The following is a 51,434-nucleotide window of genomic DNA, read 5'->3' as shown; positions in this document are numbered from 1 at the left end:
CCGCCCGGGCTGCGCGTCCCGCACCCGCGCACAGCACTTCCCGCTCTCGCGCGCAGCGCTCGGCGCTGGCACATAGTGTTGGCGCTCTCGCGTGGCGCTTGGCTTTGGCGTGCGGCGCTTGTCGCGCGCACGCACACGCCGATCAGCCCGTGCGCCCAACACGCGCGGACCGTACCTGATCCGTCCCACCTTGGGCATGAACGGGCACATGTGCAGTCTGCCATGAATCACCACTAACAGTGGTAATGGCCTAATAGATCAAGTATTTGGGCATTGCTACCCATTATTACTCAGTCCTTAAAAATGTCGTGAGCCGAATACAACAGCATCTTTATCCCTGTCCCATTCTTCATCTCCATCTTCATATTTCTCTCTCCCTCAGTCTCTATCACTCTCTATCTCTATCTCCATCTCTATATCTATCTCTATCTCTATGTATATCTCTATCTCTATCTCCGTCTCTATCTCCATCTCTATCTCCATCTCTATCTCCATCTCTATCTCCATCTCTATCTCCATCTCTATCTCTATCTTTATGTCTATCTCTATCTCTATATCCATCTCTATCTCTATCTCTACCTCTATTTCTCTATCTGTATCTCTCTCTACCTCGTTCTACATCTCTCTTTCTATCTCTATTGGCATCTCCATCTACACCTCCATCTCCCCTTCCATCTCCATCTCCATTTCTTTCTTTATCTCTATCTCTGTCTCTATTGTTCTCAATCTCATTCTATATCTCTATTTGTATCTTTATATCTATCTATATCTTTATCTCCATCTCCATCTTCACTTCCATCTCTACCTCCATCTTCATCTCCATCTCCATCTCCATCTCTATCTCTATCTTTATCTTTATTGCTTCCTCTCTCTCTATCTATATCGCTGCCTATATCCATAATTATACCTCTATCTCTATCCCTATCGCTATCACTTTCTTGATATCTATCTTTATCCCTATCGTTATCCCAATTCCTATCATTATCCATGTTTCTATCCCTGTATCTGTTTACCTCTATCACTATGTTTATTGCTTCCTCTGTCTCTATCTCTATCCCTATCTCTACCTCTTTCTTTATATCTATCTTTAACCCTATCGTTATCCCATTCCCTATCATTACCCCTGTCTCTATCCCTAACTCTATCTATAAATCTACTTCTATCTCTATCTCTATCTTTATTGCTACCTCTGTCTCTACCTCTATCTCTTTCCTTATCTTTGTCCTTATTGTTATCCCAATCCCTGTCATTATCCCTATCTCTATCACTATTGTTATCTCCGTCTCTATCATCACAATCACCATCACTACAATTTCACATTTGTCCCTTCACGTCTCTATCAATCTTTTCATATATATTTACCTCCATCTCAATATGTATATACAGTAGAGTTCTCTATTTTTCTCACCTTCTTACTCCCATTATCATTGTCTCCATCTTCACTTCTAGGTCTATTCGAAATGTTGGCTTTTATGGGCTAAATCAATAGAATGTAGCAAAAGAATTTAAACCAAAATTGAATCTGGTCAAATTGACACCAAATCATGGGATGATTACGCCACCTCGGGCAGAAGAGATCCTTATATCACTACTTACATGGATTAGTCTCTTTGAGCCTTTCAACTGTATGGCCCCTTGATAAATCCACTTGATCATGACAAGATCGATTCTCCTCATTTTTATGGAACAGTATGGATTTGAATTTGAGAGGATCTCTTCACCATCCATTCTTAGCTTGCATAGGCGTCCAAAATTAGGATCCCACCACTAATTATACTTTAAAATGCTTTTCATAAATGTCCCTACAATTAGATTCGCTTACATGTAGAAATCTTATGGGTGTCCCTCTAATACCCCAATAATCTTCATAGTTTATCATTATTAAGTAACTATATACATAAATAGGTTAATTAATCAAATGGTGATTTAACCCAATTTATAGGTTATTGTTAACCCATGGGATACCAAGCTATGCCTCGTGCTCAAGAAGATACTGAGTATATCAACTCTCTCATTGAATCTTACTTTCTCTAATACTTATGCATGTACAACCGTTCATTTGTATGGGACTCTTGAATGACTTATGGTATAGATAACCATCAAACAATAATCAATAATGCTAGTTGATGGAAATATATGTGTCCGGCAAGCCAATCACACATTCCACATCTCGTTCCATGTTCATTAATAGAACATATTCATTGTAGTGCACATGTGATGCTTATAATGAAGTCCATGAATACATGATCCGACTTAGTGAATTATGATGAGATCGTAATACGGAGATCACTAGTCTTCAAGCAAGTGTTCTAAATATTCCTATTCAAAGGATACACAAGAAGGACATTGCAGTATCCAGATAGAATAGCACTATCTACCCTCACTCATATGATGAGTATGGCCGGTCCCTTAGCCATTAGTGTGGAGACACTAAGAATAGATGGTGGGTGCTCTTTAGCGGAAAGAGTTCACTGAATTTATCGAGGCCGGTCCCTTAACGAGGCTTGTCAATGAGAAGGAGGAGATTTGACGTGCCGAGGATCGCGTGGATATGTCTAGAGGTTGCACACGTGAGCAGCTCAACTCATCTCACTCCGGGATCCAAGAAATCATGGATGCAATCTGATGGCGCGGCACCGTCCGACACCGCAGGACCGTCGCTCGAGGAACCCGCATCGTCATCGAGCCCGCCATCGACATGCGCCCAGCCGACACAACGAGCCACCGCGACGACGCGCAACCCCGGGCTCAAATATTCGGCGTGACGACGCGCCATCTTCAACCCGTGCCTGCTCGCATTTCCCGCTTTTAATTCCCACTTTCATAGTTTTCTTCGTACCTGCGTGTAGCGAGGGGAAGTTCCCGTATGAGGATATCTTCCCCTCCTGTTAATGGGCCCTAGACCTTTTCCCTTTTATTTTGTTTTATTTTTGCTTCAAGGGGCCCATCCACCTATCCTCTATAAAATGGGAGGGGTGGGCGCCCTCCTTAGTACTCTTGATTTTCTTTGAAAAGTTATACGTTTTGAGAAATCAAAGAGTCACCTTCGTGAGGAGAGGAAGAAGAAGAAGAAAGAAGGAGAAGAAGAAAGAAGAAGAAGGAAGAAGAGAAGGAGGAAGAAGAAAGGAGAGGAGAGAAGCTGCCCACCGCCGCCATACCCCTCCCCCACCAGACGCCGCCGCCGCTTCCGCCTGAAAGTTCGAGAACCCGCCAACACCGCCGAATAAACCGAGAAATCGCCGTTGTCGCCGCCACGTCTGCGTCAGAGGCCGTCGCCGCATTGCCGACGTTCGTGGGTGGCCGTCTGCTCATCCCGTTCCTCCCCAGCACCGCCCGCCACTCAAACCTGCCGCCGCACCGCCGTTTGCGTGCGGAGATAGCTCGCCCGCGCACGTCAACATTTGCCGACGTCGTCCGCCACCAGCCGTTACCTCTGCCGCCCGCGCGGCCTTGTTGCACGTCCGTGTGTGGCCGCCAACGTTGTGAGTGGCCGTTCGTCCGTCTCGCCCCTCCCAAGTGCCGCCAGCCGCCCCAGCCCACCGCCACACTGCCATCCGCGCGCGCAGGAAACTCGCCCGCGCGCGACGATGTCCACCGGCATCACCCACCGCCGTTAAGCTACCCCTGCCACCCGTGCGGCCCTATTGCACACCCGCGCGTGCGTCGGTGTGCCGTCTCCCGCGTGCCAGTGCGCGGTTGCCCCGCCCTTGCGGCGCCTTTGACCGCCCGCCAGCTATGGCTGCCACTTGGCGAGTCCCAGCGTGGGTTCTCTCCTCCTGTGGCCGCGCGCCCCGCCGCTTGCCGACGCGCGCGAACGTGCCGCGACTGCGAACACTCGTGCATTGAGCATCGGTGCTGGCCTGGCGTATCGCGCCCACCCCTCGCCGTAGGCCTGCCTGCATCGCGTTCACCCGCGACCCGCACCCCTTCGACGCCCACGTCCGTGCTGTTGCTGCTCCTCCGATCCCAAGGTGCTGCGTGATATCCGTCGCAGGACGCTACGAAGGTACCCCCCCCCCTCCAACTTCTCTTTACATCTCTTATCTACTTCAGTATACCTTCAAATTGCCTCCTCCGCGCTCGGGTTAGACGTAGGTGTGAGAGTGAGACAGGTTGAGAAAACGACGACGAATTCTGTGAGAGTCTTACCTGGCTGGTACGAGTCGGGCGAGCGCAACGAGTGTGAGCATCTAAGCGGGATATTCCAGTTCGGCGACATAGTCGTCCTCGGCCCTCTCGGGCGAAGTTCGGGTGGTCTGGTTGACCATACCCTAGGCGACCCCGTCGGATCTCTGGAATGGCACAACTGCATCTCGGCACTCGCATGTACTACATGTAGGATTTTCATTAGCCCGTCATTTATTTTACCTGCTCGTCATTATTATCGGACGCCACTTCACGTCGTTGTCCGATAGAGATCCTTATTTGATACCGAGCCACTGCCCTCGGTGACGACCGGACGACGTCTTGATGACGTCCGGAATCACAATCCCTGTAAGGGTACATTGTTTTAATGTTCTTGTTGATGCCGTTCGAATCATTCAAGTCTTCCGCAGCGAATCATTTTGATATGGTCATCCAGATCTAGGCCTCTAGAACCCAACACTAGTTAGTACTGATGTGTGAAAAAATTAGACAACACCTTAAATATTTCTACTACCCTTTCTAAATGATTGCATCTAAACACCACCATTACTTTCATGAAATTTTGCTGCATTTGAGAAACGACTAATTAGATAATCATAAGTGATAGTCAAAATACAGACGTTCATCTACGAGGTGTCTTTGATATCTTGTGCATAAGGATCACTTAAAAAAAATATCATGAATCAAGTTGATTTATAGTTAGGTATAGTACCATCCAGGGATTCAAATAGATAAATTAAGCAAACTCTTTCCCTAAAGATTACCAAATATATCCTTATTTTCTCCACACTACTCGATGTAGGATTGGCCATACTCATCATATGAGTGAGATTAAACAAGCTTGTCTATCAATGGATATATTGATGTCCATTAAGAGTATCATTCAAATAGGAATATTTACAGCACATATTAAAGACTAATGATCAATCTATTAACATGCTATTATGACTCACATAGTCATTGTATGTATTAAAGAACTTAAATATAAACATCACACTATGATAATAATGAATAAATATTTGTTTTAATTAACTTAAACAAGCATGAAAGAGTGATGCTTGTAGGCCACATAATATCTCTAAATATGTACTAAAAAATAATTAATTGTATATCAGTAATTCATGTTGCTTGTCACAAGCTCTATGTTACAGTAAACAACAAAGAGAAATAAGTGGGTGTTACAATATGATAAGCATGAACACAAAATGAGGGGTTAATTAGAAAGTGCAATTACATATGCTGAATAGAAGTGGAGCTATATATTCTCCCTCTCTGGTCGGGCTTCAGTTTGGAGTTAGAGATATCCTCCGATTTATGTGACTACTATTTCAAATTCATTTAGGACGTAGAGGGATATCCGACAATGTCTCAAGACAGGGTTTCCATGTAAGGATACCTTCCATGTACTCATCAAGAATCTCCTCTGTAATTGTTCCCAGTTAACTACCATTCTTCCATTCGCACAGCTACAACATGTCAAGTATGGTGTTAGTGCTGTCCAAAAATAGTGTGATGGCGCGGCACCGCCCGAGACCGTCGAGCTGTCACACGAGGAGCCACACCGTCATCGAGCCCACCACCGACACGTGTCCAGCCGACACGACAAGCCCCTGCATCAACGCGCGATCCCGGGTTTCGATACTCGGCATGACAACGCGCCACCTCTATCACCGAAGCATTCGGCCTATCTGCGTTTGATTTCCTATCTTCGTTTTCTTTCATTTCATTTTGCCTTTGTAAGGAGGGGAGGAACCCATATGAGGATTCCTTCCCCTCCCAACACTTTAGTGGGCCTTAACAGGCCTAGCTTATTTCTCTTTTTTTCCTTTTGTTGTTATGGGGGCTCATATTCATCCATCCTATATAAGGAGGGGTGGGCGCCCAAGACACTTTACTCTTGATTTTCATTTTGAAAGTTATATACCGTGGGAGTCCAAGAGTCACGACCGTGAGTGGAGAGGAAAAAGAAGAAAGAAGAAGAAGAAGAAGAAGAAGAAGAAGAAGAGGGAGAGGAGAAGAGAGAAGAGGAAGAGAAGAGGAAGGGAGAGCTCCACCAGTCGCCTCCCCCCACCGACCTGCCGGTCGTCCCACCGCTCCCGCCGCTGTCTTGGACTCCAGAATGCCTCGCTGGTGCTCCCGCTCGCCGGAGCGCCGCCGCCACCGCCGCTTGGTGTCGGGACGCCATCCCCGCTGTCCCTGCACGTCGGGACGCCGCCGCTGCCACCTCTGACGCCGTATCCCCGCTTCCCGCGCAGTTGGACGACGCCCACGCGACCTCAGCTCACCTGAGCATTCTGGAAACCACCCTGCCGCCGCTCCTGATAGCCTGAGCGCCGCCGACCCGTTTCTGGACGTCAGGACGCCTCCACCGCCGCTCCTGCCTGCCTGAGCGCCGCCGTCTTTGCCTCTGGTCGCCAGGACGTCTCCGCCTGTCTATTTGCCGCCGAATCTGTTCGCCGCTGCAGATCGTCCTGCCCAAACAGCTCCCCCACTGCCCGCCGGTTTTCCCGCCCGCCGATTTTCCCGCCCGTCGCAGCTCGGCTACGCACGCCGCCGAGGTCGTCGCCTTTGACCGCTGGCAGCAGTTGCAGGTTCTCCGCTCTAGACGGGCACCGAGCTCGCCGCGCGTGGCGCTCACGCACGTCGCGACACCCGCGCCTAGCGCGCGCCTGGGCGACTGCGAGCGCGCCTCACTGCGCTTCGTGCCCGCGTGCACGCAGCGCTCTGCTCGGCCGCGAGTGTGCCCGTTATGCACCGGGCTCGCCCGCACATCGCCCTTGTACGCCCACCTCGGATCAACTACTCAGCGCTGTGCACGCAGCCGACCCTGCCCACCAGTGATATCCGCACTCGCCAACTCTGCTCCCACACCCGTCCGACATCGGCGTCACCACTCTCCGTATGTTTCTGAATATTCTCTCCGACTCGAGATATCTATCGCCAGCGCGACGAAGGTACTCCTCTGCCCTACCTGTATTTCGTCTCTTACGTCCTTCAGTATACTTTCGATTTGCCTCCTCCGCGCTCGGGTTAGATAGGTGAGAAAACGACGAACTATTATTGAGAGTCTTACTTGGCTGGTAAGAGTCGGGGTCTCCCGACGCGTGTGAGCATTACAGCGGGGTTTCCCCGTTCGGCGACGTACTCGCCCTCGACCCTCTCGGGCGAGGCTCAGGAGGTCCCTCTGACCCCACTCAAAGCGAACCCGTCAATTCTCTGGAACGGCATCCACCGTTCATCGGCGCACGCACGTACAACACGTAGGATCTCACAACTTCACGTCATCATTCATACCGGTCCATTTGCATCAGTCGGACGACGTTGATCGACGTAGTCCGACGAGACCTCAAAACGATATCGAGCCCCTACTCTCGGTGACGACCGGACGACGTCTTGACAACGTCCGGCATCATAGTGTGTCTTCAAAAGTATGATATCTGGTAGTTTGAACGCTTATCTCCTGAAAGCACCCTCGGCCCTAGATGAAACCCCACTAACCATCACAACATATAGTATCGTGGTAAAGAGAGGAAGGTGTATTTGTCAACTAACTATTTATTGATGAAGTTTTTCATGGTACTTCGAGTCACTAATCAGGCATGTAAATCAACATTCATTAAGAGTTTAAGAAGTCATAAAATGAAAGAATTATGCATTTTTATGTTAAATCCCACCTTTATGCAATTTTTCAGTCATTATGTAAAACGTCACATTTTTAATAGGTTTTTGCGTTTATAAGCATAGTTATGAAATTTGATGGTTAAATAAAAAGAATATTAAGTAATAAAAAATTATAAAAGAAAAAGAATAGTAGTAATATCAATATAATCAATAAAAAGGGGCCCTAAAGACTGCCGAGGCCAGCCATGGCCGGACGCACCGCACGCGCCACCCACAGCCACAGCAAAGACAACAGTCACAGGCGGCAAGCGCAGCACAAGCCCGGCCTAATCCGCGTCTCAAGGCGGTCAAGTATTTTCGCACACTACGCCCAAGGTAAGTGGTTAGTTTCATTTCAAAAAATCTAACTGTGACATTTATATACTTGTTCTGTTTTTAGAAACGGGCAATATGGGATTCACAAATCCCATATCTTAACTGCGAACGGGCTGGGCCAGAGATGGAAAGAGAGTGATCGCGGCCCATCAGCCTGAATCTAAGCGGAATTCATTAAAATTCCAAACGGGCTTCAAACAAACCCGGCCCGAAGCCAGTATCAAAATGGGCCTACTTAAATAAAACAATATGGTCTTGACCGTCGATCTTCTTTCAGAATATCGAACGGTCAAGATTGTCTTTCCATATTATTTCTTTTCTTTTCTTTTATTTCAATTCGACAGCTCAGCGTGGGGCGCCATCGTGGACGAATCGGAGGAGAACACGAGGCAGCTGAAGCTGACTTGGAGCCGCTGATGGAGCAGGGTCTACGGAAGTAAAGAGGTCCACGGCTACGGCTTAATCGTAGCCGATGGACCTTCTAAATGCGAAATCCGATGGTCAGAATGAGCGCCGATCATCTTCCTCGTCCACCCGCTGTCTCCGTCGCCGGCGACGTCACTCCGGCAACGAGAAGGCACATTTCCACCGATTGACCGCCGGAGACGTCGCCGGAATAATCCCATACCGGTCAGGAAGGGCATACCGGTCGCCGGAATAATCCCATACCTATAAAATAACCATAAGTCCTGAAAATCTATCTTTCGCCGCTGAACTCAAACACCTCTTTGGAAATAAAATTACGGGGGAAGATCCTCCTTCTTTTCCATTTTCTTCCGATTCTCTCGGTCGACAGCAGTGACAGTGCTGCGACCTGTAGGGAGAACCCGAATAGAGTGATAGAAGAAGAGAGAATCAAGAGAAGCTTACCTGAAGGATGATACAGCAGGAGCAAGGTCAGGAGCCGATGGCGACCTCCATCCACAGATATGTCCGGTAAGTAATTTGATTTTACCTTAGTTTTAATTCATAGTTCATTTAGTTTAACGAAAGGATTGAGGAATCATCATCAATCCATTTCTCGAAATCGAAGTAGTTCGATCTCGAGAAAAAGAACAAAAAAATCTCTCTTAGACAGTTCTTCAAATACCTGATATGCAGTCTTTAAATTCGACCTTTTAAAATCATTTTTAATATTTTCAACACGATTAAAAATCTCTAAAAAATACCATAAAATCAAAGGATATATAATTCCTAAAATACATCATATTCTGATAAAATACCTAAAAATCCTCTTTCGTTCCTTACAAAATATGCTAACAATCTCAAATACTCACTGAATCTTCCGCATTTGACTCTCATTTTTCTTCTAGATATTGACCTCTAAAAAATCCATAAAAATATTCAAAAATCACTAATCTACTTCCGCTTTTCATATTTAAAATCTGAGGTCAATATAAAATCTGTGGGGAGGACTTTCTTTATAAAAATCATTAATAAATTCCTCTGTATCCTCTCTTAAAAGTTGCAACAAACACCTAGTGGTGTTTTTTGACTCTTCTACTCATTAGTTGAATTCTAGCTCTAAGTTCCAATCCCTGTGGAGACGACCTTGCTCATCTCTATACAATTTTGAGTAAGTTTACATATTACAATTTTTATTTGATTGAAGTGAAAATAACAACGACACAACATTTTACACCCCATTTTCGCCGTCATCAGGTACCACTTGTAATTAACGCAGTCATGACATTAAATGCCACCAGCTACAAAGCTTAATGTTTTCAGATTCTGCTAAATATTCAACTTAATTATATGATTCAATTAAATGAGGTAGTTTTTGGGAATTTTTTAGATGATCTCTTCAAACAGGTTTTCTTGCAGAGAATAAGGAGGACTAGGCTAAATGACGTTCATTATGGCATGGAGGTTATCAGACCAAATGACAGCCAAAGCGTTACATTTTATCCCTTTTTATTCAGTACATTTGTATCCTCCATGTAAACACTACAAGAAGGAAGATATGTCATGGTAGGAATGCAAAAAAAAGAAGATGGTGACTGCAAATGGATCTCAAGTATCTCATAGGTGAAGATGCAACTGTAAATGTTGTAGGCAACACTTCATATTTGAATAAATGAATTTGAACTCATGCGAGCATAATGATAGTTTTTATAATCTCCATGACTTCCCCCACTGCTCTACTTTTTTCATTATACATTCTTTAACATGTCCTGCCAATCTTATAATCCAACACCAGGTGATGTATTTTCTCCATTTTTTATCTCAACATGAAATTGAAATTTCACTTCATGTTTTTTAATTTTCAAGAAATAAGGAGAATTTTCAATAAAGAGCTTCAATATCTGAAACAGGATGAGGTATCACATTTGAAACATAGTTAGATATTAGGATGGAAAGATGAAAGATGTTTCCAATATTTTGGTGCTTGTCGAATATAGTCCCTGTGAAGATTTCTGCTCACTCATCTAGTGGTGATTGTAGGCAATCAAAAAACCTATAGATGGTAGATTCACTACCTTAAATTGAATCACGTTTATACTAGAACGTGGGGCAGTTTTCAGGATGATCTCTTAGGAAATATAAGTCTATGTTTCCAAGTATAAAATGAAGCTCATTCATTTTAAACTTGGTGCCATGTTAGATGTATATAAGTCAAAAAATGGTGTTCACAAAAAAGTTCCCTTCATTGATATTGGCATAAGATTTCTGGGGGCCTTCACCATGTTCTTGGAACTTTGGAAAGGATGCTTTAGCTGGGTGAAGTGGCCATAATTTCTGAGATGTCATAAAATTACCATGGCAGAATTAAGGCTGAATGACTGGGAAGAACCTCCACCAAGTCCATCAATATGTCTTCCCATATCTTCTTAGGAATCAGTGTGGGCACGAATCATGTAGGCATTGTATGGAGGACTTGATTGGTGAGAATTTTGGGAAAGAGTTGGTATATGGATATTGAACCCTCGCCTAGTTTGACGTCGAAGAGTCATCGATTGAGCGATCTCCTTCCATTCATCAAACACCACTCAAGAAAATGATTAGTTGCTGTTAGATTAATATAAGGATGTAAATATTTTAATGCTCATGATAAACTGTTTTGAAATTTCAATCTCAGTGAAACTGCCTTCCTAGGCAACGACGCTAATTGATAAGTCAAAATTTAGGCAGTTAACCTAGTCGATGTGTAACTTTGAGACTTATGCAAAAATATTTATAATTCAAGCCTAATTCACTTATTACTGATGTAAATTGGTGAGTAACGGGTTGAACCACAGAGAAGGCTTTGCGATTAAGATTGATATTAAGAACAAAGTAATGATTAAGAAAGTGGTTAAGATGAGAGAGCGTGGAAAGAAGAGATACTAGATATATATTGTGATTTTAATTAAATTAATTTATATGTATAAATTCTTAATTCTTACTCATAAAAATTATGAACTTATAACACAGATTAGGATCGTATTAAAATCGAGGAGTGAGGATGGGATGAGAGGATTGAATGGATATGATGAAGAAACCCTTATTAGGGGTTTCATATGAAAACCCTAATTAGTAATGGGTGGTATAAGCCATTAATCCCTACTCATAGGGTTTAATAACTTATAACAGAGAGTGAAGTGATATGAGAATTTAGAATGTATAGAAATATGGGGGAAATGGAATAAAAATCATAATTAAATATTTAGTACTTACCTCTTCCTTTGATGATGCTCCCAAGCATTAATCTCCCTTCATGGACCTGTATATTGCGCCCGGCGCATTGACGTGTTGTAATAGACACGAAGATAGATCAAGAGAGGGAAGAAACTCACTTTTGGAAGAGGAAAAACCCTAAACTGGCTCTCATACACCTTTGTTTCATAAGGTCTCCCACATGGAGAAAGGCAAAACGAAGTACAATAAGAGCCTAATCTTGGGATCTATTTATAGGCTCAACCATAGGTCATGAAAGAGAAATAAGAGGTGACCATTTGATCCAAAACTACCCATGGGATCAGCAGTTATGGCTATTTGAATTTTGAGCATTTCTAGCCATTCATTTGTTTGAGTAGTTCCACCAAAATAGGGAGCCACCCGAGCATGCCACATCATCCATCCTTGTAGGGCACAAATTTGACTTTTTCCACAAGAAGAGAGAGCCGCCAGTTTTTTCACATCATCCCTCTTTGTAGGGCACGAAGTTGACTTGTTCCACAAGAAAACAGAGCCACTAGTTGTTCCACATCATCCCTCCCTAGTGGGCTTTGATTTTGTCATTTTTTAAGCTTCAAAAAAATACTTGAAGAATATCAAGTATAATCCAGAAATTCTCTAAAATTCAAAATTAAATATCTCTCTATCTACAACTCCCTTTTGGATGAGATTTTAACCAACTTAATTATTTTTAAATATACTATCCATTTCAATCATTATAAACATCAAATATACTGATTTTAATCCAAGAATAATTATTTAGTGGACATATGTATTTTAGGTAAAAAATACATAAAATTCATAATAACATGCATAAAATTAGCTTAAATTATGCTCTAAACTGCATGAAATAAACATGAATTATTGTGCTTATTTTCACGTTATCAATATTCAACAAGTGGTAGGCGAGATTGTGTCCCAAATAATGTGCGATAGTTTAGCTTGATATATTGGATGCTGAACTAGTAACCCATTAGTTTAGAGACAATATAATGGTTTTCACCATCAAACTTACCCAAAAGTATTCTTGGGGTTATATCGATAAAATTTGATCAAAATTCTAGCGCGTTGAATTGTGGTGACATTTTTCAAATAAAAATGGTACCTTATAATGGTTAATTCCACCATAATTCCAAGTCAATCATTGGATTCATAGTGATTGTGGAATATGGTCTTCTCCATATCCCTCTCACGCATGTAGTTAGATGATACCAAAATTTATGTCCAGCTTTACTAAAATAGTCCTACTACAAGCATTTCAACAAGTGATGACCACAAAAAACAAGAAATAATGATTTCTCAGTAAAAAAAATATTGTAATCATATATATTTGAACAGTGAATTTTTATCATTCATATTTAATAAATTCACATAAATCTTATCCAGCACCCTCTTTTTAACGTGTGTTCATATTATAATCTCAACCATAGTTTAACCTCATTGATGTGTGCACCAAAATAATAATTTTAATAGTAGGACAGTATGTTTCAATATATTTCTATACATTTAAAGATTATGAGTATATTTCCTTACAATGTAATTTTTTATCATATACAGTCACAACTCAAAGTTTTAGTACTTTGACATGAAACAACATTAATTACTTCAGATACCACATTTCTCCTATGATTGTGTAATTTTCATCACTCATATTTAATGAGAAATCATAAAGCTTATCCTTCACCCTCTTGTTAATGAGGGATCGAAATTAAATTTTTATCCTCATTGAGGCTTCCACTCTTAGCCTTATTTTTTTGGTAATACCCTTTTTTCAACATATTTCTTTAAGCTTAAAGATTGTATGATTATTTCCTTACTGGCACAACTCAAAGTGTAAGTACTTTTGAGATATAAAATCATCAATAACTTAAAATACCATATAAAATATATTTAATTTTTTAAGTTTTTAAAATTATTCATATATAGTTAAAGTCAATATGTATGTAATGAATGCCATTTGGTATGATCTGCTAAATAGTTTATTATGGTCATTTTACAAGCATTTACTAAAAGTCAGCATCATCACATTATATGACATGGCACCATGTACCAGTCTTTGATAAAAATATAAAAAACATTATACATTTTATGTACTACCAGGTGCACCACCATACATTCCATATTGTTAACAAAATATTTTTCATCATGTTCTCAGCTCAATCCTTCCCAAGACACAGAAGGGCTGAGTAAAAAACAGAGGCATTTAATATGTGAGAACCACAGTATGTCATTAAAGTTGAGTGTTCATCTAAAATTTCCGTTAAATTTTTTTTCATGTTGATGATCATCTCCAATTAAATCGGACATTTTCTCTTGTACCCTTCAAGAACTGAGTTTGTATGGCATAGCCCATGAGATGTTTTAAGAAAAAAAATTCTTGACTTTAGCTCTAACCTCCAAATAGATTTTTTTATTATGTATGAGTTTAATTTGGCTTAGTGTCAAATAAATTTAGCTTAAATTAGAACAACTTTTAGCTTAGGAGAAAATCCAGATGCCCAACTTCTTCAACCTTCCAGTTGTGCTGACTGGATGAAGCCATCTTCCAAGCTAGATTATTCAAATTCTCTTTAATATATATATGCATATTATCATATAACTAATTTAAATCCATAAATACAAAGGATACAATATTTAGTTTTGAATTTTTCAATGCCTTTTGAGAAGTACTGCGGAAAATAAGTAGAATTTTGCTTTATTATTTTTTGAAAATAGAGCCCTTTGGTATATATTGAGAGTAGGCTATGAATAGGATAATTATGGGATTTCAAAAATATTAACTTTCTGTTAGCCACCGTCAACCTTTTTTATATTCCTATTTGCTTTTAAATTTTATTTAACATTACACATCCAAAATAAAACTTTCCTTTCTAGTCCAAACCAATACCTTAGATGTTGAATGCAACATAAGGCATTCCCATGAATAAAAGATATATCCATGATTTTTTAAAATATAAAAAAATGTGAAGTACCATATAATTGTTGGATTTGGCTCTGATCCACAAACTAGGAGAAAACTGGCCGAGTGAAGGAAATAAATAGAGGCACATCTTTAAAACAAAAACCCATATCACTCGCTGATCTAGTCATCTTGGATGGGGTTGTATCTATTATCTTTTGTTTCCCTGAATGTGTTATCTCCCGTCATACATATGTGTGACCTTTAGAAATATCATTAAAACCCTCGGCATCTTGGATCTTCTTATAGCCCACTACACATCGGATCTCCTCATCTTCTCATTGGTAAGTACCATTGTAGATTCAGGAGGATCTTCTCAACATTTTAATCACATTAGGAGGGGATGGTGCCCAAGAATAAAGGGAAAAGAAACGGGCACCTACAGAGAAATTTTACGTATTTTTTCATTAATATCTTTTTATACAAAAAAATATATCATCTAATGTCTAATAAGCCTTATGTGTGGGCCCCCTCTGCCCATGTATCATTCTGATTAATGACTCGAAAAGGCTAATATGTATATATAGGCTAACTTAACTGATATATGATTATTAATCATAGCTTTATTTAGCTTAACTAATAGACTAAGTTATCAATGTGAAAGGTGCTAAAGTACATAGCATGTTATGGAAGGTGGATAGAAATTCATCAACTCTTTCATGTATTATGCCTATCACCAATTTTTTTTACATATATAATCCTTCATCTTCTTGAAACTCATAGAATTAGTAAGGGCATGGTAAATTTGAATTTTTGAAACCCTAATGGACATTCTAGGTAGAACTATTTTGCCATTCAAAACTATTTTGCCAATAGTTCCACAACCTTTGCCAAATAATTGATTGCATCCTCTTCATTAATATGTATCCTATATAATTATAGTGGACGATCCTATCGTGACAAAAAAATCAGTTGATGCATCCAAACAAAGACTATTCAGAATTCCATTATTGGGAATATGTAGGCACAGACATAATACAACCCTCCAACTAAAACCTTCATGTTTAAGGACCACTTACAGAACCTTCATATTAATCAACCTGGTAGTATATTTCAGGGATGCGGATGGGACAATTTTTTCATCATGGGGCGAAAACATCGTCCCATCCAAGGGTATGGGCAATTTTCATCTGATGGGATGAAAATTTGTCCCGAAGACCACCGGACGGGACGATTTTCATCCCATGGGACAAAAAAAATGTCCTTCTAGAGGTCTCGGACAATGGACGGACGAATGTGGGCAAAAAAACTGCAGGATTCACATCCAAGGGTTGAGATGTGGCCATGTGGCCTTGCTATGACAATTTGCATCAAAGTCCCTGTATTTTTTCACGCGTGCAAACTGACGCCGCTGAGAAATAATTGTACATATGTCCATTTGGATTCTCTCTCCTCCATATTTCCCTAAAAACTTAGAAAAATCTATATTAATATATTAAAAATGTCAAATGATTTTTTTTCATCCGGGACTGTTTTTTCCCCGGACGGGACAAAAATTTGTCCCGGGAGGACTGGACGGGATGGTTTTTTTACCGTCGGATGAAAATTCGTCCCCTCCTGTCCCTCACTGAATCACGACATTGGATGGGACGAAATTCATCCCGTCCATCGTCCATCGTCCATGACCAGGACGATCTGGAACTATACCTGGTAGATAAGTAATTTTTAAACCATCTAGCGATTTAGAAAAATCCATTCAGTTATTTTTTCCCTAAAAATAAACAAATATCTATTTCAAGTTTGTCTAATCGCATAGTTACATGATCAAGCCTCCTCAAAATTTGATTAGGAGTAAATCGCCTTATTCGATATAGAAGTTTTAATGTGTTTGTGTGTTTGTCTTTCAGGCCATAAGAAATTGTAGTCCATAACCTACTACTAAAAAAGTCAAATCATATTACCCATTATTCTAAAAAAAAAAATTTTGGATCCGAAAAAGTATGCTTAGGCAGTTCCTTTGCTGAGCACAACAGAATGAAGAGGAATTTGTATCATTTCAAATACTTATTCTTGTCTTTAAGAAGGAATGAGAAAAACCTAAATCTTCCTACTCGTGCTTCTAAAGTCGTACCTTTTGTTTACAAGTCTGATTTATATAGTTCGATTTAATTCTCTAGGTCCCCCCATCAGTTTACTAGGAAGAGGAGAATCAAAAGGATTGAACTACCTACTCATTATTCAGAGGTGAATCATAGAACAAAAAAAGCTGTTTAGGAATCATGGTGAGAAAATTTCGCAATAACTCAAAAAATTTAATAAGTATTTTTCATAAATTATATGAATATCATAACATATTCAAATTTCAACTATTCATTCTGATTTTGTCTTGATTCATATTTCTCATTCGTTTTACTTCTGGATCATTTTCACCATTAAACAATTAATATATCTATATGTTTATAAATAGATGAACCTTAGAAGATTAATAATTTCTTCAGAATATTTATGTCAAACAACTTTCCATATTGAATCTTGAATGCGTAAAATGAATTCATCATAGCTCATCTTGACTCAACATGGTTGAAAGTGTGAGATTTTTTTTCCCAAAGCTCATATTTCCTCACACAAAATTTTCATATTCAAAATGTTAAACCTGGTTGAACATTTGATACATAAAATCTGAAGTCAGAAAATCATTCATTTGTGCATTATCTTAAAGATTAGTAGGTTAAAGTTTTGCTGAATACATTAAATTAGATGTATTGTAGTGATTCCATTTCTTCATCATTGATAGCTCAAACTATTTATGAACATAACTTTAATTAAAATGAGCTGATAGAATGAAACTATTAGTTGAAAAACTATGAAATTCATGGAAGATTCTGGTCAATCTTGATATTCGAGCATTCAAGTAAAACCTAAAGCCTCTGTCGAAATCTTGATATTCGAGCATTCAAGTAAAACCTAAAGCCTCTGTCGAAATGAAAATTGAACCTCATTGGCACGTAAATGACACTTCGAGAAACATACATCTAATCAATATATGGAAAAATATACAAAATATTAAGATAGATACATAGATAAAGACGTAGACGAATGGAAGGACACACAGATGGATGTACATATAAAAACATGAAAAAATAGATGAACGATGAATCCATTTTGATGCATGCAAACAAATCTCAATGTTATTTTGGCATCATTTCAATGATATTATTTTTCCTCTTTAAGTGAATTTACAATTCATACGTTAATGGGACCATAATTTTAAAACTACACATGTTAATAGGATTTTACATATTTTAGAAGCCCAACTATTTTTATGCAAGATGTGTTTTAACATTATTAATTTTTCGGGATGGAACATATTTTGGAATTTAATCCTTCTTGCCAGTTTGTTATTTTATTTTTTGTAAAGATAAGTTTGTATAATGGAGAGGAAAAAGGTGGTCTTATAGTGCCTGAAGAATAAGTGCAGCAGTGCATAAGCTAGCAATAGTCAAGTGAGCAAAGAGTGCTCAAGCCCACCCATGGCCGACAAATGTCAATGTGCAAACAGCAGTGGTGCAAGGCAGAAGCAACATAAGGACCCATCAAGCCCCCAAATGGGGACATAGCAAGATGGCCCATACAATGAGAGACCCACATCATAGATAGAGTAGCATGTGACAACTAGTGGGCAGGGAAGTTTTTTTTTTAATTAATAACAAAACATTCAAAATTTATATAATACTAATGTTTATTAAAATTTTCCACATAAAATATACCTCTAACAAAATCATTTCAGCCCTGCGCTAAGACGGGCCAAGATGAGAAGAGAATAATCACACCCAACGGGCACGATCTTTGGAAAATAAATCACAAAATATGATTTAAGTGCATTGATATAAGCCGACCAGGCCCCAAAGTTTATGACATATTTTGTTTATTTAAGTGCATTGATATAACCTCAGTCATTTGATATTCTTTATGAAGATAAGATGGCGAGATTTAAATCAAATGATCTCAATAATTGTATTTTTTTTACATGCCTCTGATTCATGAATCAACAGACACTGATTATGGCAGGAAAGGGTACATGAATGGCAAATCAAATTCACAAAATACTGATGGGGAGGCTGACTTGGTAGGTGATGGGGCTGCTGGTGTGACTCGTGGAGAAACCATATCTAAGTGAGGTCGAAGACTGTGATTTAAGCACAGTAGTTGGATCCTCTCTTAAGGAGGTCAGAGGGCTAGGGCTACTGCTAGCCGTCGACTCCGTCACCCGAATGATGGTTTCTGGCCGAAGGGGGACTGTCACAAGAATCTAATGGCACTAGGAGGATCCCTATGGCTGGTTCACGCTATCCACGACTATGGAAGGCTCTCTCAAAGGCTTAAAAAGGGGCCTTCAACCCCAATTGAGATATATTCCCACAATCATCTATAACAGCAGCATGAGACCCTTCTAGTTGTGGGGCACACAAAGGTAGAGGAGTGACACCTCCCCCACTGTTTCAAAAGACCAAGATGGTGCCTTAGGAGCTCTAGAGCACCCTAGAAGAATGCTAGCATGGAGGAGGACAGCTGACATATACAGTTGGGCATCCCCATCCTCAACCCCACCTGACATATACTGGTGATATTATCTACCTCTTTGGTAGAAATTTACAATTTCTTTCTAGTTTGCATCTTCGATTCAATCTACATCTAAGCTGAAATCCAATTTTAAAGTTGGTATCATAGTTTCGCCTCATTTAGGTATTTTTACACATATCAGTGAAACCTTTGGCATCTTGGATCTCCTTATAGCCCACTACACATCGGATCTCCTCGTCTTCTCATTAATAAGCACCATTGTAGACACAATTAGATCTTCTCAACATTCTAATCACATTAGGAGAGAATGGTGCCCAAGAAGAAAGGGAAAACTATTTGGCACCTAAGGAGAAATTTTATGGATTTTTATCATTAAGATCTTGTTATACTCAATAGAACTTAAACTCTTAGACCATAAGTATATCATCTAATGTCTAATAAGCCTTATGTGTGGGATCCCCTCTGCCCATGTACCATTCTGATTATTGACTGCAAAAGCCTAATTACCTTAGCTCTTTTAAAATTCAATAAAATATATTTCTCTACTTTTGTAATATATATAATTAAATAATATATTTTCCCTATTCATATAAATTCTTATCTCATTTTCCTCTCCATTCTTCTTGTCTTATCTTTCACTCAAAAAAAATTTCCTTATTCGCTATGTTTTTCAACTTTTTCTCTTTATCTTAATTAAAAATCTAAAAATAATTCTGACACAAAGTATCTTATCTTCTTTTATTATAAAATATAAATGCATCTCCATAATTTCTATTATACCACTTATTTACTAACACTAGTATCTATAAAAATATTAATTCCAGAAGTAATACAAATAGCATATCTTATTATAAGTTTATAACTTCTCCCTGTCCTTGCTACTAATTATTACTCGTTATCATTATTTCATCCCTTAATTTATTTTATTATATACTTATTTTCTCTTATCACTCCATTATCATCTTATTTTCCCTAACCCTAGGTCAACTGTTAGTCCAAATGAAGATGACCTCATTCCATTCTACATATTTGAATGAATTTATATGATTAAAAAAATATTTCATTTTGGCAAATTAAAAATTACAATCATATTAAAATTTATACTGTATTTTCCTCTATCAATAGACACACATATACATAGAAATAGAAAGATAGATGGAAAGATGGGTAAACAGACCTTTTTAGATAAACATAAAGATAGATATGCTTAGCTTGCCAAAGTGGACACCATAAAAAAGGAACTACAGAAGTGGGTTGTGGTCAAAGCGATTTCAGGGTAGGTGATTGGATAGACTTTTGTTCACATAAGGCCAACATACTGAAGACTTTGGGAAAAAAGTTCAATCACAAGGAGTATTTATAAAGTGAATATTCAGAAGAAGCCGCAAACAGATCAATTTACAAGACCATTCATGACTCGATCCCGTTCTTTAGGGAATGCAAACCATGCCAACAAACTTTGAGGACTTCTTCTCTTCAGGCGTGGGCCGCAACTTTAGAAGCGGAATAAATATGTCTGATATGAGCTATCAGCAAGTGCATGGGTGTAGGTTACGAAAGAAACTCAGCCAAGGAATTCAAGGCAAACTGAGCCATGGAACCCAGAAAATTATTTACTAAAAAAGATAGATATATATATCATCGGATAAACATATAAACACACATGCAAGAGATGGTATTTTGGGATTTGTTTGGATAGATCCCATTTAATCAATAAAAAATGGGCTGATAAGGGTTGGAACAACAAAGAGTAGGTATACCAGCAATTTTTCTCTGTCTATATGTTTAGCCATGTATATAGTGCAGGGAAGATGACGAGACGGTAATTTCATCTGTGGATAAAATAATCATCCCGTCCAGGAGTTTGGAGAATTGACGGAACAAAGAATCACCCACCTGTCCCTTGATGGGATGAATTTTTTGTCCATGGACAAAATAACCATCCCGTCCGCGGCCTTGGACAGAGTCATCTATCAGTCCGCGTCCTGGGGGAGTCATCTATCAGTCTGAGAGCTCCAGCTGAAAGTTGACATGTGCTGTGACACGTGTCAAATTCTGAGCGGCCTAACTTACTACCTCGTCCCGGACGTGGGACGGGGCGAGAATATCTTGGACGGGACGGCTTTGAACAGGACATGGACAAAAATATGTTGGACAGGACGGCTTTTGGACGGGACGGGACGTGGACAAAAATATATTGGACGGAACGGCTTTCGGACGGGACGGGACGTGAACAAAAATATTTGGACGGGACGAACTCTGGAAGGGACAATTCGGACAAACTTCTAAAAATTGGGACGTAAGACGGGGCGATCTTCGTCGACGTCATGGACGATCCTGCACTATATCCATGAATCCATATATCAACGAATCAAACAACCAATGAAATATATATATATATATATATTAAAGAAATAATTTTTAATGGGCTATTTAGGGTTCCAGCCCATTTAGCTCCTACTGTAAATACAGAAAACCCGCTATTCTAAAGTCCAAGACTCTTATCGCATGAACGGAGGCGCAAGTCTCCAACGCCGCTGGTTTCGCCGTCGGCAGCTGCGAGATTGTCTGAAATCACAGTTCTTGGCATCCACAGAAACCAGTTCTCGCCCTTCGATGGCTTTCTGGGTCGCTAGGTTGCCCACATTTCAATCTTGTGTTCTTGATCTGTTCTGTTTTTTTCTAATCCTTCGCTAGGGTTCGAGCACCCATCGATTTCTATCGCTCCCTCGTATTTTATTTTATTCTTCCGTCGGTTTCGGATTCTTGATGATTGAATCTATTTTTGCGCTTCGATTTACAGATCAGAAGCAAAGAGATCTTAGTTTTATTTGTTCGTCCGATTGAGTAGAACACTTCCTTCTCAGTTTTCTTCATCCGTAGGGTTAATTTGATTTCAACGTGTTTTCGATTGATAAGTTCTCTAAACTGATCGTAGTTTGAGTCGACAACTGTATAAAGTAGAAGTTACACATGATTGTTGCGGTTATATCTCGAAATCTAATAATGCAAATAATTCAAGGCCGGCGTTTTACCAATAATCACATGTTCATACTGTATCCAATTTGTTGCACATTCATCATTTAAATCTAAAACGAAAACTATACGAATCTGCTGAATTCAAATTTTATTCTTTCAAATTTGTTTAAACTGCAAACGGAATCGTGGACATCCTAACACCGACTACTCCGGTTTCAATTTATCTGATGGTATTCATCGGCTAGTTTCTCTAATTCTATTATCCATTCAGAAACCCTAATGATTAACTTTGAATGCTGAATTAACTGTTGTACTGAATAAATTTTGTTGGATGAACTGTTCTACAGAATACAAAAAGTGAAAACTAAACCGTTCTTGCTATAGTTCAGGTCATTGTTGGAAATCCCACCACCAATTATTTCGATGTAAATTTTATTCTTTCAATTAATCGGTGAATTTACTCCAGAAAAAACGAATATTGCAATACTTGCTACATTAATCTGTACGATTCCTACGATCAACTATGGATGAACTGTTCTACTAAATATATTTCTTCGAATCATAACTCTGTGTGGTAATAAATACACGTTCAGACTGGAGTATGAAGGGAAGAATTCTTCACCTGGTAAGATTGTTTTATTGCATCCCAAAATGCTGGTACGGCTTCGTTGTCAGGGACTTCCTTGAAAGATGGAAGATAGTTCAGATCAACAACAACGTGGTCTCCGCTTCCTTCTTGAATCTGGTATTAAAGAAATCATTAGAAAATTCATGAATAACAAAGCATCTACCCGATTATCACTGCACAAAGTTGTTATCTACTCGATCAGTGATGATAGAAATTGTTGATTAAACTAATAGACATTGTTTCTATTTGATGAGTGTTTCATTTCAGTGGAACAAAAGACCAAGTGGGAGACAGTTCAGAGCAAATGCAGAATATCAAGCCCAGATATTTCAGTTAAATAAAATAATCTGGCTAATATGATTTGGCTGAAGAAAATTTTGGTAATCAGAGTAAGAGGAAACCCTTTTGTAACTATCGGAAAATGGCTGAAAATTATACATGTAAAATTTATAACTCTTTATATAATGAAAATTCATTTATCAATTTTCCCAACTATCAAGAAGAGTATGAAAGAGCTGAATATGTTCCCTGCACATGGGACGATTTTTTTGTCCCGGGACGAAAAAATCGTACCGTCCAAGGATTTGGACTAAATTTGGGATGAAAATTTGTCCTGGGGACCACCGGCTGGCACGGTTTTCGTTCCGTGGGATGAAGAAACCGTCTGTCCGGAGGTCTCGGACGATCCATGGACAAATCTGAACGAAAAACTGCCGGATTCACATCTGATGGTTGAGATGCAGCCACATGGCTTAGCTATGACAAGTTGCATCAAAGTCCCTGTACTTTTATGTAAATATGTACATACGTCCCTTCGCATTCTCTCTCCTCCGTTTTCCCTAAAAAACTTAGAAAAATATATATTAATATATTAAAAATATAAAATAGATTTTTTAATGTCTGGGAGAAGGGACGGGACGGTTTTTTCCCCAGACGGGACAAAAATTCGTCTCGGGAGAACTGGACGGGACGGTTTTTGTACTGTCGGACTAAATTTGGGACGTCCCATTCTCGTCCCTGCACTGAATAAGGACGTCAGACGGGACGAAATTCGTCCACGTCCAGGACGATCCGGAACTATAGAAATGAAGCTTCAAGCCTGAGATAATTGTCATTAGACTGAGTCATAGTCGTATCAATGAAATATATAACAATTCCTAATAGCATGTTATATGGATAGCAACATAATTAGGTGATGAAGAACTATTGATTTTGAGCCAAAAACATGATATAGGTACTTTCCGAGAATGTACACATCCAGATTTCAAGAAATATTGATAATAGGATATGGTGTGAATGATGAAGATAACAAGATAACCATGATGTAACATCAGCATCACCCATTGGTTGATAGTAAAACATCATGAATGATGAATTAGGCATTGTCTGTAAGGGTGTGATGGTGCTTCATATCTTGTCAATAACTGTTACATCATTGTGATTTGTTCATGCCACCCATCCGCATCATCTTCATCATCCTGATCACCCAAGTCACTGATGGATGATGATGACAGAATTTTACGGATGATAATGATGAATTCGTCATCATCTGCCAGCCCTAGTTGAAAAGTGGATAGCCTAGACTACAATCTAGGAATTCACTCAAAGACTATGCACAAAAGAAGAGGATAATACTTACAACAACATCAAACCCAAATATTGCAAGATCTAGATGCCCTCTAAGCCATTTTGCTGCAGCAGTAATTAGATCCAAATCAAGAACAGCCTGCTGATCCGTCTGTTCTTTTCCGGATAATGTATCATCCTTTTTTGTTGGAAGAGATTTTAAGCTGGCAAGAAAGGTCAGTTAATATAGAACATGATAACAACTAAGATAAAAAAAAAGGCCATCTTGAATTAAATGGGAACCTGTCAAACGTAATAGGACCGGATTGATTCATCTCTGACTGGGATAGTAGGGTGCTTGCATTTGGCATGGACTTCTTCACAGCATAAAATATTTTTTCTCCCAACACATAAATTTTGTAGATTGTTGACCCATGATCCACATACTCCTGAAACACAGTTATGATCTCAGATCTTGTCATAGTCTCTAAGACAAATTTTATGCTAGCCATAAGAGAAAAAAACAAGAAAACTTAATTAAGCTCACCTGAACAATGGCTGGGAGTGGCACTTGTAAGTTCTCAAAATCTTCTGCTGTAAAGACCAATGCCTGTGAACAGAAGAGAAAAAGTATTGAATCAAATATATTTCTATACTAGTACTTACTACAAGGGCACCCTTCCCTAACAAAGCCAACATTACTTCACAAATTCGTTTCTAAAACCATGTTTCCACAGTACCATTCAAACATACAATCAGCCAGAAGTAGGATGGTGACAGAAGACGTATTCGATTTCAGGTTTGACTCATCCCGTTGCAATTTTGATTGATAATGTAGATGAATTGACTTCATTGCCATCATTCCTCCAATTATATTGATTAATGCATCATCAGCTCATAATCCTCTTGTCATCAGCTCATCTTTCATCCCTTGCAAAGACATTTGGGACTGACAAAATCGTCATTGTCTACCTACCAACCCTAAGTGGATTAGATGGATCAAAGAGAATACCCTCACACCCCAATGAGTTTTTCAATCCAAGGAGATCCTAATCTTACTCATTGACTTCTTTCTCCCCTTCCCCCTAACTAGTAGCCTCGAAAATGACACAACATACCACTTATACCATTTGAAATCGTAGCAGAAGATATGATATGGTTAGTTTTATCATGGTAGCCTACTAAGGCATTTGGACCGTTTGGTCCTTATGTGTCTCCTTAAAATTGGGCAGCCCTCCCAATAGGAGAGCAGCCAAGAAGAATGAAGTTGAAGTCCCTGATCTCTCCCCTCGAAGTCTAAGTCCCGTCTATCCCTCGACAATCACCATCCCTCGTGAGTGTCTCTACTTCACTATGCCTTCAAGAGGCTTATCCCTGGCTGATCCCTGCCTCCTCCATTCGGCCTCTCCTTAGATCATTACCATTCTGCTCTCCAACCACCGGAACATCTACCCTTCTCCTTAATCTCTATTCCTGAGACGAACCTAGATCAAGATTCATATCAAGATACTCCTTAGGAGCCGAGCGACAACCTTAGGACTGTAAGGCTAATCCAGAAACCTGATGGGGCACTGATAGAGACTTTGGTATATAATTCTATCAAGGAAGAATCTTGCAAGGGAAGAAAGGGCACCATAGAAATACAAGATTGCGAGATAGCAATGTGAGGATATTGCCCATCGGCCTCCTAAGGGGAGGGCTGCATGTATTTAAAGGGAAGTTGCCCTAAAGGAAAATGACAGAAATACCCCTGTCAGGGGTTGGGAGATCATATCTGGTACGAAGGTCAAAAGTGTTGGAAAGTATCAAAAGGATCATGAAGAAATGACTGTATAGGGACTACTTTAGATAACCATAACTCAACTGATAAAACCACGTAGTGTTTACCATCTGATGAGCATGGGGTACTCCACAGGCAGCTTGTGGCTTCACGATGCAAGGAAAGGATAACTTTGATTCAAAAAGTTTCTCCTTAAGTTTGCAATCTCGGAAATCATCAACCTGCAGAGGAAAAATCCAGCGCACAAATATTAGGAATTGTTAGAAATAAGGGTCTCTGCATAAGTCGTTGTTAGGTTTCATACTCTTACAAATTGCTAGGAAATCCTTATTGATACCTTATTTGAATGAAAATTCCTTATTGTTAAATGAATTTGACTCTTCTTGTCTTCTCTCTGTGCAACTCAGAGGGCGGTGGGTACAAAATTTCCAAGAACACAAGTAATCAATATAGCCCAACGAAATAGTTTATTTATCGTAAAGTAAATTAAAAAACCCCAAAAGCAAAGTGTTGGAACCTCCTTTAGATGCCCTAGCTTCAGCAAGAATTGCCTTTGGAAGATTGACAACAGACCCAATTGATCGGAAAAAGAGCTGGAAGAAGAGGCAGAAGGAGAGGTATGACGGAGAGGAAAAACCCCATACTGATTCATTAGGGCAAAACGCCCAATATAGGGTACGTGTTAGGTTTGGATCCTAAGATCCAAACCCCATTATTACAACGGTCTTTTTTCATAGCCATTAGAAGGGCATACTTGTAAATGTTACGAAATACAGAGTAAGAATGTAATGTGAGATTTTAAAATGAAGATTCCCCTGTCCTCATTTATAGAACAGTAAATGAGGCCCTGAGAATCTGAATTGCATGAAGGGCAGTTGGAAGCTGCAAGGTTGTCTTCCACGATTCCCCAAAATAAGGTACATGTTAAGTTCGGATCTATATCAAGACTATCTGAATTCCTGAATCCAGGCAATCCCAATATTGGCCTATCTCCACTTCCTTGATCTGCGAAGATCACAATCTCCCATCGATACAGATTGTATGCCAAGCTTTGTTGCTGCATGCAGCTAAAGCTCCAGTACATCCATTTCTACCAAATGCCCTCTCTCACTCTCCTCCCTCCCCCCCATATCTGATATTTATGCTCCCCCCACAGCGGGAAGTTAGTCAGGCCCTTATTCCTTTAGCTGTCACGTCCGCCTCCACATAACTGTTCATTTCCTCCTTCCAATCTCTCTTGCCCTGCCTTCTTATTTTCAATATTTTCCACTAACAAGTTGAGATTGGAATCATAACACCATGCCCGCTCAAATCCCTCTACCATTTCCCTCTCCCTAGTCCTAAAAAAGGAGAGGAATCAAGCAAGATTTGGGTAGTCTCTCTGTCAGCAAAGAGACGGATACGGTCCCCAACCATAATTAAGGGTAGACCTGTCCTTTCCCCTTCTTGTGTTCCCTTTAAAGAGGGCAGCCCTCCCTTCAGGAGGTTAGCCAAAAAGTATTATCCAATCGGAAGCTCTTTGTCTCTTTTCCCCTTAATGTTCAAGTCCCGTCTCTCTCCCTCTATGATCCTCGCCCTTCTGATCTACTCTACCTCACCATTTCTTCAGGCTGCTTGTTTCTGGTCAATCCCTAACTCCTCTGTTTGACGTCTCCTCTGACCATTCCTGTTCATCTCTCCATCCCAGGAACTCCCTCGCTTGTCTTCATTCTATCTTTACTGAATTGGTGGATTTCATCATCCAAATTACATTGAAGGCAATACGCCCAATAAGAAACGTATCAGACACCTGCCAACAAATAAGACATTATCGATCCTGGTCATGTTAGAGTCAGGTTCATGGATGAACGATGAACAGAATGGGATGGATGGAGTGGAACTCAAGAGAAAATTCTTTCAGGCATCCATCACAGAGACTGAAGTTTCCTTCCATTTCTCTTCTGAGAGGCTTAGATCCAACGGATGATAATTGTAATACTTAAGTAATTGACCAGCGCTCAAAGATAAAACAGAACGAGATGGGACAGAATGGAAGGTGAGGGCCATGTTTCCCTTCTGTTTTCTGTTCTGATGTCTGCACTGTTTGAGTTTCTTTTGGTTTCATTGGTGATCTCTCGTTGAACCTTATTGAAGCAGGACTCACGAGGCAACATGTTAAAACCTATACCTGTCCATGGAGTACAACAAGGTACTAGCCAACCTCTCCAGCCATTGCTAACTGTTTCTATCACTTATCTCCAGCACACAAACTGTTTATCATGCAGGTGAGAGAGGGGAGGGGAGAGGGGTGGTGGGGGTGTGGGGCGCCGGCAAGGGGGTGGAGGGCGGACAGAGAGCGGCGGCCGGGGGAGGAGGACGGGAGGTGAAGGGCGTCGGGAGGGGTGGGGCGGCGAGGTGGCGGCGGTGGGGGCTGCCAGCAGAGGAGGGCTGGAGAGAGGGGGCGGCTAGCGGAGGGGGTGGAGGCGGCGGGGAGGGCTGGAGGGGGCGCGGCAGGGGAGGAGAGGGAACGGGGGCGGGAACGGCCGGAGCGGGCTAGAGGGGGAAGCCGGAGGGGGCGCCGGCTGGGGGGGAAGCCGGCGGCGGGGCGCGGGCTAGGGGGGGGGGGGGGGGGGGGGAGGAGGCAGTCACACTGAAAATTCGCACAACGGCGAATTTTCGCACCGCACTGACCCCTGTGCGGTGTGCGGTGCGGTGTGTGAAAATCCTGTGCGATTGACCGCACAATCGCACCACACATGCGCCCAACCGCACGAGCGGGATTCGCTTGCACGGTTTGGACCATGTCTAAAGTAAAATGAGGATCACACCTTGTTTCTAAAATATGTAGTATCGGGGACTCCTCTTAGTTTAGATGCATGGCATCATTGTTACTGGCAACAATCAATCCAATATTCACCGACTTCAACAAAGACTTGTGCTGAACTTTGACATCCAACAACATGGCCAGTTGAAAATATTTCTTGATGTTGGATTCAAACGCTTACCAACTGAGCTAAAAGCTATAGCTGATAGCATGGACGCTACTTTTCATCTTTAAGCAGAATGTTTCTCTTCAACACTCCCCAACAACACCTGCCCTTGGCTTATTTATGGACCAAGTGTGCGGTGTGTTGCTTCTGGGATTTGAACCTGCCACCTGGTTTTGATACCATGTTGGATTCAAGAACTTACCAACTGTGCTAAAAGCAATAGCTGATAGCAAGGGCACTACTCATGAATAGACATTCAACATAGCACTTCAATATTTGAAAGGGAACCAGGGATGGGTATTTTGTTTTAGCCGACTAACACTTTTGGCTTGGAGCTTTTACAAAATGTTGACAGTGTAGGTTATATTGATGATCAACATTCCACCTCAGGATACTGTGCCTTCTTTCGGGGAAGTCGAATAACCTAGCACAGGAAGAAAAAACAGGTTTGAGCATCCACATCTAGATCTACGGCTGACAAGACGAGGAATGCAACTTACAGGTAATTTTCATGAGCTCCAAATATACTTTACACGCCCTATAAAAATCTATTGTTATAATCAGACTGCTATTTCCACAGCTCATAATCTGGAACAGCACGACTGCATCAAACATTTAGAGGTGGATTGCTATTACATCAGGGTATTTATAATATGCACTCCCGATGTTGCAGCAAGAGATCAATGCACAGATATCTTCACCTAAGGCAGACCCCACCTATAAAGATTTCTCTGCAAGTGGGGAATGAATAATATCAATTCACCAGCTTGAGGGACGGTGTGCCAAGAAGATGGCTTTGTTTCTGTATATTTATCCCGTTTGATCCACGATGTAGACTATCCCCAAATTTCACACGTAACTATTTGCTTTTATCTCGACAGATGTTAATGGATTTATGGGCTTTCTCACTGAGTCAGTTAATGGTAATCTCAAGAGAGTCATAGCAAAAAAAATTTGGATCTTTATTCGCCATTATTCAGTTGGTACCAAGTTGCCTAGAAATAACTTTTAATGAAGCCACAGTGGAACCATAAAGAATAGCTTCATAATTTCACCGTGGAACCATTTTATATATAAATCAATATAAAATGATTTAAAGAAAATAAAAAGATTAGTTGAATGGACTGCAGCAACAGCCAACTTCCATATGACATAGGATGGAGCTACTAGTTATCATTGTTATCAAAATTTCTTAGGTGCAATGTAAATTTCAATTACCAACATCACTTACCTTCAAAAATTGCGGGGCTCTTATCCTATATTTTGTGTGAGAATCAAGATGATACAACCCACCCAAGATTTGTTGGATTCTTAACCGATCAACTAAAGGGCACACATTTTTTAGAAGGTCAATCATGCAACAGTGAGGGTTATCCTTCACAAACCTGGAAAATGATTGATCAATTCATTAGAAAATTCATCAAAGCACTCACAAAAGGCAAAATTCTAGATGCCATGAATAAGACGAACAACAAGACATCAGCCTCCCAGATATAACATGCAATCCTCTATAATCCAGGAAGAAATTGGTTTAAATGCGTGTCTGCTAGGACCCTAACATAAATCTCACGCCAGAAATCCACAAGCTCTGAATGTAGCGTTTAGGCTGAAAGAGGACTCTATGAGTTTGCAGAGGCCAATGGCTGGTTCCGAGATGCTCCAGATCTAGAGGAGGTGCTTGCCCAATGTAGCCTAGCTCTCTACTATCTTTCCCTCTCTTGATTTCTTCAACCTCTCTCACTCTTCACTCGCTCATCTCTCTCTCTCTCTACTCATGGATCCCTCTATTTTCTCTCTTTAAATTTGCATTTCATTGAACTTACATAGGTGGGAACAATCTGTTACTGATATCAAAATAAAGAATCATTACATTATTTCCTAAAATCTCGTTCAAAACCGAAAACTAACGTAATGCTGGATACAATAGGTCAATGATGAATCACTGATTACAGGTTTATCGTTGTATTTCTACCTTTAAATTCTATTATATGTACCCTCTAACATTTTTATAAAAAATATGGTAGGGATGCTGTAATCACATCATCAATACAGGAGAGGTTGGGATATCTTTCTTTCTTGCTAGAAAAGAGGAGTTTTGGCTTTGTTGAGCCATTGAGAAGCAATCCCGAAGCAGCAAAAGGCACTAAAGCAGCCCGTAAAAAGTATTCTAATTTTTCATATGAAAATTAACCAAAATGAGGTGGAAACTAGGCTATAAGGTGAGGCTGTGTGTTTCCACAAAAACCAAGCGAAAGAATTTGTAGAAGCACCAAGTAAACTAATAGTTTTATCATCAATGTTCCTGTCCTAACCATCTTATATGAAAACGTGTAATTTTTTTTCACAGCCTACATGATTAAACGATGAAAAGCAACTGACCTTTCCAATTCTTCCATGCCTCTAGAAAAGATAATACCCTTGGAAAAATCCACGACAGAGTAGTCGATTCTGATAATCTCATCAGTAGCTTTGTGAAGAACTGCATCTACTACTCGCATCTGATATGGTAAAGAGGCTTCCGTATTTATGGGAACAAATACCAAACCATTTTCGGTGGGACACAAAGGGAAAGCACCTCTCTGCAAAAGAAAGGAAAAATAAATGGCTTTCTAATGATCCTGCTCAATTATTACATCATGTTTAGCTCTCATTACATGCCTTAAGGAAATCTTCCTCACGAGATTGTTTCATAACATAACCAACAATAAGAGCTCCATCTTTTGTTTCCTGAAATCACAAAGAAACTGCTCTTGGTCATATTAAAGTGATAAATAAAGAATTGAAATGTCCAAATACAGACCATTCTATTGAAGCGACAAATTGTGATGGGTATTTCTTCTAGTCTTTCAATGAACAACAGTTTTTCTTGTTCAGGCAGAGAATTGCTTGTACCTAAGAAAAAACATAAAACAACAATCAACCCAAAGGGACAATTTTTTATGCTCAAACACTTGACAGAAAACCTACCCATAAGGATGACTTTCCATCCATTACTCCATAACTTATGAAATAGGCTTGAGTCATCTCTTGAAGTTATGTACACAGTAGTTCCCGTTGAATCAATCAAAGATGCAGACATGTCCTCACATATTTTGTCTAAGAAATTCGAGGTCTGACAAACTGCTTGAAATGAATGCATGGATGCCAAGGTGTTAAGAAACTTTACCTGAAAGAGGCAGCTTATTTTATCCACAGAACTAGGGCAGAATATAAATGTCATTGAAGAAAACTTAGAATTGACCGCTGCAAAAATTGCCAGAGTTTTATTTATGCTGCCAAATGTTCTTTCATCACACAATTTTTGTAAAGAAAACTCAATTGTATCTATTTTCTTAGGATTTGATATTGTTGGATTATAGAATCTGGATTAAGAAAGTGAGGACTCCAGACAGAGAAGGAACCTCCACAGGCTGAAACTAATCCAGGGCCTCTAGGTCAACATAGGAGTTTTGGGAGCAAGAGAGAGAGTGAAGCAGGAAGAATAATAGACAAAAACGAGAAACTTGCCTTCCATTGGGCAAGTGCCCTATTTTATACATAGTTATTGGATCCTCTACCCATTGGGCTGATCGAGACTTCATTATTACAGGGACATGTACACAATTATATGAGTTTCTGGGTAAAACTGTAAAAAAGTCTTTATTGGAATACAAACAAAGTTAACTTGATTATATTCTTTGAAAAAAAAAGTTCAACTGGATTATTGTAACAAGAGAATGATCCTTGATGAAAGGAGGGAGATGTCATCTGTAAGATTATCGCCAAGATATGTGAGAGAGAGAGAGTGATATGATTCAGCAGTGAGTATATGTTCAGAGGAAGGACCGACCAGGGCCCATTACGCACACACAGGCCCAGCAAACAACTCCTACTTAAAGGGCCCACTCGAGGCAGCTTGAGGCAGGAAATCTCATCGTAAGCCTTGCCCCCTCTCTCGTCATCTCTTCCCCGTCGTCTTGTTCGTGCCTTCTCCCCTCTCTTGGCTCGCAGGTCAACGTCCTAACTTCCCCTGCCAAGGCCATGGCTGCTCTCTGGAAAACTCTCACCAATTCCTCTCATCATTCCTGTTTCCCTCCTCACTACCCTGAGAACTTCTTCTACCTCTCGTCTCCCCCTTCTCTCTTTCTAGCATTGAAGCTACATTGGAACTCCAGATCGTTTTCTCGTTGAAATTGGAAGCACAATATGGTCATCGATTCATCCCTGATATGATTCGTCAGAGGGTTTATGCCCGGAAGGCCCGCCAGCAGCCCAAGATGGACATACAGACCCGGCCCACTCCGGTCCCTACTTAAGCCATGCCCTACTGGAAGGCAGACAGGAAATTTGTAGCACTTGTGTGTCTTGCTAACCCTCTCCTTCTACATCTGCCTAGTCGTGACTCTTCCCTCTATGTGCTCGCAGGCACGACGCCGTCCCCGTGCCATGCCACGACCGTTCTCTGACAATCCTTTGTCATCTCCCTAACCCTTCCCCTCGCTTCTCTCCTCTACCCTGGGAATATCTTTCTCCTCTCTCCCTCTCTCCCAGTTCCCCAGTGAACTTTTTGTGGAAAGTGAATCATCATTTCATTTCGAACAATTGAGTTACAGCAACCCGATTACGGTCTCAACAGAGCAGGATCGTATCAGTCCCCAACGTGGGAACATATCAGAGAGAACATGGCAGAACAGTGTCCCAGAGAGAGGATAAGAGGGGGGATGGACTTTGCCAATAGAGCGAGATGAGAGAAGTGAAATAGCAACTTCATTACTTCTTGAGGCTGATGTAAGAAGATGAGATACACCAAAGGCTGATGCCAGAGGTCCAGGCTGGGTCCAGGACCATGATACCCACAAGAGCGGAAAGCCAAGTTGAAGTGGAGAACGGACACTGGAGGGTGTGGGCGTCCCATGGGTCTATGCAAATCACAGTTGGGAGTGGTGGGAAGATACTAGCATGAGAGGAGTGTGATATCAATCCAGGATACTGTTAAGAATTGTGATTGATATGTATCGGCACTACAACATAAATCTTGCAGTTTCAATGGACAGAAATGTTGATAGACCTCTCATCCGGCGTCGGAGGAAGAATTACAGTTGGATAGAAAGAACAACTAGAAGAATAAAAGAATAATTCATGGAGATCTCCTCGAGCTCTCCACTCTGGATGGCAGGCCCAATCCTGCTCCACCAGCCCTCTGCCTCTTCTGGCAACTGAATTCTTGAAAAATACTTGAATGGTCTTTTTTCCCGCTTTCCTTTATTTATACCCGATCTCACACATGCTTGCTTAGTCAACGCTGAGTCTTCTCACACGTGCCTCCTTTTCTTCCTTTGATATTGCTGGGAGAAGAATCGTTGTGTATCAGAGTGCCATGGTGGTCTGTCTGCAAGAGGCGATGATGGAGAGTTGTGAGGAAAAACAATGGGATTCGGTGGGGCGAGGCTTACTGGAGGGTTCCTGGCAATAAAGAGGTGAGGATGGAAAGTTACAAGGCAAAGGATTGGAATTTAGTAGCCCTGAAATTTTGCAACGGGGAGGAACCACAGGTGAAACAACGCTCTATCAAGAGTAAAGCAGTAGGATGATCTTGATGATACATGAAATTTAGCAGACAAAGAGACGAGGGAAAGGAAGGCATGCAGGAAGGTGGTGGCAGAGGAAGCTAGGAAACTGAGCTGGATTGGAGACAGAGATCCCAGCAATTGTGCTTGAAAGAGGGTGATACTGACACACGACTTTTTCATCTGATAGCAAATGGAAAGAGGAACTTGAACTGAATACAGCAGGTGCATGTGGCAAATCAGGATTATTCTGGGGCACAAACAGTGGGCGGCGCCCTGGTAAACCATTTGAGGACCTTCTCCAGTAAGAGGGCCTGAGGACAGTGGCAATGGAGTGGCAGAGGACTATCTAAAGACAGCAGACGGCTCTCAACTATAGATTATTAGCCAGAGATTGAGATGATGGAAAAGAGATTGGAGGGAAGGCAGAACAGAGTCCTATCAAAGGGGGGATGCTCATTGCTGTTGCAATCAATCCTTTCAATAATTCCAAATTTCTACCTCTCGGTATTTGAAATCATGTTATGGTGTTGACCATAACGTACAAGTCCAACAAACTTGTATCAATTCAGACAGGGAACTTGTCAATCAAGATGGAAAACTATTTTTCTTAAAGTCACTCAGAGAAAAGAAGTAGAAAAAGGAAATGTGAGATCCCAATCTGGATCTTCCCTCCTGGTCATTGAGGATGTGCCTTCTGACTGTTCCAGCTCCAGCTCCCGCAAAAGGGAATTTTGAAGAAAAAAAGTCAGCGCAACTGCCTCCTCCCTCGGTCTTAGTTATAGCCACGTAAATGCAATCCATTAGATCTAGAATGGCTTCATGCTTTTCCACAACCTCAGTTCTGTCAAATATCATTATGAGGTTAAGATTCTTCTCGCACCAGTGGCCAGGTTAAAACCTCTCGTTACAATGCTAGCAGAGACCTTTTTCTTTCCTTTGTTGGAACTCAGCTTCAGTGAGACACAGATTTCTTTTCCTTCAAACCCTTTCCTGGCCACAGGGGTAGTGATTGCCTGTCGTCTGGTAAGATATGAGATTCTCTGAGGTGAATTGATTGGGAGAGTTTATCTACTCTTAGACGCAGAGTAATCTGGTGCCTCATAGTAAACTGATGTATTCTGCCAAGCCGTGTATAGTACTCCCATATCTCCCTCTGCCAGAATAAACAGATCCATCATTTCTTAAAAACCAAATGGGCGATACCTTTTCACATCTGTGCGGATTTCCAGTTTCAAATCTCTGAAGTTTGCGTTTTGTTTAGTTTCTAATGCAATCTTGGACAGTTGCAACAGCATTCTCTCGAATACCGTTCTATTGGCATGTCCAGAAGTAGTTTGATGCAATTCAAAGAATTCTTGATATAAGCTGTCAGAAGGTAATCCATAATGATTTGCGAACAAATAACATGAAACTCTCCCAATCTCGAAAACTAATCTCCTTCTCAGTGTATATGAACCAGTTTTGTGCGGAGTGACCTAAATGGAGGGAAACCAGATGAAGCTTATCCTTGTCCTACTGTTGATGTAGTTGTCAGTTAGAGGGCTTTCTTTATGTTTAACCCACTTTATGTTTATTACTTGTAATGGGCCCATTATCGGCCCATGAGCCCAGTGTGTGTAAACTCCCTGTGAACCCATATTATAAAGGGACACATGAAACCCTATTGAATCTCTAATCTCGTTTTTGCCACATCTTCCTTCTCTATCTCCTCTCTCTTCTCTCTCCTCGACCTAGGGTTAGGTCAAGGGAGTCTCACAGTAGTCAACAGAGTCTATCGACGCATGCAATCCAGTCATCTGCATTGCCCATTGAAAAAGCAGAAGATTGCCTAGTATAAAATGGAAATCGTATCTAAACTCTGATATTGAAGTGGTATTTCTTGGAGATTTTCAGATGGTCTTTGCGCGGCAGCAGTAGTGTGAGTAGGCTGCTTCATCCCCTGTAATTGGAGGTTGATAGAAGTGATTTGCTCCATGATGTGCTCTAACACATTAGCAGTACGGCATTGAAAATCTAGGTTATTTTCATCCAAAGAGGAATCGTGGCCCATTGCGGTAGAATTGCCAGCTCTGATACCAGTGATACCTCCCTCAACCCCACAATATCAAGAATGATAAACCTGGCACGCAGTAGACTTGGATTCCACAAAAAAGAGTCTAGCGAACAATTTTTTTTTTTCAATTAGGAGTCCAGAGAACAATAAAATGTTGGAAACGAATGTGCTTGGAGAAAATATGGAGAACAAAGGTACTGGTAAGGACGTAGTCAGAAACTCAGAGGGAGTCGAATCAACATCTCTACCCAAATATTAAGAATGCCCTCGCAGTCCCAAACCTCTTTATTTATACCACCTGTGCCTTGAATTTCCTTGCGATTCACATTGACTGACTGTGTCTGACCCTCTTGTACACACGGGGTAGAGATGTATCGGAAGGTAGAAGAGTTGATGGGCATGCAACAGTCACTCTTACATCTATTGTTGTTGATGAGGTGGTGACTTGTGACACAAGCCCTCCAAAAGAGAATGTTCTTAGACGTCTCAACAGAATACACTTTGCAGAAAGGGTGACGAAGAGTGCTCCCACCTCTTCTTTGCATGTCCATTGGCCCAGGCAATATGGGCATCAGAGCAGGTTCCAGGAGTGAACTCCTTGGGCAAGACCTTCTGGGGCTCTATGAAGGAAGGCAGGTCCAGGAGAAAGACGAAATGTGGAAGGCATCTAACAATGTTATGGAGATCTGGCTGGATGATGTAATATGTAATCACATCAATGAATGTTGACCCCAGCCCACACAGAATGGCAACAGGTCAATCCAATAGCAGGGTTACTTAGGAAGGCGATCGGAGAGGAGACAGGCTTTTCACTCCTGTAAGTGCTATTGTGCATTTGTCATATCTGGTCCTCTCCTTATCCCTCTCCTTTGCAGACATCCACACCTGCAAACTAGGACCAGATCTCCTCCACGGACGCAAGGCATCATCCATCCTGCCAGCTCAATGGCAGCGTCCATTTCGCCAGCCCTTCTCTCTTATCTCTTCCTCATTCTCTTCTCATCTTCTTATTCTGAATAATTATCGAGAACAAGGTTGACCCTGGCTGATTGGATGGCGCTGAGGGGACGAAAGCGACAGAGAGTGGCAGAGTGGACGTCGCCAGAGGGACTGGGGCTTACTAGACGGAGTGGATCGTAACATTTTTCACTCAAGAACAATCGTGTTACCAATAGAGGAACGTAACACTGCACCATAATGAAGTGATCTTTAAGGGTAGGATGATCTTGGTGGACCACTTTTTTGTGACATTGTTGCATACTGGTTTAGAAAGGAATGGAAGACCATTTTGACCGCTTGTGAAGACCAGCATCCTGCTTAAAGAAAAAAAGTAGCAACCTTGGTATCTATTGAATATACACTTTATTTTTCTTATTTTTCCTTTCTTCCCTCTTTTTCTTACCTCTCTCCCTATATGTACCCTCTTGAAGGGAACCCAAAGTAGACGGTTATTTTTCTTCTTTTCACATACTTGTTTCTCTCTCCTCGGAGCTCTCTCACTCTCTCTCCGTGGATCTTCTCTCGTTCTACATGGTATCAGAGCCATCATTCATCAAGATCTGAATTCCGCCGACAACTGTGCTGATCAAGCTCTGTTGATTCAAAGCTTCGATTTCTCAGCTTCTGTCCTTCGACGTCGATCTCTTGGCGTCATTCCTTCCTACTTCTATTGATCCCTCGTTCTACCGCGATCTGCTGGGATCTGCCGCGATCTGCCTAAATTCTCCTGCGGATTCAAAGTCGTCGTCGCCTCTCGATCTGCTGGGATCTGCCGCGTTCCGCCTCTCGTTCTCCTGCGGGATCTGCTGCGATCTGCTGCGATCTCGTTCTGCCTCTCGACCTCCTGCGGGATCTGCTGCGATCTGCTGTGATCTCGTTCTACATAGTATCCTTGGATCTGCTGGGATCTGCTGCGATCTCCTGCGGATTCAAAGTCGGCGTCGCCTCTCGATCAGCTGCAATCTGCAGCGATCTGCTGCGATATGCTGGGATCTGCCACGTCCTGCCGGAACTCTCTTATTGATTCCAATTTGGCGTCACTTCTTGTCTTGCCGCGATCTGCCAGGATCCGCCACGATCTGAACAACATCAGCATATTTTGTCAGGTCGTTAATTTGGCACCAACCCTCTTGATCGACCAGTTTGACATTACTGCTCACAGTTATTTACTGTTTGGCGCTAATACAAACTCCAACACCTGATGGCGTCCAACGTCTCTACTACTTCTGCTGCCGATTTGCCACCAGGGCTATCTCCTCACTCGTCCGAGCTAAGCTCTTGGCACTACTCTTTGCCCCGTATACCATCTGAATTTAGATTCACCGGGTTGAATCTTCTTCAATGGCGTCAGTACGTTCGAATCACCTTGAAGGGAAACTTATGAAGCACCTTTTGGACGAGCCGTCACTTCCCACCTCTCCTCACTATGATCAGTCGCTTGATATTGAGGTTGTGGTCCATCGGTGGGTTCTTGACAGTATCAGTCCACCGTGTGCCTCTGAATTCTTATCTCTCGATTCTGCCAAGGAGATATGGGATGCCGCTCAAGAATCTCACTCGAAGCGAAACAACCTGGCCATCATTTATGAACTTGTGACTCGCTCTACTAACTTGGTCCAGGGTCCTCGCTCTGTTCGAGCCTATAGCCTGGAATTGACCTCCCTTTGGGCCGAATTGGACCACTACATGCCTCCTGATCCCCACTCAGTTGATCGTGGGTATGTTCTCCAACTCCGGGTTTTCAAATTTCTCATGGGCCTGAACCCCGAGTACGAGCCTCTACGCAGCCAGCTGATTCATCGGGAAAAAGTTCCTACTATGAAGGAGGCTCTTCTAGCAGTTCAAATGGAGGAGACGCGCCTTGGTATATTTCATTCGGAACCTGTCTCGGCAATGGCTGTCCAGCAACTGGGAAGCTCACGACCTACACCTACTCGGGGTGGGCAACCTCGTATGCCCTCTCCTACAATGCTGCAATCTCAAGTGATTCCCACAGTCCATAAATTGACGAGCACAGGTCATGGAGACCCTTCTCTTTTCTGCAATTATTGCAAAAAAAGGGGTCACACTAAAGATACTTGCTACAAGCTCCAAAAAAAAACATGCTCACCAAAGTCACTTGGTAATCAGTCCGGCGCCTCCGATCAATACCTTCGCATTCACAGGATCGTCCACCGCTCTTCCCACATCTCTTCTTGGAACACCTCAACCGACTACTGCAGCCACCTCCTCCATGGGAGACCAACTTGGACGTGATGAAATTGACCAAATCCGACAGCTCCTTCAGTCTAAATTGGTTGACTCTACTTCACTGGTTCATCAAGGTACACAGTTTTCCTCTTCTTCCTCCCATATGCAATGGGTCATTGACTCCGGTGCCACCGCTCATATGACTCCTTCATCCCAATGTTTTCTCACTTACACTTCCTCTCCTAGCTATCATAAAGTTAGTACTGCATCAGGTCAACTCCTCACCATGGCCGGTGTGGGAAGTGTCCAACTCTCCTCCCATCTTACCCTCACACATGTTCTCCATGTCCCACATCTTACCCTCAGCCTCATTTCTCTCCGTCACCTTGTTCAAGACCTTGGTCAAGACTTATTTTTCAACCCTAATACTTGCTTCTATCATGATAAGGTGTCGGGGCAGATGACTATACTTGCTGAGGAGCGAAGTGGTCTTTACATCCTTTCTCTTCCTTCAGTCCCTGCTGTGGGTGTGGCTCTCTCCACTACTGCGCAAGACTCTCTTTGGACTCTTTATCATCGTTTGGGACATCCTTCCTTCTCTACCTTGAAATTAATGTTTCCTTGTTTGTTTCATGGACGTCCTGTGGACGAGTTTGTTTGTGAACCATGTCGGTTAGCTAAACATACTCGGACAACGTACCCTCCCTCTGATCCTTCTTCGTGTTCCTCTTCTCCTTTTTCTCTCATTCATAGTGACCTATGGGGGCCCACCCCTGTAGCTAATACTTCGGGCGCCCGACGGTTAGTGATATTTGTGGATGATTCCACCCGCTTTACATGGGGTTATCTCCTAAAAAATAAATCAGACCTTTTCGCACCGATCATTTCGTTCCATGCCCTCATCCAAAACCAGTTTGGTACATCCATTAAACGCTTCCGCTCCGATAATGCCCGTGATTATGTTAACTCCACCATTTTTACTTTCTTCACCTCTCATGAAATCGTCCATGAAACGTCCTGCCCCTACACGCCTCAACAAAATGGTCTAGCAGAATGCAAATTTCATCACATCTTTGATACCACTCGCTCGCTACTCCGGGAGTGAAGCTTCTCTAACTGCTGTCCACCTCATTAATCGTCTTCCCTCCCGCGTTCTTTCCCACCTTTCCCCTATCAATGCTATACTTTGGGCCTATCCTACTGTCTCCTTAAAAACCAATCTTATTACACGTATTTTTGGGTGCACCTGCTATGTCACTAACCATCATCCTTCTCGGGATAAACTTGACGCTAAGGCGTTCCATTGTGTCTTTGTGGGTTATTCTTCTCATCAAAAGGGATATAAATGCTATCACCCTTCTACTCATCGCATCCTTGTGAGTAAAGATGTCACCTTTGACGAGTCCACTCCATTCTACCTCCCTGGCTCGTCCTCCTCACCTTCCCCTTCTCCTTCATGTGATGAGTCCCTCAATTTCGTTGTTCCACTTTCACCCCCCCCCCCATTGTCTGGTATACCTGCCCCCCCTCCATTGACTCTACCCAACTACGCCCCTCGCAAAAAATTTGATGGGACCACGTACCATCGTCGTCCTTGTCGTCCATTGAATGTCTCTGCCCCGTCACCTGCACCAATAACCGACGCCACAACATCATCTCTCCCTTGCAATGCCCTTTCCTTGGCCTCACCACCCTCTCCACTCCTTGTGGCCCCGGAGCCCTCTCCAGCTTGTGATGACCTTCCCATTGCCCGTCGAAAAGCCCCTCGGTCATGTACCTCTACCCCCTTTTATCCTTTAGCCAATTATGTTTCATCTCATCGCCTCTCCCCGTCTTACCGTGCCCTTCTTACCTGTCTTGATTCTATTGCCATTCCGAAGACGGTGGATGTAGCCTTAGCTTCCCCTGAGTGGCGTCGTGCAATGGGAGAGGAATTGGTCGCCTTGAAAAATAAAACCAGACTTGGGATCTGGTTCCGTTGCCTTAAGGCAAGCACTTGGTTGGCTGTCGGTGGGTCTGTACCGTCAAGTACCAGTCTGATTGGTCTCTCGAACGTTATAAAGCTCGTCTTGTGGCTAAAGGTTATACACAGCAGTTTGGTGTTGATTATCTGGAGACAGTTGCCCCTGTTGCTAAGATGAATACTTTTCGTCTCCTTATTGCCCTCGCGGCTCATCATAATTGGTCTCTTCAGCAGTTCAACGTCAAGAATGCCTTTCTTCATGGTGATCTCCATGAAGAAGTTTATATGGCATTGCCTCCAGGCTATACAACACCTCCTTCGGCGCCTCCCTTGGTGTGTCGTCTCAAGAAGGCTCTCTATAGCTTGAAGCAGTCCCCTCACGCGTGGTTTGGTCGGTTTACACACTCGATGAAACTATTTGGATATTCCCAGTGCAACGGTGACCATACACTTTTCTATCATCATTCCTCGTCCGGGGGAGTCACACTACTCCTCGTCTACGTGGATAACATTATCATTACGGGGAATGACTCACATGTGGCAGGTCAGCTAGCGGCTCATCTTGCAAGTGAATTTGATATCAAACATCTTGGTCTCCTCCGATACTTCCTTGGTATTGAGGTGGCATATTCCGCAACTGGCATCTTCCTTTGTCAAAGAAAATATATCATGGATCTTCTTCAAGAGCTTGGAAAGGAGGACTCACAACCCCTTGCCACGCCCATTGAAGTAAATCACAGGCTCTTTGGCAGAACATGAGGAGGTCGTTGATCAAGGAAGGTACCAAAGATTGATTGGTAAGTTGATATACCTCACTCACACTCGCCCTGACATTGCTTATACAGTGGGCGTGTCAAGTCAATTTATGCATTCTCCAAAGGCATGTCATATGCATGCCGGCAACCGTGTACTTCGCTATATCAAAGGTACCATTGGTCTTGGTATTCAATTCAAGCGCGAAAGTGGTCTCCAATTGGACATCTATACAGATGCTGATTATGCTGGTTCTCATGTTGATCGTCGCTCCACGACGGGTTACTGTACCTTCCTTGGTAGCAATATTATTACATGGCACAGTAAGAAGCAATCTGTCGTCTCTCGATCCAGTGCTGAAGCAGAATTTCGTGCCCTGGCACAAGGTCTATGCGAAGCATTATGGCTCACCAGTCTTCTTGCAGAGCTGAAGCTTTCGTGTCGTCAACCGACTCAAATTTTCTGTGATAATAAGTCAGTTATCAGCATCGCTCATGATCTAGTGCAACACGACCGCACTAAACATGTTGAAGTTGATCGGCACTTCATAAAGGAGAAGCTGGAGTCTGGACATTTTTGCCATTCATACATTCCATCCGCTCATCAACACGCTGATATCTTCACCAAAGGATTGTCGACCCCACGCTTTCAAGAATTGTGCGGCAAACTGGGAATGGATAACATCCACTCACCAGTTTGAGGAAGACTATTGAAGGGAACCCTCTTGAAGGGAACCCAAAGTAGACGGTTATTTTTCTTCTTTTCACATTCTTGTTTCTCTCTCCTCGGAGCTCTCTCACTCTCTCTCCGTGGATCTTCTCTCGTTCTACAGTATCGACTATTGCTTTTAGCACGGCTGGTAAGCGATTGAATCCCAACAGTCGCCATGTGTATTCATCGTTCATTTATTTCCATCACGTCTGGTTGATCACCATTCTCAGGTGATCTTCCCTATTTTTTTCTTCTTTGATGTCATCCCATTGGGGAAGCATAAAGAGAAAAGAACAAAATGCTCCTCCTTAGATGAATGAAACAAAAACCCTTGGGAAGTTGTAATACAATCCCTATGGTATCTAGATATGCTTTCGTCTTCCAGTCCAATAGGGGCATTCTAGTCATTAGGACCTTCTGTAATTCCTTTACATAGGAAAGGCCTCCCTTTAGGAAGGCAGCCAATACGTATCAAGAGTTGTCTGGCTACCCATCTATGTCCATCCCGTTCCCTCTGGAGTCCGCACTGTCGGACCTCCTAACAGGCAACATCCACTCCGCCTGCCTATTGTTGTGCCAAAGTCCAACCCAGCATTCCCTGGCCCAGGCCACCAACCTTCCCGGCGCCTTCTACCTCCCTTTCAGTCCTCTCCCCAATACGAACTTGCAGGTTTGTATCAAGTTGATGATCATACCAGATTTTCTAAGCTCATGCAGAATCAAAAGAAAATAGAAGAAGAAGACAGTAAAAACTCTGATTGAAAACTAGGTAATAAATGCGCAAGAATGTATGATATATTTTTTATCATTGTTCCAATATCTTTTGATCATCGTTCCAAGATGTAGGCATCAAACAGTGATTAGGAGAAGAGCGTCAGACTCTGCCCTTCCTGTCAGACTCTGCCCTTCCTGATCCACATGATTCCTCCATCTCGTGATCAGATTATGACTATCATGCCATCAACTTCTCCCTGCCAAAAAGTAATTCACAAACCTCATCCATTTGTTCCCTAGACTGCATATTGACCTTGCTTTGTTTTTTTGAAAGATGATTTAAGGCAAAGACCTTGTTTTGTTAACCACCTCCAATGATTTTGCATCCTATCTCTCCTTTTTTCCCCCTCCTATTTTTCCCTTCTATTTCATATTATTTATAACCGCCTTGCCACATGCCTAGGTCGATGAGTCATCACATATTGGTAGACCTGATGACTTACTCTCTTATTGATTTGTCTTCGCTGCATCATACTTTGGATTTGCCTCTTTGCCCAAGCAAGGCGGCCTATCGTCATGTCTCCATCTTTGTCTACAAGCGATATCACTTGCTTAACCATTCCAATCATATCAATGACCCATATGTCAAACTTTACCATCCAGGAATTCAACCCACAAGTATTATCCAGATTTCTTCTACATTTATTTTATTGAATTCTCAAGCTGTCATGCATAGATACATTCACTTTTTTAACTTGTTGTATCAGAGGATCTTGAAAACTATCTAGATCGATTGCAATAGGATCTCAGCATACACGTTAGAATAATGAAATCTTAACTTATTTGCAAACTTGTCTGGCTTACAAATCAATTGGGCTAAGTCAGCATTTATGAGTACTCGCCTTTCACAAGAGGAGGAGACACAATGTGCAGAGGTGCTGGGTACACTGCTTGGAAGTCTATCTATGAGATACTTGGGCCTGCCATTGACCAAAGGTACGACGACTAAGGCTAATTGGCATCCCATTATAGAGAAGGTTGAGAGACGGCTAGAAGGATATTGGGCCACAGAATTGTCAAGAGGAAGGTCAATTGGTGCTAGTGAGGTGAGTATTGTCGTCAATTCTCCTTTTCCACCTCTCAGTGTTCAAGATGCCACCAGGAATTGCACAGAGACTCAAAGGCCAGATGTGTCGTTTGTTGAGGAAAGGCGCCCGCCCCGAGCAGAGTCGAGGTCTGGCACTAGTGGCATGGGATATTGTCTGAAGACCAATCAGACAAGCAGGCTTGGGCATCTTACATCTGCAAAGCATGAACACAGCATCATTAACAAAGCGGGTGGTGAGGCTCATGCACCCTCAGGAGGACATCCAAATTCTGCAAGACAGATACGGTTAGAGATCAAGCGCCCCCAGGCAGAGGGACGTCGCCATTCTGGCAGGGCCTTAGACAGATTTTCCCCCAAGTCCGAGACTTCTTCATCGCCCATCTAAGAGACGGCTCCCTATTTTGCTTTTGGACGGATAAATGGTCTTTGGATGGCCCGTCGCGGAGGCATTCCCTTGGCTCTTTGTGCTTGCGTGATGCTTCGAGTCCACAGTGGAGGGTGCTGGGACAAAAGGCGGCAAAGACTGAGACCATTTATTCTTCTAGTGCCCCTTCACCCACTTGATTTGGACCACCCAAGCACAGCTACGGTCTATGCAAGATCGGAGGAGGTCTTCTGAGATTTCATACAAAGAGGTGGCCATAGGAAGAGGGAAGGGGAGTCAGGCAATGACAGTTCTAGACAATATGGCTACACCGTAATGAGACGGTATTTAGGGGACAAGGTTTACACGGACAGGCTCGCCCGTGAGGTCGCAGGCCTTATGGCATCATGCTTTCCTCAATTTATAATCAGATAGGGGAGGGGTCAACCATGTATGAGTAGAGCTTCAGGGCTCTTCACGTGTACCTTTGGGTGATTACCGCTTTGTCAGGTGACCGCCTTACATCATCTTTCAAAAAACAATTGAAAACTTGTGATCAAAATATTTAGTTAATAGTAACAGCCAGACTCAGATCTTTTGCAATGTGAATTTGTCTCACATGAACACGTTTGCATATTCCAAAGGAGATAAAAAATAAAGGAACCAACATTACCATTTCTCCCAATCTGCTACCCAAAACTTCAGCCGTGGTAACACAAATCTCATATTAGACATATTTCTGTAGAAATAGTATGAGAAAACATTATGTCATTATATTTTAAATAGTTTTCGACAATAAGCCCAGAACAAACAGTTGTTCCTGAATTTTGGTGGTTTGAAAATAGATAATATGGTTCCTTAAGTCACATATTGATACGAACCTGGATCTTGGCTCGTATCGGAAGGAGGGTAGAGGACGAGGCGAGGTAGAAGTTCCCAGGGTAGAGAGGTGAAACCGGAAGGATCCGAGAGGAGGTCGAGCAGAGGGGGTAGGGATCGGCCGAGGAAGAGCCATCTGAAGAGGCGGTAAGGTAGAGACGATCACAAGGGCCAGGGATCGTCGAGGGAGAGAGGGAGACCAGACCTAAACGAGGAGAGGGGTGACAAGAACACTACTTCATTCTTCTTCTTGGCTGCCCTACTAAAGGGAGGGCATCCCTATTTAAAGGAAATACATAAGAGCCAAATGACTGAAATGCTCCTTGGGCTAACATGACGAAACTACCCCTAGATAGGTTGAGGATCCTACCAAGGATCCTATCACATATATGGGAAATCACAAGCCAAGAAAGTCCCGACCAGTAGTTGGGACAACTGAGGACGCCTGAGCACCATAAATGTCTGGTAAATAAGGCCACAGAAGGGTTAGAGGTCAGTAAGACCCATTCTTCCTCAAGATTAGTATGAATAAAGGCACAATCTGATAGGGGGAATTTGGGGCAATCGAAGGAGTTATCGACCAGAGGAGCTGCATTCAGCGAGAATCTTGACATACTCTAGGCTAAGAGGTGAGAATTTTTCTACTGAATTGCTTAGTCGTTCTGGAATGTTGTGAGGAAGGGATGATTGAATTCGTACTTCACCAATAGGGCAAGAATTATTTGATTTTCATAATCAAGAATGTATCACAAGATTATGTTTTTACCTTTGTCAACGGAGCACCTTCCGTGTAACAGATTCCCTGTAGGAAAAAATGATGTCGGTAGTAAATACACTGGCGAAAATCAAGTTTTTAGTTTGGAAAAATGACAGAATGATAACCCTGTTATTTATAGAGATTCAGTTTTACAGTTCTTAAATAGATGATAACTTACTATGACTAAAAAAAAGTATAAAAAATAAAAAGACGATGACTAAATTCCCAATCGCAGAATAAATACAGTGCAAGAAATTGGAGGGAAGCGTCATTTTCTTCATAAAAGAAATAGAGAAGCGCCATGGATGACCCATGGATTTCCCTTCGAAATACATTACGAAGGCACCACTCTACTAAATAAATAGCCGGATGATGATAATTATGTTTCTTCTAAAAGAAATTTCAGGATGCACGGACCCCATCAACATGCAAAAAAAAACCAGAAAAAGGACAACATAAAGAAGCCGAACAGTGTCGGCCATTGTTAACCTCGTCTACTAAGTCTCATTAATGCTTTGTTAACCACGCATTCTCTTAGAATGAAGCATGGCATTGAGAATACAAGTCATTCGATCGTATTAATAAATCAAAGAGAAGGAAAATCTCATCAATACGATATGAAAACTCTCGACACCACTCCTTAATTTATGTTTTGATGGCATATCGCATCAAATAATCACAACTTCCATATTTCTCCTAATCTCAAAGTCCGCATGCAACCGTCAATTCATGAATTTGGTTCAATCGGAAGAAAATCTCAGAAACGGCCAGTGACACGCATTTCCCCAACCAACCAGCGTACTCGTTTCAAGCTTATTCCACCCAGATTAAAACAACGAACTCGAGGATTAACGCACATTGCAGTAAGATTGGCGCGATCAGACGCAAAAAGTAGAAAATCAGATGCAAAAGAATTAGGAATGGGGTATCCGATCACGCACCAGACAAAGCTTGGAATGCTGAAGCCTGCGGAGCAGCATGGCGGCCCCGGGAAGGAGACGCCAGCCACTCTCTTCTCCGTTGCCCTCTTCAACTAGAAGGATGTCGTCCATAAGTACTCTACGCACGGCCCCCATCGAGCTCTGATGCGCTAATGAACAAATTTAAAGGTAGATTGGCTCGATCAGAGAACGATTTCCTTGCGAATTGGCGAGATTTGGCAGGAATCAGCTTCGCATGGATCGAACAATCGTGCTACTATGCGATTCGAAGAAATTTTGAATGAATTTTTCGCTTCGATCGAGGAATGGTGAATAAAATTGTTGAAGAAGGTGCAATTTATAATGCTAGTTGGGCTGTGCGTTAGTAGTCTACATGCGCTTCGACACGTCTCAAGTCTCTCTCTCTCTCTCTCTCTCTCTCTCTCTCTCTCTCTCTCTCTCTCTCTCCTTTCAATCCCCTCTCTCTCTTATTTATATCCCCTCTCTCTCTTACTTTTATCCCCTCTCTCTCTTCTGTCAATCCCCTCGCTCTCTTCTTTCAATCCCCTCTCTCTCTTACTTCTATCCCCTCTCTCTCTCTCTTGCTTCTCTCTTATTTCTATTCCCCTCTCTCTATCCTCTTCTTTCATTCTCTCTTTTCTTTCTCTCTGTCCTCTCTCTTCCCCTTGGGTCACCTGTCCCTCTTCACTTTCTCTCTCTTCTCTCTATCTATCCCCTCTCTCTCTCCTCTTCCTTCATTCTCTCTTTTCTTTCTCTGTCCTCTCTCTCTCCCTTGGGTCACCTTTCCTTCACTTCTCTCTCTTCTCTCTATATTTCCCCTCCCTCCTCTTTTTTCATTCTCTCTTATCTCTGTCATCCCTCTCTTTCTCTCTTATTTATCTCTATCCTCTCTTTTTTCCCTCTTCTCTCTCCTCTTTCTTTTTCTCCCTATCTTCTCTCTCTCCTCTTTCCTTTCTCTGTCATTTCTCTTCCTCTCTCTCTAATCTCTCTTTCCTCTTCCTTCTCTTAATAAGTTCATGAAGATCTGATCTAGAAAAGGGCAATCATTGGACGATCAAATCACTGATCATCCAAGAATGATTGATCATCATCAGTGATGAAAATCAGGGATCTAATCCAATCAATTGTGACAAAATGTGGGGGCCACCAAGTTACATTTAATGGTGACATTCAAAGTTAGGTAGTGAATGGTATGGCTTTGGTTTCCATTATGCAGTTGGCATTTCTTGATTTTTCTTCATTTTTTAACTATTCATGTTCTCATCATCCTTTGTGTTACTCTATAAAAGTCATCCATCAGCTTTTTTCTTGTTTTGTCCTTGGAAATGGACACCCTCGTCTTTGAATTTTGCCGATTTTGTCATCCATCAGCTTTTTTCTTGTATTCTCCTCGGAAAAAGGGCATCCTCACTTTTTATTCATGTTTTTTGTCATTAATGTTCTTGGGCACCCTTTGTGTGTCTCCCAAAACAGGAATATTGCCAACTTGCTTGGCGTACATCTTTGCTTTGGTTGGACAGATGACCATGTTAGCATTGATCCAAACAAGCAGCCAGCAGCCAGCCAGCCATAATCGATAGTCTGAGATACAATTTACATAAAAAGATTAATACGAATGAAGATAAGCCTTTATAATTAAAACTGAAGCATATCTATGATCAAACCACCTTGTGGCGTGTTAAACGTGTTGTTGTTTGACACCTCAAATGGGAAACCCTTTGAACCCATGTAAGAGACTACTTAATGACTCCATTATCCTCAAAACTCTTTATTGGTTAATCTAATTCATTAAATATAGAGTCACTAATTCTATATTGTTTGAAGTCAGTATATAGGTCAACTCTCAAATAGATGAGGTGCAATGCTACATCAAGTGTTCCAAAAGGCACATATGAGTTCATGAATTAGTTATTGTCTATATATTGTCCCTCCTTTGCGCAACACTTCTTGAAGCACTTAGGGTATGCTCAAGTATGAAATCCAAATCAGTCATTCTAGTTAGGATTGACTTATTAAGCAATCATAGAAAACTCCTTTCTTATATCTCCTCAATGTTAACCAATGATTTTATTGCATAATCTTCTTTGAGTTTATCTCTTGTTATATGCAGGGTGATGGATCATCATTTTGAATTTGTTGCCACATTTCAGCTAAATCTACTTGGAATGATGTGATAATGGAATCATACCTCATAGTCAAATCTAGGACCATTGTATCATGAATTGACTCAGTTCATAGCAAGGTAAACTATCATATACCGCTACAACTTGCTAGTGTATCCACAGAAATATTTTTAAGATACACCATCATTTTTGCATCAGGAGGAGACACAGTCATTCTATCTAAACATTTTGTTTTCCTTCTCTACTATCCTATGATTGGGAATTTTTTATGATTCATAGTTAAAGATAAGTAATCACACTATTATGATGATACCATCATTCAAAAATATGTGGACTTTATTAGAAACATTGCACATAAATAATAATGAGTAGTATTTCTATTTATGAATTTAAAGAAAACATGGATCTCCCATTAGTTTGCATGCCATCTAATTACATCTGTTACGAGGTTGTCTAGTGTCTTGCTAGGAAATTGACATACCAATCGATAAGGGAACACACGATTTGATGTTTATGTGGTTGGCAAGCCATTCACAGATTATATATATTGTTCAATGTTCAACAATATAATATATTATTTATAGTGCACTCATGAAGCTTATAATGAAGTCATAATACATGATCGGACTTAAAGATTTATGATAAGATCCTAATAAGTAGATTACTAGTATTTAAGCTTGTGTTCTAAATATCCCTATTCATAGGACATCAAAATATCTGGGCCAAATAGCACTATTTAGTCTTGCACATATGATGAGTATGGCGCCAATAGTGTGGAGACCCTAATAATAGATAGTGGGTGCTTTTTAGCAGAAAGATTTCAAAGAATTGATCTATATGAATCCAAGAATGATAGTATATCAAACTGTCAATCAGGTGTTGGTTCACATTGCGATTGTGTAAGTGGCCTAATACCTGAGACAGTGAAGGAGTCTTGTGGACAAATCAACGGGTGCAATTTAAATATGACCTGAGAATTCCTAATTATGGAATTCTATATATTCTTAGTTCAGGTTTGACAAGATGTTCATGAAGACAATTGAGTGTTCAAGATGAGATCATTTACCCACAATATAAGAAGACACAACTCAAGGAATACGACAAGATGAAATTCTTAGCGAAGGTAGTA

At 41.6% G+C, this 51,434-nt stretch overlaps 1 protein-coding gene across 4 annotated transcripts; it reads right to left on the bottom strand.

Moving 5' to 3' along the window:
- Nucleotides 1-22,782: 22,782 nt before the first annotated feature.
- ITPK4 (inositol 1,3,4-trisphosphate 5/6-kinase 4) lies at nt 22,783-48,611 on the bottom strand. Of its 4 annotated transcripts, XM_078591114.1 has the most exons (13): nt 48,183-48,599; nt 47,251-47,286; nt 46,279-46,344; nt 32,169-32,367; nt 32,002-32,093; nt 31,581-31,928; nt 30,433-30,586; nt 29,587-29,625; nt 26,340-26,453; nt 25,000-25,062; nt 24,756-24,901; nt 24,526-24,676; nt 22,783-23,000 (listed from the first exon to the last, which is right to left on the bottom strand). In XM_078591114.1, the coding sequence occupies exons 6-13, from the start codon at nt 31,697-31,699 to the stop codon at nt 22,848-22,850; spliced, it is 939 nt and encodes a 312-aa protein (XP_078447240.1). In that variant the 5' UTR covers nt 31,700-31,928; nt 32,002-32,093; nt 32,169-32,367; nt 46,279-46,344; nt 47,251-47,286; nt 48,183-48,599; the 3' UTR covers nt 22,783-22,847. The 4 variants fall into 4 exon arrangements, with proteins under 4 accessions (XP_078447240.1, XP_078447239.1, XP_078447241.1 ...); XM_078591113.1 differs by lacking the exon at nt 46,279-46,344; XM_078591116.1 differs by lacking the exons at nt 22,783-23,000; nt 46,279-46,344 and adding an exon at nt 23,408-23,985 and having other exon boundaries at nt 48,183-48,611.
- Nucleotides 48,612-51,434: the final 2,823 nt, after the last annotated feature.

Source organism: Wolffia australiana, chromosome 20, assembly GCF_029677425.1.
Source record: "Wolffia australiana isolate 7733 chromosome 20, ASM2967742v1".
Classification (NCBI taxonomy): domain Eukaryota; kingdom Viridiplantae; phylum Streptophyta; class Magnoliopsida; order Alismatales; family Araceae; genus Wolffia; species Wolffia australiana.
The sequence above is the reverse complement of the archived record's forward strand: the minus strand, read 5'-3'. Positions and strand labels throughout refer to the sequence as shown.

What these genes read in the sequence shown, in the direction of transcription:
- ITPK4 (XM_078591114.1), bottom strand. Translation starts at nt 31,699, where the DNA reads ATGCGAGTAGTAGATGCAGTTCTTCACAAAGCTACTGATGAGATTATC. An exon ending in GAGCCCCGCAATTTTTGAAG is followed by an intron (nt 29,626 to 30,432) that starts GTAAGTGATGTT and finishes TTCCTGTGCTAG; the next exon opens with GTTATTCGACTTCCCCGAAA. An exon ending in GGTCCTATTACGTTTGACAG is followed by an intron (nt 24,677 to 24,755) that starts GTTCCCATTTAA and finishes CTTTCTTGCCAG; the next exon opens with CTTAAAATCTCTTCCAACAA.